The sequence below is a fragment of the Coregonus lavaretus genome, assembly GCF_964263955.1.
Source record: "Coregonus lavaretus genome assembly, chromosome: 33".
In the NCBI taxonomy this organism is placed as follows: domain Eukaryota; kingdom Metazoa; phylum Chordata; class Actinopteri; order Salmoniformes; family Salmonidae; genus Coregonus; species Coregonus lavaretus.
Genome location: NC_140020.1, coordinates 20,989,624 through 21,061,712, shown reverse-complemented (window position 1 = coordinate 21,061,712; position 72,089 = coordinate 20,989,624). Strand labels below are relative to the sequence as shown.

At 43.8% G+C, this 72,089-nt stretch overlaps 2 protein-coding genes across 2 annotated transcripts; both read right to left on the bottom strand.

The window, feature by feature from the left end:
- Positions 1–30,081: 30,081 nt before the first annotated feature.
- On the bottom strand, positions 30,082–33,794 carry LOC311108539 (microtubule cross-linking factor 3-like; the record flags this gene model as incomplete). Its single annotated transcript, XM_084151186.1, has 8 exons — positions 33,588–33,794; positions 32,647–32,871; positions 32,341–32,499; positions 32,167–32,229; positions 31,772–32,041; positions 31,195–31,575; positions 30,387–31,007; positions 30,082–30,192 (listed from the first exon to the last, which is right to left on the bottom strand). Exons 1-8 carry the CDS (start codon positions 33,732–33,734, stop codon positions 30,082–30,084), a joined length of 1,977 nt encoding a protein of 658 aa, XP_084007312.1. The 5' UTR covers positions 33,735–33,794.
- Positions 33,795–43,565: 9,771 nt separating this feature from the next.
- LOC311108222 (very long chain fatty acid elongase 4-like) lies at positions 43,566–60,759 on the bottom strand. Its single transcript, XM_084150841.1, has 7 exons — positions 60,518–60,759; positions 53,883–53,978; positions 53,407–53,594; positions 51,898–51,978; positions 45,483–45,654; positions 45,138–45,265; positions 43,566–44,941 (listed from the first exon to the last, which is right to left on the bottom strand). Exons 2-7 carry the CDS (start codon positions 53,947–53,949, stop codon positions 44,657–44,659), a joined length of 921 nt encoding a protein of 306 aa, XP_084006967.1. The 5' UTR covers positions 53,950–53,978; positions 60,518–60,759; the 3' UTR covers positions 43,566–44,656.
- Positions 60,760–72,089: the final 11,330 nt, after the last annotated feature.

Here is a 72,089-nt window from a genome sequence, read left to right as displayed (position 1 = left end):
CCCCTGGTTACAGTTGCATAATCCCTGTATATCGTGGACAGAGAGGAGGTTGTTGGGTTGGTCCCAGGAGTGTCAGGAGAGGTGTCTCTCTGTGTCTATCTGTGCCACCTCCATGGAAAGTCTGGACCAGGCCACCGACGTCCCTATCCCGGAGGAATACCTGGACCTACAGGTGGATTTTTTAAAGACTCATGCCACGTGCCTACCCCGTCATCGCCCATGGGACTGCACTATCAACCTACTGCCTGGTTCTACCCTCCCACAGGGGCACATCTACCCTCTCTCGCGTACAGAGACCGAAGCCATAGAGGTCTACATCCAGGAGGTGCTGGCCCAAGGATTCCTCCATCCGACCACCTCTCCAGCCTCTTCCAGCTTATTTTCTGTGAAGAAGAAGGACGGAGGTATCCGCCCCTGTATCGATTACCGGACACTGAATAAGGCTACGGTTAAATTCAGTTATCCCCTGCCTCTCATAACCACTGTGATCGAACAGATGCACAGTGCAAAGTACTTTACCAAATTGGATTTACGCAGTGCCTACAACCTGGTGCGCATCAGAGAGGGGGATGAATGGAAGACCGCCTTCAGTACCAGCACCGGGCACTACGAATACAGGGTAATGCCCTACGGCCTGACAAATGCACCCTCGGTGTTCCAGTCCTTCATTAACGAGGTGTTTAGAGACATGTTGGGTCGCTCTGTAGTGGTGTACATAGATTACATATTGGTGTACTACATGCGAGCAACATGTCTCTCATGTCAGGTCCGTTTTGGAATGGCTGATGGCATCACCTGTACGCCAAGGCGGAGAAGTGCCTTTTCTTCCAGCAGGCGGGCTCCTTCCTGGGCTATCGGATATCCACCGCGGGAGTGTAGATGGAAGAACAGAGGGTCAGTGCAGTACAGTCGTGGCCTGTTCCCTCCAAAATCAAGGTGGTGCAGCGCTTCTTTGGTTTTGCCAACTATTTCAGGCGCTTCATTAGGGGTTTCAGCACAGTGGTGGCCCCTCTCACCTCCCTCCTGAAGGGAGGTCCTCGACAACTGCGCTGGACTGGGGAGGCCAAAGAAGCCTTTCGTGCGCTCAAGAAACGGTTTACGAACGCACCGGTTCTGGCTCACCCTGACCCGTCTCTGCCCTTCATCGTGGAGGTGGATGCCTCCGAGGTTGGAGTAGGGGGATCGTGAGTTGTTGGCCGTCAAGAAGGCAATGAAGGCATGGCAGCACAGGCTGGAGGGTGCTCAACACCCATTCCTTGTCTGTACGGACCACTGGAACATAGAGTACATTTGAGCAGCGAAGAGGCTGAACCTGTGTCAGGCCAGGTGGGCCCTATTCTTCACCAGGTTTGACTTTACCCTCTCATACCAGCCGGGATCTAAGAACGTTAAGGCCGATGCGTTGTCTCGTGTGCATGACACAGAGGATTGGAGGGAGGAAGTGAAACCCATTATTCCCCTGTCCCGCATTGTGACTCCTGTCGTGTGGAATGTGGACACGGACATCCGTCGAGCCCTGCGACAGGAGCCCTCACCTGCCCACTGTCCCGAGTAGCGTATCTACGTGCCCTCTGATGTGCAGGACCGTCTCCTCGCTTGGGCACAAACAGCACCTGTGTCGGGGCACCCGGGTATAGCCCGTACTATCGACTGTCTCTCCGCCAATTACTGGTGGCCCACCTTGGGCCGGGACGTCCGGGTTTACGTCTCTTCCTGCTCCACCTGCGCACAGAGCAGGACACCGAGACACCTCCCCTATGGCAAACTCCACCCGCTGCCGGTTCCACAACAACCCTGGTCCCATCTCTCCGTGGACTTTGACACAGACCTTCCTCCCTCAGAGGGGAACACCACCGCCCTGGTCTTGTGTACCGGTTTTCCAAAGCCTGTCAATTGATTCCTCTACCTGGTCTCCCTACAGCCATGCAGACCGTGGAGTCTCTCCTCTCTCACATCTTCCGGCACTACGGGATCCCGGAGTACATTGTGTCTGACCGTGTCTGGAAGGCCTTCACACCGTACTGTCACACCAGCCTTCACTTTTGCTCCCCCTCCTGTCCAGCTCAGACGTTCGCCGTCACAGGGCCTTCTAGCTGCTGCCGAACCTGCTGCTGGCAAACTCCCTTCACTCATCAACCCCGGACTTGTCTCGTCATCATTACACACACCTGGTTCCAATTCCCACTCTATCACTGTATATACAGTGAGGGAAAAAAGTATTTGATCCCCTGCTGATTTTGTACGTTTGCCCACTGACAAAGGTTTATTTGAACAGTGAGAGACAGAATAACAACAAAAAAATCCAGAAAAACGCATGTCAAAAATGTTATACATTTATTTGCATTTTAATGAGGGAAATAAGTATTTGACCCCTCTGCAAAACATGACTTAGTACTTGGTGGCTAAACCCTTGTTGGCTCCCTCCACAGATTTTATATGGGATTAAGGTCTGGAGACTGGCTAGGCCACTCCAGGACCTTAATGTGCTTCTTCTTGAGCCACTCCTTTGTTGCCTTGACCGTTTGTTTTGGGTTATTGTCATGCTGGAATACCCATCCACGACCCATTTTCAATGCCCTGGCTGAGGGAAGGAGGTTCTCACCCAAGATTTCACGGTACATGGCCCCGCCCATCGTCCCTTTGATGCGGTGAAGTTGTCCTGTCCCCTTAGCAGAAAAACACCCCCAAAGCATAATGTTTCCACCTCCATGTTTGATGGTGGGGATGGTGATCTTGGGGTCATAGGCAGCATTCCTCCTCCTCCAAACACGGCGAGTTGAGTTGATGCCAAAGAGCTCGATTTTGGTCTCATCTGACCACAACACTTTCACCCAGTTCTCCTCTGAATCATTCAGATGTACATTGGCAAACTTCAGACGGGCCTGTATATGTGCTTTCTTGAGCAGGGGGACCTTGCGGGCGCTGCAGGATTTCAGTCCTTCACGGCGTAGTGTGTTACCAATTGTTTTCTTGGTGACTATGGTCCCAGCTGCCTTGAGATCATTGACAAGATCCTCCCGTGTAGTTCTGGGCTGATTCCTCACCGTTCGCATGATCATTGCAACTCCACGAGGTGAGACCCTGCATGGAGCCCCAGGCCGAGGGAGATTGACAGTTCTTCTGTGTTTCTTCCATTTGCGAATAATCACACCAACTGTTGTCACCTTCTCACCAAGCTGCTTGGCGATTGTCTTGTAGTCCATTCCAGCCTTGTGTAGGTCTACAATCTTGTCCCTGACATCCTTGGAGAGCTCTTTGGTCTTGGCCATGGTGGAGAGTTTGGAATCTGATTGATTGATTGCTTCTGTGGACAGGTGTCTTTTATACAGGTAACAAACTGAGATTAGGAGCACTCCCTTTAAGAGTGTGCTCCTAATCTCAGCTCGTTACCTGTATAAAAGACACCTGGGAGCCAGAAATCTTTCTGATTGAGAGGGGGTCAAATACTTATTTCCCTCATTAAAATGCAAATCAATTTATAACATTTTTGACATGCGTTTTTCTGGATTATTTTGTTGTTATTCTGTCTCTCACTGTTCAAATAAACCTACCATTAAAATTATAGACTGATAATTTCTTTGTCAGTGGGCAAACGTACAAAATCAGCAGGGGATCAAAAACTTTTTTCCCTCACTGTATACTCCCTCTGTCGTTTGTCTTTGTCGGTCATTGTACATGTTGCTTCTTTTCCTGAGAGGAATCTCCTACTATTGCCTGTGTACTTTATATTTTGTTCTGTGGGTTTCGTCCCGCTTTAAGCTATGGCGCTTTAATAAATTCAGTAGTTCTAAAGCTGCGACTGCCTCCTCCTCTCTACACTTGTGCCAGTCACAACACAACTGATTGGCTCAAATGCATTAAGAAGGAAAGAAATTCCACAAATTGACTTTTAAGAAGGCACACCTGTTAGTTGAAATGCATTCCAGGTGACTACCTCATGAAGCTGGTTGAGAGAATGCCAAGAATGTCCAAAGCTATCATAAAGGCAAAGGGTTGCTATTTGAAGAATCTCAAATATAAAATATATTTTGATTTGTTTAACACTCTTTTGGTTACTACATGATTCCATATGTGTTATTTCATAGTTTTGATGTCTTATTCTACAATGTAAAAAATAGTACAAATAAAGAAAAACCCTTGAAAGAGTAGGCGTGTCCAAACTTTTGACTGGTAGTGTATATATATATATATATATATATATATATATATATATATATACACACACACAGTGGGGAGAACAAGTTTTTGATACACTGCCGATTTTGCAGGTTTTCCTACTTACAAAGCATGTAGAGGTCTGTAATTTTTATCATAGGTACACTTCAACTGTGAGAGACAGAATCTAAAACAAAAATCCAGAAAATCACATTGTATGATTTTTAAGTAATTAATTTGCATTTTATTGCATGACATAAGTATTTGATACATCAGAAAAGCAGAACTTAATATTTGGTACAGAAACCTTTGTTTGCAATTACAGAGATCATACGTTTCCTGTAGGTCTTGACCAGGTTTGCACACACTGCAGCAGGGATTTTGGCCCACTCCTCCGTACAGACCTTCTCCAGATCCTTCAGGTTTCAGGGCTGTCGCTGGGCAATACGGACTTTCAGCTCCCTCCAAAGATTTTCTATTGGGTTCAGGTCTGGAGACTGGCTAGGCTACTCCAGGACCTTGAGATGCTTCTTACGGAGCCACTCCTTAGTTGCCCTGGCTGTGTGTTTCAGGTCGTTGTCATGCTGGAAGACCCAGCCACGACCCATCTTCAATGCTCTTACTGAGGGAAGGAGATTGTTGGCCAAGATCTCGCGATACATGGCCCCATCCATCCTCCCCTCAATATGGTGCAGTCGTCCTGTCCCCTTTGCAGAAAAGCATCCCCAAAGAATGATGTTTCCACCTCCATGCTTCATGGTTGGGATGGTGTTCTAGGGGTTGTACTCATCCTTCTTATTCCTCCAAACACGGCGAGTGGAGTTTAGATCAAAAAGCTCTATTTTTGTCTCATCAGACCACATGACCTTCTCCCATTCCTCCTCTGGATCATCCAGATGGTCATTGGCAAACTTCAGACAGGCCTGGACATGCGCTGGCTTGAGCAGGGGGACCTTGCATGCGCTGCAGGATTTTAATCCATGACGGCGTAGTGTGTTACTAATGGTTTTCTTTGAGACTGTGGTCCCAGCTCTCTTCAGGTCATTGACCAGGTCCTGCCGTGTAGTTCTGGGCTGATCCCTCACCTTCCTCATGATCATTGATGCCCCACAAGGTGAGATCTTGCATGGAGCCCCAGACCGAGGGTGATTGACCGTCATCTTGAACTTCTTCAATTTTCTAATAATTGCGCCAACAGTTGTTGCCTTCTCACCAAGCTGCTTGCCTATTGTCCTGAAGCCCATCCCAGCCTTGTGCAGGTCTACAATTTTATCCCTGATGTCCTTACACAGCTCTCTGGTCTTGGCCATTGTGGAGAGGTTGGAGTCTGTTTGATTGAGTGTGTGGACAGGTGTCTTTTATACAGGTAACGAGTTCAAACAGGTGCAGTTAATACAGGTAATGAGTGGAGAACAGGAGGGCTTCTTAAAGAAAAACTAACAGGTCTGTGAGAGACGGAATTCTTACTGGTTGGTAGGTGATCAAATACTTATGTCATGCAATAAAATGCAAATTAATTACTTAAAAATCATACAATGTGATTTTCTGGATTTTTGTTTTAGATTCCGTCTCTCACAGTTGAAGTGTACCTATGATAAAAATTACAGACCTCTACATGCTTTTTATGTAGGACAACCTGCAAAATCGGCAGTGTATCAAAAACTTGTTCTCCCCACTGTATATATACAGTGTGTATGTCTGTATGTATATATATATATATATATATATATATATATAGACATACATACTCGTGGTCAAAAGTTTTGAGAATGACACAAGTATTGGTCTCCACAAAGTTTGCTGCCTCAGTGTTGATGATGGCAATTTGCATATACTCCAGAATGTCATGAAGAGTGATCAGATGAATTGCAATTAATTGCAAAATCCCTCTTTGCCATGAAAATTAACTTAATCCCCCAAAAACATTTCCACTGCATTTCAGCCCTGCCACAAAAGGACCAGCTGCCATCATGTCAGTGATTGTCAAAAGGCAAAAGTGATAACAAAGTGGCTCGGGGAACAAAACATCGACATTTTGGGTCCATGGCCAGGAAACTCCCCAGACCTTAATCCCATTGAGAACTTGTGGACAAACAAAAACCCACAACTTCTGACAAACTCCAAGCATTGATTATGCAAGAATGGGCTGCCATCAGTCAGGATGTGGCCCAGAAGTTAATTGACAGCATGCCAGGGCGGATTGCAGGTCTTGAAAAAGAAGGGTCAACATTGCAAATATTGACTCTTTGCATAAACTGAATGTCATTGTCAATGAAAGCCTTTGACACTTATGCAATACTTGTAATTATACTTCAGTGTACCATAGTAACTACTGACATAAAGATCTAAGGACACTGAAGCAGCAAACTTTGTGGAGACCAATACTTGTGTCATTTTCAAAACTTTTGACCACGACTGTACACACTGATTAATGAATCATTAGGAACTTTAATGCTAACTTCTGGTGTACAAAAACAAATCATTAGCATGTCAAGTGTTTGGCTATGGCCTACAGTATGTGTGGAGTATAGATTGATGTTGTGTGTGTGTGTGTGTGTGTGTGAGCGCATGTGCGTACATGTGTGCATGCTCTTGCACTAACTCTTTGGCAGTGTTATGTAAAAGGCTTTTATGATGGGGTGTAATCTGTGCCCCGGGTTACTGTGTGATTACTTGGTGTGCCCAAAAGGCCTGTGATGACGTCAGTGGAACCATGGCTACCGTTCAGCTGTCTGTGCTCGTAGGCCTTCACTTTTCTCTTCCCCTCTGGGTTGGTCATGTGTCCTCTCTTGCTCCACCTGCTCCTCTTCACAAATACCCAGCAAGGAACACGGTGTGCCCTCAGCCTGCCTGTCTCTGTCCTTCATTACGCCATGGGCCAGGAAAGACGGAGAGAGAGGCAGAAAGGGAGAGAGAGGAAGGAAGGAAGGAAGGAAGGAAGGAAGGAAGGAAGGAAGGAAGGAAGGAAGGAAGGAAGGAAGGAAGGAAGGAAGGAAGGAAGGAAGGAAGGAAGGAAGGAAGGAAGGAAGGAAGGAAGGACGGAAGGAAGGAAGGAAGGAAGGAAGGAAGGAAAAGGCAGACATAGCGGGAGATGAAGGGAGAGATAGGGAATGAGGAAGTGAGGGGGAGAGTAATAGAGGAATGGTGAGGGAAAGGGAGTGAGAGAGAGAGAAAGGTGTAGAGATAAGAAAGAAGGACGAACAGGAGGAGATAGAAGAGTAGGGAGATAGAGATTACATTTTTTTCAATCGTTTTGGTGCAATCTTCACAAGTATGTGGTACATTTTCACAAATCTTAATACAAAGGTCAAAACAGATAATCAAAAAGGCAGACATTTCAAAACTTCAAGGACATTTTCAATTGACTAAGTACAACACACAAAAGCATACAGTCACATTTTCACCAAATGTTTATTTTTTTTATTTTTTTATTTCACCTTTATTTAGTTCTCATTTACGACTGCGACTTGGCCAAGATAAAGCAAAGCAGTGCGATAAAAACAACAACACAGAGTTACATATGGGGTAAAACAAAACATAAAGTCAAAAATACAACAGAAAATATATATACAGTGTGTGCAAATGTAGCAAGTTATGGAGGTAAGGCAATAAATAGGCCATAGTGCAAAATAATTACAATTAGTATTAACACTGGAATGATAGATGTGCAAGAGATGATGTGCAAATAGAGATACTGGGGTGCAAATGAGCAAAATAAATAACAATATGGGGATGAGGTAGTTGGGTGGGCTAATTTCAGATAGGCTGTGTACAGCTGCAGTGATCGGTAAGGTGCTCTGACAACTGATGCTTAAAGTTTTTGAGGGAGATAAGAGTCTCCAGCTTCAGAGATTTTTGTAGTTCGTTCCAGTCATTGGCAGCAGAGAACTGGAAGGAATGGCGGCCAAAGGAGGTGTTGGCTTTGGGGATGACCAGTGAGATATACCTGCTGGAGCGCATGCTATGGGTGGGTGTTGCTATGGTGACCAATGAGCTAAGATAAGGCGGGTCTTTGCCTAGCAGTGATTTATAGATGGCCTGGTGTCAGTGGGTTTGGCGACGAATATGTAGTGAGGACCAGCCAACAAGAGCGTACAGGTCACAGTGGTGGGTAGTATATGGGGCTTTGGTATTTGTTAAAATACCTTTCACTATTACTTACCGTAATAGATAATCACTGTTTTGTAAACCTATAGATTTGCAACTGATTTGTCTACTACTGTTGAAGTCTGAAGTTTTCATACACCTTAGCCAAATACATTTAAACTCAGTTTTTCACAATTCCTGATATTTAATCCTAGTAAAAATTACCTGTCTTAGGTAAGTCAGGATCACCACTTTATTTTAAGAATGTGAAATGTCAGAATAATAGGAGAGAGAATTATTTATTTCAGCTTTTATTTCTTTCATCACATTCCCAGTGGGTCAGAAGTTTACATACACTCAATTAGTATTTGGTAGCATTGCCTTTAAATTGTTTAACTTGGGTCAAAATTTCAGGTTACCTTCCACAAGCTTCCCACAATAAGTTCGGTGAATTTTGGCCCATTCCTCCTGACAGAGCTGGTGTAACTGAGTCAGGTTTGTAAGCCTCCTTGCTCACACACGCTTTTTCAGTTTTGCCCACAAATTCCCTATAGGATTGAGGTCAGGGCTTTGTGATGGCCACTCCAATACCTTTACTTTGTTGTCCTTAAGCCATTTTGCCACAACTTTGGAAGTACGCTTGGGCTCTTATCCATTTGGAAGACCCATTTGCGACCAAGCTTTAACTTCCTGACTGATGTCTTGAGATGTTGCTTCAATATATCCACATAATTTTCCTTCCTCATGATGCCATCTATTTTGTGAAGTGCACCAGTCCCTCCTGCAGCAAAGCACCCCCACAGCCATCCCCGTGCTTCACGGTTGGGATTTCTCCAAAAGTACAATCTTTGTCCCCATGTGCAGTTGCAAACCGTAGTCTAGCTTTTTTATGGCGGTTTTGGAACAGTGGCTTCTTCCTTGCTGAGCGGCCTTTCAGGTTGTGTCAATATGGGACTCGTTTTACTGTGGATAAATATACTTTTGTACCTGTTTCCTCCAGCATCTTCACAAGGACCTTTGCTGATGTTCGGGGATTGATTTGCACTTTTCGCACCAAAGTACGTTCATCTCTAGGAGACAGAACGCGTCTCCTTCCTGAGTGGTATGACGGCTGCGTGGGCCCATGGTGTTTATACTTGCGTACTATTGTTTATACAGATGAACGTGGTACCTTCAGGCGTTTGGAAATTGCTCCTAAGAATGAACCAGACTTGTGGAGGTCTACACATTTTTTTGTTCTTGGCTGATTTCTTTTTTTATTTTCCCATGATGTCAAGCAAAGAGGCACTGAGTTTGAAGGTAGGCCTTGAAATACATCCACAGGTACACCTCCAATTGACTAAAATTATGTCAATTAGCCTATCAGAAGCTTCTAAAGCCATGACATCATTTTCTGGAATTTTCCAAGCTGTTTAAAGGCACAGTCAATTTAGTGTATGTAAACTACTGACCCACTGGAATTGTGATACAGTGAATTATAAGTGAAATAATCTGTCTGTAAACAATTGTGGGAAAAATTTATTGTGTCATGCACAAAGTAGATGTCCTAACCGACTTGCCAAAACGATAGTTTGTTAACAAGACATTTGGGGAGTGGTTGAAAAACCACCTAAGTATATGTAAACTTCCGACTTCAACTGTATATACATACACTACAGTGAATATACAAAAGTATGTGGACACCCATTCAAATTAGTGGATTCGGCTATTTCAGCCACACCTGTTGCTGACAGGTGTATAAAATCGAGGACTCAGCCATGCAATCTCCATAGACAAACATTGTCAGTAGAATGGCCTTACTGAAGAGCTCAGTGACTTTCAATGTAGCACCGTCATAGGATGCCACCTTTCCAACAAGAAAATGTGTCTAATTTCTGCCCTGCTAGAGCTGCCCCGGTAAACTGTCAGTGCTGTTATTATGAAGTGGAAACGTTTAGGAGCAACAACGGCTCAGCCGCGAAGTGGTAGGCCACACAAGCACACAGAATGGGACCGCCAAGTGCTGAAGGGCATAGCATGTAAAAATCGTCTGTCCACGGTTGCAACACTCACTACCGAGTTCCAAACTGCCTCTGGAAGCAACGTCAGCACAATAACTGTTTGTCGGGAGCTAAATGAAATGAAATGGATTTCCATGGTCGATCAGCCGCACACAAGCCTAAGATCACCATGCACAATGCCAAGTGTTGGCTGGAATGGTGTAAAGCTCGCCACCACTGGACTCTGGCACAGTAGAAACACGTTCTCTGAAGTGATGAATCACGCTTCACCATCTGGCAGTCCGACGGACGAATCTGGGTTTGGCGGATGCCAGGAGAACGCTACCTGCTCCAATGCATGGTGCCAACTTAAAAGTTTGGTGGAGGAGGAATAATGGTCTGGGGCTGTTTTTCATGGGCTAGGCCCCCTTAGTTACAGTGAAGAGAAATCTTAACGCTACAGCGTACAATGACATTCTAGACGATTCTGTGTTTCCAACTTTGTGGCAACGGTTTGGGGAAGGCCCTTACCTGTGCAGCAAGACAATGCCCCCGTGCACAATGCAATGTCCATACAGAAATGGTTTGTCGAGATAGGTGTGAAAGAACTTGACTGGCCTGCACAGAGCCCTGACCTCAACCCCATCGAACACCTATGGGATTAATTGGAAGGCTTAAAGTGGTCCTATGGACAGGTACTCCAATCTCTGCTGTGGAGCTTTGCAGCTCCTTCAGGGTTATATTTGGTCTCTTTGTTGCCTCTGATTAATGCCCTCCTTGCCTGGTCTGTGAGTTTTGGTGGGCGGCCCTCTCTTGGCAGGTTTGTTGTGGTGCCATATTCTTTCCATTTTTTAATAATGGATTTAATGGTGCTCCGTGGGATGTTCAAAGTTTCGGATATTTTTTTATAACCCAACCTTGATCTGTACTTCTCCACAACTTTGTCCCTGACCTGTTTGGAGAGCTCCTTGGTCTTCATGGTGCCGATTGCTTTGTGGTGGCCCTTGCTTAGTGGTGTTGCAGACTCTGGGGCCTTTCAGAACAGGTGTATATATACTGAGGTCATGTGACAGATCATGTGACACTTAGATTGCACACAGGTGGACTTTATTTAATTAATTATGTGACTTCTGAAGGTAATTGGTTGCACCAGATCTTATTTAGAGGCTTCATAGGAAAGTGGGTGAATACATATGAACGCACCACTTTTCCGTTATACATTTTTTTAGCATTTTTTGAAACAAGTTATTCTTTTCATTTCACTTCACCAATTTGGACTATTTTGTGTATGTCCATTACATGAAATCTAAATAAAAAATCCATTTAAATTACAGGTTACATGCAACAAAATAGGAAAAACGCCAGGGGGGATGAATACTTTTGCAAGGCACTCTATTTCTGTATATCATTTTCAATACATTTGCTGAAATCTCTAAAAACATGTTTTCACTTTGTCATTATGGGGTATGTAGATTAAAATAAAATAAAAAATATTCAGGCTGTAACACAACAGAATGTGGAATAAGTCAAGGGGTATGAATACTTTCTGAAGGCATTGTATATCCTACTGCGAGTCACTTTATATGTATAAACCTACCTCAACCACTCCAGTACCATTGCACATGGAATATGGTACTGGCCAGTATGTACATGCTTTCTTGTGTTTCTTCAACTTACACGTACTTATTGTGTTTTTTTAAATTCTATTTTCTATTATTATCTATATTATTATTATTATCACTGTATTGTTGGGAAAGAGCGCTCAATAAATAATCTTACTGTACTGTTTTACACCTGTTCTATCCTGTGCACGTGGCGAATAAACTTTGAAAGTTGAAAGTTGAAACTAGACAAACCAGTTTAAAATGTATAGGGTTACCAAACGGTTAAGTGATTATCAATTAAGAGCACTTGGATTAGGTAACAGTAAAATGTATTTTAACAATACAGAAGACAATTACATAAAACGTAATGTGAGCATTGCATTGTGATAAGCAAGTACTTTATATGAATATGTGAATACAATATAAATTGCATTTGCTAATAGAGTACTGTCATACATGCCATTAACGTAGCAAATGCTATTATACAAAGTGACAACAGCAAGTCCATACATGTGACCCCACTGGGAATCGAACACACGTCCCTGGTGTTGCTAGTGCTACCAACTGAGCCACACAGGACCAAGTACAATACAATACTGTAAAAACAATACATGATTACCATATGATAGTGGAAGATGTCTTCAATGATAACATCTTTGACCACACATGGGATAGAAAAGATGGACATTTGATTTTCAATTTTGATGGGTAGTGCAAGTGAATAGCCTAATGTGAAAACAGTGTAATGTACTGCATATTACTTTCAGCACTTCAAAGGGCAATTTTGAAACATGCATCTTGAATTTTCTGCTATTGGATTAACTGGCTGTTAAAACAACTAAATTGAGAAGATATCATTATGTTGTGTTTTGGGGATTCAACAAATGTAAACTTACAGTGAGGGAAAAAAGTATTTGATCCCCTGCTGATTTTGTACGTTTGCCCACTGACAAAAAAATGATCCGTCTATAATTTTAATAGTAGGTTTATTTGAACAGTGAGAGACAGAATAACAACAAAAAAATCCAGAAAAAAATGTTATAAATTGATTTGCATTTTAATGAGGGAAATAAGTATTTGATCCCCTCTCAATCAGAAAGATTTCTGGCTCCCAGGTGTCTTTTATACAGGTAATCTCAGCTTGTTACCTGTATAAAAGACACCTGTCCACAGAAGCAATCAATCAATCAGATTCCAAACTCTCCACCATGGCCAAGAGCTCTCCAAGGATTTCAGGGACAAGAGCTCTCCAAGGATGTCAGGGACAAGATTGTAGACCTACACAAGGCTGGAATGGGCTACAAGACCATCGCCAAGCAGCTTGGTGAGAAGGTGACAACAGTTGGTGCGATTATTCGCAAATGGAAGAAACACAAAATAACTGTCAATCTCCCTCGTCCTGGGGCTCCATGCAAGATCTCACCTCGTGGAGTTGCAATGATCATGAGAACGGTGAGGAATCAGCCCAGAACTACACGGGAGGATCTTGTCAATGATCTCAAGGCAGCTGGGACCATAGTCACCAAGAAAACAATTGGTAACACACTACACCGTGAAGGACTGAAATCCTGCAGCGCCTGCAAGGTCCCCCTGCTCAAGAAAGCACATATACAGGCCCGTCTGAAGTTTGCCAATGTACATCTGAATGATTCAGAGGAGAACTGGGTGAAAGTGTTGTGGTCAGATGAGACCAAAATCGAGCTCTTTGGCATCAACTCAACTCGCCGTGTTTGGAGGAGGAGGAATGCTGCCTATGACCCCAAGAACACCATCCCCACCGTCAAACATGGAGGTGGAAACATTATGCTTTGGGGGTGTTTTTCTGCTAAGGGGACAGGACAACTTCACTGCATCAAAGGGACGATGGACGGGGCCATGTACCGTCAAATCTTGGGTGCGAACCTCCTTCCCTCAGCCAGGGCATTGAAAATGGGTCGTGGATGGGTATTCCGGCATGACAATGACCCAAAACACACAGCCAAGGCAACAAAGGAGTGGCTCAAGAAGAAGCACATTAAGGTCCTGGAGTGGCCTAGCCAGTCTCCAGACCTTAATCCCATAGAGAATCTGTGGAGGGAGCTGAAGGTTCGAGTTGCCAAACGTCAGCCTCGAAACCTTAATGACTTGGAGAAGATCCTGAAAGAGGAGTGGAACAAAATCCCTCCTGAGATGTGTACAAACCTGGTGGCCATCTACAAGAAACGTCTGACCTCTGTGATTGCCAACAAGGGTTTTGCCACCAAGCACTAAGTCATTTTTTGCAGAGGGGTCAAATACTTATTTCCCTCATTAAAATGCAAATCAATTTATAAAATTTTTGACATGTGTTTTTCTGTTTTTTTGGTTGTTATTCTGTCTCTCACTGTTCAAATAAACCTACCATTAAAATAATAGACTGATAATGTCTTTGTCAGTGAGGAAATGTACAAAATCAGCAGGGGATCAAATACTTTTTTCCCTCACTGTATGTAAACTTGGATCAATGTTTATGCGGTGTAAGATGTCTCCAAACAAAATAAACACACAGTGAAAGGTTTTGAATAAGATCGTCTGTGTGACAAGTGTTACCAGTTTGGAGTTTTGTACTAAAAGTTTAGAAAATTCACCACATATACACTACCGGTCAAAAGCGACTGAAAAAAACCTGTAAGAATGAAGTAAGGTGTCTCTGTCTGTGACCAGGGTCCTTTCTCTGTCCCTGTGGGGTAGTTGTGAAACCAGCAGCCAGCTCTGATTCAGTGGGGGGCCTAAACAGGACACGAGATTGATGGCCTGGTTAAAATACCCCTGTGTGGAACTCAGGAAGGTGCCAGCCTGTGAGCTTCCCTCTCATTTACACACAGTCAGACACACAAGGACTTAGAGACAGAGAGAGAGAGAGAAAGATGGAACTAGTTAGAGAGAGAGAGTTAGGATGAGGATAGCGATAATAGATAAGAAAATGAGGGGTGGAGACTGGATAGTTAAGGATAGGGTGAACGGGAAAAAAGATAAACAAGGCGGGAGAATTGGTACAGAGAGATATGGGAGAGGTTAAAAAGAGACGGGTAAGTAGACATAAACGACACAGAGGGAGGGAAAAGAGAGTGCTGAGAAATGAAGGAAAGGGGAGAGAAAAAGAGAGAGAGAACCAGCAGCACACGCCCCTCTTCTTTATTTATACCTCCAGCCACAGCAGGCTAAGATTTCTGGCACCAAAACAACGTCACGCTTGCTATTTCAGTTGGAGGTGCAACATTTCCGAGGGGGTTAAGGTGACGGGGCTGAGGCGTTGTGGGGCCCCTACAGCCCTACAACATGACATTTCACACTGTAGCTACCTCCCTTGGCCTTTTGTGTGTTAGAGAGAGCGCCCACCTGCTATGTGTCTTGAGTTGCAGACAAAGTGGTAAACAGCCTCAGAGTTGTTCATGCAGTTTTATGAGGACAGAATCTCAGGGCAGGACAACACATCCAACAATACTGAGACCCCCAAAAGTCTACACTCACACAACCCCAGTCTGTGTTAGCCTGCCTGGTAACAGGGTTGGAGAGCGTGAGACACTATCCTAAAATAAAAGCCCTATTATTATGGCCATAGGCCTTTATTTACTAACATAAGTTTAAGAGAAAAAATTATATCATAAGGAAAGTGCTGAAAAAGGGGCAACGCTGTTACATCCAATGCCTGTGGTGGGGGGTCTCGGATGTTTGAGGGGCAGCTGTCGGGGAACTGTGGAGGGATCTTGGAGGGTTGGTGGCCTGGCGGTTAGGAGCTTGGGCCGGTGGCTGATAGGTCGCTGGTTCGGGTCCCCGTGTTGACATTGGGCAGGGCGTTGACCCTGGTTGCTTCTGTGGGTCGCTCTGGATGGGAGTATGTTAGATTGACTGAATTTAATGTAAATGTTGAGCGGCTTCACTGCAGGTATGTTTTAATATTCAAGGTAAATATATATATATACACTACCGGTCAAAGGTTTTAGAACACCTACTCATTCAACGGTTTTTCTTTATTTTTACTATTTTCTACATTGTAGAATAATAGTGAAGACATCAAAACTATGAAATAACACATATGGAATCATGTAGTAACAAAAAAGTGTTAAACAAATCAAAATGTATTTTATATTTGAGATTCTTCGAATAGCCACGCTTTGCCTTGATGACAGCTTTGCACACTCTTTGCATTCTCTCAACCAGCATCACCTGGAATGCTTTTCTAACATTCTTGAAGGAGTTCCCACATATGCTGAGCACTTGTTGGCTGCTTTTCCTTCACTCTGCAGTCCAACTCATCCCAAACCATCTCAATTGGGTTGAGGCCGGGTGATTGTGGAGGCCAGGTCATCTGATGCAGCACTCCATCACTCTCCTTGGTAAAATAGCCCTTACACAGCCTGGAGGGGTGTTGGGTCATTGTCCTGTTGAAAAACAAATGATAGTCCCACTAAGCCTAAACCAGATGGGATGGCGTATCGCTGCAGAGTGCTGTGGTAGCCATGCTGCTTACGTGTGCCTTGAATTCTAAATAAATCACAGACAGTGTCACCAGCAATGCAGCCCCACACCATAACACCTCCTCCTCCATGCTTTACGGTGGGAAATACACATGCGGAGATCATCTGTTCACCCACACCGCATCTCACAAGGACACGGCCGTTGGAACCAACAATAGCCTGATTCACACAGTCTCCTCTGAACAGTTGATGTTGAGATGTGTCTGTTACTTGAACTCTGTGAAGCATTTATTTGGCCTGCAATTTCTGAGGCTGGTAACTCTAATGAACTTATCCTCTGCAGCTGAGGTAACTCTGGGTCTTCCATTCCTGTGGCGGTCCTCATGAGAGCCAGTTTCATCATAACGCTTGATGGTTTTTGCGACTGCACTTAAAGAAACTTTAAAAGTTCTTGAAATGTTCCGTATTGACTGACCTTCATGTCTTAAAGTAATGATGGACTGTCATTTCTCTTTGCTTATTTGAGCTGTTCTTGCCATAATATGGACTTGGTCTTTTACCAAATAGGGCTATCTTCTGAATGCCAAGAGTGTGCAAAGCTGACATCAAAGCAAAGGGTGGCTATTTTAAGAATCTCAAATATAAAACATGTTTTGATTTGTTTAACAATTTTTTGGTTACTACATGATTCTATATGTGTTATTTCATAGTTTTTATGTCTTCACTATTATTCTACAATGTAGAAAATAGTAAAAATAAAGAAAAACCCTTGAATTAGTAGGTGTTCTAAAACTTTTGACCGGTAGTGTATATATATATATACTGTATATATATAAAGTGCTGAAATAGACAGGTGCAAACTTTGCACTGGGACAAACCAATGACTTATGGTGCAAACGCATAGTAAATCTAGCCCAGAATGTATAACTGTGTACTGACTCATTGTTTAGTCATAGTGTGTTATTCACATGTAGAAACTGGCCACTGTCTGTCTCAAGAAGGTATTGCTTCTCCATGATTATATTATAAATAAAAAACAGAAATACCTTATTTACATAAGTATTCAGACCCTTTGCTATGAGACTCGAAATTGAGCTCAGGGGCATCCTGTTTCCACTGATCATCCTTGAGATGATTCTATAACTTGATTGGAGTCCACCTGTGGTAAATTCAATTGATTGGACATGATATGGAAAGGCACACATCTGTCTATAAGGTCCCACAGTTGACAGTGCATGCCAGAGCAAAAACTAAGCCATGAGGTCGAAGGAATTGTCCGTAGAGCTCAGAGACAGGATTGTGTCGACGCACAGGTCTGCGGAAGGGTACAAAAACATTTCTGCAGCATTGAAGGTCCCCAAGAACACAGTAGCCTCCATCATTCTTAAATGGAAGAAGTTTGGAACCACCAAGACTCTTCCTAGTGCTGGCCGCCCAGCCAAACTGAGCAATCGGGGGAGAAGGGCCTTGGTCAGGGAGGTGACCAAGAACCCAATGGTCACTCTGACAGAGCTCCAGAGTCCCTCTGTGGAGATGGGAGAACCTTCCAGAAGGACAACCATCTCTGCAGCACTCCACCAATCAGGCCTTTATGGTAGAGTGGCCAGACGGAAGCCAATCCTCAGTAAAAGGCACATGACAGCCCGCTTGGAGTTTGCCAAAAGGCACCTAAAGGACTCTCAGACCATGATAAACAAGATTCTCTGGCCTGATGAAACCAAGATTGAACTCTTTGGCCTGAATGCCAAGCGTCAAGTCTGGAGGAAATCTTGCACCATCCCTACGGTGAAGCATGGTGGTGGCAGCATCATGCTGTGGTGATGTTTTTCAACAGCAGGGACTGGGAGACTAGTCAGGATCGAAAGAAAGATGAACGGAGCAAAGTACAGAAAGCTCCTTGATGAAAACCTGCTCCAGAGTGCTCAGGACCTCAGACTGGGGTGAAGGTTCACCTTCCAACAGGACAACGACCCTAAGCACACAGCCAAGACAACGCAGGAGTGGCTTCGGAACAATTCTCTGAATGTCCTTGAGTGGCCCAGCCAGAGCCCGGACTTGAACCCGATCGAACATCTCTGGAGAGACCTGAAAATAACTGTGCAGCGACGCTCCCCATCCAACCTGACAGAGCTTGAGAGGATCTGCAGAGAAGAATGGGAGAAACTCCCCAAATTCAGGTGTCAATTTTGTAGCGTCATACCCAAAAAGACTCAAGGCTATAATCGCTGCCAAAGGTGCTTCAACAAAGTACTGAGTAAAGGGTCTCAATACTTACGTAAATGTGATATTTATTTATTTTTAATACACTTGCAAAAATTTCAAATAAACTGTTTTTTAGTTGTTGTCATTATGGGGTATTGTGTGTAGATTGATGAGGGGGGGAAAACAATTTAATCCATTTCAGAATAAGGCTGTAACGTAAAAAACAAAAACGTGGAAAAAGTCAAGGGGTCTGAATACTTTCCGAATGCGCTGTATATACAGTATGTATAAAGTGATGGTCGCATTTTTCATGAGCTGAAATATAAGATCCCAGAATTTTTCTATACGCACAAAAAGTTTATTTGTAAAAAATGTTGTGCACAAATCCCTGTTAGTGAGCATTTCTCCTTTGCCAAGATAATCCATTCACCTGACCGGTGTGGCATATCAAGAAGCTGACTAAACAGCATGATCATTACACAGGTGCACCTTGTGCTGGGGACAATAAAAGGCCACTCTAAAATGTGCAGTTCTGTCACACAACACAATGCCACAAATGTCTCAAGTTTTGAGGGAGCGTGCAATTGGCATGCTAACTGCAGGAATGTCCAACAGAGCTGTTGCCAGAGAATTGAATATATTTCAACGTCGTTTTAGAGAATTTGGCAGCACACCCAACTGGCATCACAACCACAGACCACACGTAACCACGCCAGCCCGGGACCTCCACATCCGGCTTCTTCACATGTATTTCTGTCTGAAGAGGGGGGGGGGTGCTGAGGAGTATTTCTGTCTGTAATAAAGGCCTTTTGTGGGGAAAAACTCATTCTGATTGGCTGGGCCTGGCTCCACAGTGGGTGAACCTGGCTCCCAAGAGTGTGGGCCTATGCCCTCCCAGGCCCAGCCATGGCTGCGCACCTGCCCAATTCATGTGAAATCCATAGATTAGGGCCTAATGAATTTATCAATCAGATCTGCTTAGCGGTTCTTTTGGCGGTGTTGGAGGTGGAACTGCATTAGCGCTGTCAAATCCACAAGTGGCTCCCGGCATTATACCTAAAGCAGACATTGCCATTGGTTGAATGGAGTCACATTAACAGTTCCTGTTTAAGTTGTTATTCAGCACTGTCAGCACTGTCGACACCTTGTGCAACACTTTTATAAGCCATAAAATGCGTATTCTCCCTGCTTCCACTCACGCTACAACCAGCACTGCATTAGTGGCTTGTGTCTTTTTTAATATCAAGGAATATTTCACTTTCTCTGGTCATAGGAGTAACAACATGAATTGGTGCATGAGGCAGAAATAATGCAGCGCGACTTAAGTTTCGCCATCAGCTGGAAGACTGTCCCCTTTTCTCAGCAGAGGGAGGGAGAGAGGAGGGACGGTGAGTCGGGTGAGGCTCCCCGCTGCTCCATCCCTCCCCTGACTGACCATCAGATGCAGACCATCAGTCCAGTAAAAAAAAAGCAAATTATTATGCTCACTCAGCTGTACCTCACAAGTAATGCAATAAATGATCTATTACCAGTGTGATCGTATACCTACAATTTAGAAATATAATTTCAAAATGGTCTGAGAAGAACAACTTTGGCAGGGCAATTCAAGCATAACCAATATGCAGTGATAATGTATTGGGCCTGTAGCTTACTGCACAAACCTCATTGCTACAGAACTACTTTTAATTGGTTAATGTTGCATAGGCTTATGTTTTTTTAAGTCATGTCTCAGAAAAGGTTGGTCGCCACTGACCTACATTTTCTTGCTCTGAACTTCTACACAGGTGGGGCTTCGTGACAATGATCGCAAGAGCAGCTGCTCACCTCTGACACTGCCAAAACATCCACTATGTGGGTGTCTGCTATCGCCGGTTAACGCTAGGCCTAAATCACAATCGCATGCTGTCGTATACTTTGAATGTAAAAGTTTGAATTAATGACTCATGACTGACAACTAAAAGAGTGCTTTCAATAATCTACATTTTCTAACCAATAACTTGGTCCAATTGTTGAACTGTGGCATGGGAGTCACTGGAAGGTCGCTAAATATAGTGTACAAATTACCTCTGTGCAATTTCATTGGGAACTAGCTAGCTAAATGATGTAAAAGACTACTTACATTGGCTGGGCTCTGTCCATAGGCAGCTGAGGCTCCAAACCAGAAGGAAAATAGGATAATTTTTAACTAGCTAGCCAGTTCTCAAAGGCACCCAACCCTCACTAAACCTAGCTAAGTTAGCTAGCTAGCAAGCAACACATTGCTTGGCATTTAACAATAGCTTTGGCAATTAATTGATATTTAATACATACAGTACATTACATTAACTTTTGAACTCTACTCTACTTTAATTTTCAAAACAATTCTTACCTTGGTCAGTCACACTGCACGTTGGTTGCGAGCTAAATAAGGACCTAGCTAGCTAGCTAAACTCTTGCTTGCAGGTGAAGAAATGATCTTCTTCCTCTGTCACCCACCAGGTTAAAAAACTATTTTAATTCAATGTTATGTATTAATAATAAAATGTCATTGTCCACGAGAAAGATCTTTGGTGGTTTTCTGAAGAAAATTCAAAATGGTAATGGCTGCTCTCTCAGTTGGAGGTGGGGCTTGGGGCAGGGACTTGGGAACTTTTAAAATTGTGATCGACAGCTTGGGAAAAATATATTTTAATATATGTTCAAACTTGTTTACAGATATGCTCTACATTCAAGTGTATTTTCGAAAGAAACACCTAATTTCGTTTTTTACCATGTTTCATATGTGGCAGGTAGGCTAGACCTCAACAACTACAGAATGTATTTTCAACTACAACTCAATGATCCAATTTTTGCATGCAAAACGTTACTTTGGGAACCTAATGCTAAGGTACAGTGGCTTGCGAAAGTATTCACCCCCCATGACATTTTTCCTATTTTGTTGCCTTACAACCTGGAATTAAAATGGATTTTTGGGGGGTTTGTATCATTTGATTAACACAACATGCCTACCACTTTGAAGATGCAAGATACCTCCATTCCAGTCTCAAATCTCTGGAAGACTGAAACAGGTTTCCCTCAAGAATTTCCATGTATTTAGCGCTATCCATCATTCCTTCAATTCTGACCAGTTTCCCAGTCCCTGCCGATGAAAAACACCCCCACAGCATGATGCTGCCACCACCATGCTTCACTTTGGGGATGGTGTTCTCGGGGTGATGAGAGGTGTTGGGTTTGCGCCAGACATAGCGTTTTCCTTGATGGCCAAAAAGCTAAATTCTAGTCTCATCTGACCAGAGTACCTTCTTCCATATGTTTGGGGAGTCTCCCACATGGCTTTTGGCGAACACCAAACGTGTTTGGTTATTTTTTTCTTTAAGCAATGGCTTTTTTTTGGTCACTCTTCCGTAAAGCCCAGCTCTGTGGAGTGTACGGCTTAAAGTGGTCCTATGGACAGATACTCCAATCTCTGCTGTGGAGCTTTGCAGCTCCTTCAGGGTTATCTTTGGTGTCTTTGTTGCCTCTCTGATTAATGCCCTCCTTGCCTGGTCCGTGAGTTTTGGTGGGCGGCCCTCTCTTGGCAGGTTTGTTGTGGTGCCATACTCTTTCCATTTTCTAATAATGGATTTAATGGTGCTCCGTGGGATGTTCAAAGTTTCTGATATTTTTTTATAACCCAACCCTGATCTGTACTTCTCCACAACTTTGTCCCTGGCCTGTTTGGAGAGCTCCTTGGTCTTCATGGTGCCGCTTGCTTGGTGGTGCCCCTTGCTTAGTGGTGTTGCAGACTCTGGGGCCTTTCAGAACAGGTGTATATATACTGAAATCATGTGACAGATCATGTAACACTTAGATTGCACACATGTAGACTTTATTCAACTAATTATGTAACTTCTGAAGGTAATTGGTTGCACCAGATCTTATTTAGGGGCTTCATAGGAAAGGGGGTGAATACATATGCACGCACCACTTTTCTGTTATTTTTTTTTTAATTTCACTTCACCAATTTGGACTATTTTGTGTATGTCCATTACATGAAATCCAAATAAAAATCCATTTAAATTACAGGTTGTAATGCAACAAAATAGGAAAAACGCCAAGGGGGATGAATACTTTTGCAAGGCACTGTACCAGAGGACAATAAAGACTCAACATTATCATCAGGGTAGAGAAGGTGTGAGTGTGTATTTTACACATATATAAAAAATATATATATATATATATTCCTATATTTGATCAATACATTTTCACAATATATTTAGATATATTTACATTTTATTGAAACATATTCCAATATATGATTTTTCAGTATGGGGTAAGCATGGTATTGAATCTCTGTAGTGTTGGTACATGGAAGTAGCTACACCACGTCACCCCCAACCAATTAAATAACTCATCAAACAAGAGTTCTACAGATAGATGGACTGAGTTTGTTAAAGCACTGTGTTTATTTATTATCAAGAGAGAAAAAAGGACAGCAAAATCATTACATAGTCATAACTGTATGTCTCACTATGGTTACTTGAACATTTTCAAATGCGTTATTTTGATAATATGATACAGTAAACACACTATAGACAGTTAGCATGTTGATGCTGTGCTGACAGGACAGGGCCAACTCTCTTTTAAAAACAAGCCAACATGGCACTCATTAGGATTGAGTTACATCCATCCATCCATCCATCCATTCAAGGACATGCACCCGCAAGTAAGTGGGGCATGCTGTATCGCATTATACACAGCCATTCGAAAATCATCAATACAAAAGAAAGAGAAAAATAAAGAAAGGAAGAAAGGGAAGTAAAAGAGAGTGAGAGAAATAAAAAAGTTTGGCACAGGAGAAGGGAAGGCCACAGTAACACTGGAGACTGAATAGGAGTCAACCATTTTGTTTCTTATAAGTACATCTCATAGAAAATCTCTTAAAGCACTTTTGTCAAGACAGATAGAAAGAACAGTATTTAGTATTTACAGAGAGGGCAGGACTATATCAACTGAGTCCAGTGGGGTTGAATTGGGGGAGGGGAGGCGGGGTTAAAAATGGGTAAAGGGGGTCGGGGCACGTGTCTCTCACATGATGATAGTCTCGGTGTGGAGCAAATAGGAGCAGAAAGATTGCTGCTTCAGGGCGGGGCTTGGGGTTCTTGCTATGGGGCTAGGGGGGCGTGCCAAGGGGCTTGTGCGGCGGAACATTGGGCCGGAGGGGGCAGAGATCAAGGCAGTGGGGGCGCAGCTAGCCCACCTGGATGGAGGGCGTTGATTGGCTGGGCGGGCAGGACGAGAGAAGTTCCGTGAGGGGGTTGCTGGGAATGACTCGGCTGGGCTCACCTGGAGAGAGACGATAAGAGTGGGTCAGAACAACACTGTGTGTGTGTTTGTGTGTGTTTGCTACAGTATGCCTATCTCACCTGCTGTGTGTCCTGTCTGTAGGCAGTCTTTGCGGCTCGGGGGCTGGAGTTGTACTCGTGCTCGATGTCCAGCATATCCAGTAGCTCAATGAGTCCATCGTCTTTCTTCTGACCTGCAACTGGCCCTCCCCTCTGGATCCTCTGAGCTCCAACATGGGACCCACTCAGGTTCCTGTAGTCCAGTATGGGCTCCCCAGGCTGGGATGTAGGCCTCCTGACCCTCTCCCCCTGGACCAGACCCATGTTTGTGTCTCTGTCTGCCCCTCCGAGGGCCCTTGCTTTGGGCTTGGGGCTGCCTCCTTCCTGGGTCCTCCTCTGACCCCCTGCCTGGGGTCCTTTAGGGTGAACATAGCTACCCATTGAGGTGCCTCTACCCTCACCCAGCTGGCTCTCTCTCCTATAGTCTCTCACTGCCCCCCCAGATCCTCGTTCTTGGCTGGGGTCCATCTCCGCTGTCAGCACGATGGAATCCGCCTGGCATTTCTGGACAGGCAAGCGCCCAGGCACCCTGCTGCCGCCCAGCTCTTTGCGCTGACAGACGGGGGTGGGGCACTTGTTCTCGGTAGGCACCTGGTTGGTCACCACACCGGTGTCGGTGAGGGTTTTCCCCTCGTTCTCATGGAGCATGGCCCCAAACTTCCTGAGGACCGAGGGGCTACCACACTTCTTGTCTACAAGGACCCCAGGGGGGTGGGACTTTCTGTCGAGGGCTGGGGAAGTCTCGGAAAGGGCCACCTGGGAGGTGGAGCGGGGGGGTACGGGAGGGCCTTCTCTCTGTCTGAGAGGGGGCTTGGCCCCTGTGTTCTCCTTGTTAAGGTCCCTGCAGGGGGAACTCTTTCTGTGTGACACTCTGTTCTTCCGGTTCTCAGCCTCCTGATCCGCAAACCGCACCTGACCAATCCTAAAACAGATTAACAAGGAAATAATTAAATGAGTAAAATCACTAAAATACGAAATTGTGTAGGCGGATTTTACTCTCTAAACGATCTTCTCAAAATAATATTATCAAAATGATCTTGTCATCTCAGTATCAGTGAGGTCTCTGGACGTCCTTCTTACCTCTCATTCCCAACAGGCCTCCTCTTCATCGCATCCTGGTGCACAGATTGATCCTGGCTCCTTTCTGTAATTTCTTTCTGATGCTGAGAGAGAAGTGGGACAAGGGTTATTTGGGAGGGAAAATAATCATGGCAGCAGAATAGTGCAACTAGCTTAGATACATTATATCAAATTCAGCTATGCAGCCACATTGGCATGGCTTATGCAATTTCCAGTGGAGTATTGAGCCGTGCCAGTTATATGTAATCTATTTAAATGTATATTACTGAAAACAACCCTGCTTAGGCCCTGCCCCTCCAACGTTTGAAGACTTGAAGTGAACAATCAATATGGTCTAGTCTTCCAATGAGCTAAGTGGAGTTTCTACCATATTGCTTTTCTGCAAACACCAAAGGGGTGAGACATAGGGTAAAGGTTGTTTTTCGGACGGGGCTGCCTATCAACTTTAACCCTTAGTTACTGTAGCTACTCACATTGTTGAGAGCTGAGTTGGTCTTCCAGGTCTTTCCGTGACCATGTCCAAGATAATCCTGCAACAATTCTTCAAATTCCACCGCACCGTTGCTATTTGGATAATAGCCACCATTCTGATGGTTGACGGGGTCGCCGTAACCATTGGGGCCATGACTACAACCATTGCTATAGTGATTTGGCACAACAACAGCTCTGGGGTGGTCCTTGGTGCTGTTGCTGTGGCTGTCAGGTGGGTCACAGAAGCCATTGCCATTGTGCATCCTATCATTTTTGCCGTTGTCCATGGTGACATCAATTTCCCCTCTACGAGCCTGCACCTCGTTGTAAAGCTGAAACATGAGCAAAAACATTATGATTATCAAAAACCTACTTTCACAACATAAACACAAGTTGGAATAGTTGTATTCCCCAGTTAGATTAATGATTTACACTTACAACTTAGACGTGTTCCAAAACATAAATGTACATACAGATACAAGACAATATGTACACAAAACAAGTCTGTACGTACGACAATGTCAACCTTGTTTACGCAATCCATATAACCATCCCAAAACAGTTACACAACCCAACTATTTTTATAATCTGCACATTTGTTATGTGTGCTTGCTTCGCTATTTCAAGCTTTAATGCGTTCATTACTATCAACTTTCACAGTGTATGTGTGTTCTGACTGTCTGTCAGCACATCACAGTTTAATTAGCTTGTTAACATTTGCCTGTATCATTAGTCCAGAGGGGGCATGGAGTCTCAAGAAGGGGTGTGCTTCCACCAGTTTATTATAACACACACACACACACACACACACACACAGAGAAAGACATTCTCTCAAAGTGAAAATATTCACAAGCATGTTCACACTGCTGATACCCCATGTCAGGTAATGTTACCTAGGATCTTGTTTGACCATGTCAGAAGTGTGCTTGTGCATGCTGGACCATGTTTGGACTGTCCCATGTATTTGGATGATGTTTCACTTTAGTTTAGACCTTGTTGGACCGCATCACCATTGTTGACCACTCACCTCCTCTATCTTCCTCTGCATGTCCTGCAGCTGGTCCTCCCATTCCTGCATCTCTGAGTCGAAGCTGTCCAGAAGCTCCACCTTCTCTGTTACCCAGCTCCGCCCAGACCGCTCCAGACCGCGCTGCAGTTCGATGGCCGCCATTTTGGGCCGCTTCCTGCAGCAGCTTTTTACTTCCTGTCACAACTTTATTTTCTTCCAACACTACTTCTTCTTCCTCTTCTGTTTCAACTTCCTAACTTCCTTTCTTTTTCTGTTTCAAGTACCTAGCTTTTTGTCTTTCTGTCTTGAAGGGGTCACCAAGGTGTGGAAATGTTGGCGGAACACTGCAAAGGGAGAGAGAGAGACAGATAAGACATGGGCGAACTAGAGGACATTAGCCATGTAGACATCAAGCCATAAACAAAGGGACCCCCCTCCCCCCCACCAACACTCTCAACTCTCAGTTACCTTACCTGCTACTCCCCCTTGCAGTTGTAAATATGTAGATTATTACTTTTTTGTTTTTATTTCACTCAATGATCATGCTGCTGCTCCACCTATGGTCATTCCCCCCCACCCCCTCAACAGTCTTTACTCTGCCTCCACCCCAATGGACATGTATTTATTCATCACTGCCACAGTTATTATGATGTATATAGTGCTATTTCTATTGTTGTTTTTTTATTACCATTGTCATTATTTTATTTCACTTAGTTGGAGCTCGAAGCCTAAGATTTTCACTGTATCCTGCAATCACACCTGCAACCCTGTACATGTGGCTATTAAACACTCTCAATCTGATCTGAATAAATATACATTTAGTTGATTTCGTAGAACGATTCAAAACATTTTGGGCAAGCCCTCTGTATTCCCACCCCTATTTCATAGTCATTTAAGCTACCTATGTGACATGTCATGCCACGGAATGCCTGGTGTAGTGTGACAACGTCACTATTTGTCTCTTGGTCACTATCCCCTCTGCTCCAACCCTTCCCTCTGTCCTTCTCAATTGTCTATAATGGAACTTTGGGGGCACATACCCGGCAGCCATGACCAATTTAATGAGCACAGATTCCCCATTTTTCAAACGCGGGGTGTATGTCGAATACAACACGCCAAATATTCGACACCCTGCTGTGTCATCTTCCCAGAACACGTGCATGTTGTCCGCAGGACGCATTTCCTCTAAGAGGCAGTTACACTATGCGCACAATGGGAATTAGTGCCCTCCGTGTCACCGCTAAATGATAAGGTCAGTGCGCACTTGGCTGCATGCTGCATGGTCAACTCACCTCTAGAAAATTGGCTTGGCCTAAACGGTTTTCCGTAGGCCTATCGCTGCATTGATTTATTACAGTACATCCAGTAATTTTAGAAGGTCGATGCTTTGCTATCAACGAATGTTATATATTATGTGCTTTTACCCCGTCGAGAGTACACGAACACCAACCAGTCATCTTGTGATGTAAGAGTACGGAGATGTTTATAATATAAACCTGTAACTATGCATCGTAAACTTGGGGGAGAGAGAGAGCGAGAGAGAGAGAGAGAGAATAAATAAATAAATAAATACATACGCATGGCGTGTGTTTTGAATATTAATAGGCCTATAATAAAGAAATCCCCACATGGCCAAATGCAGCCTATTTGGTGGTGCGTAAAAGAAAAAGCACCAAAAGGGAGGCACAGGTTGATCAAATGTGACCCAATACATCAAGCCCACAGTGCATCTGCAATGTTATAATTTACTACTTGTCCTTATTAAGTGCGTTGTCCAATGAATACATCCAATTGTTGCTAGAAACCCAAGTTGTAGAGATGCGTAAAACAAAACTTAATGGAACTTTCATATACATAAAATAAAAAACATTTAAATATTAACTTCTTCATGTGGCCTTACCTGGCTGTTCAATATTCTCATTGACGATTTTATTGTTAATCACTGAGGATATATCGCAGTGGCAGATAATTAATCCTGATTTCAGTCTAGCCAAGGTATTGACCGTGACCCTCTCTTGAGATTGTCTGTTTGCCGGTGGCGGCTGTGCTCCACCTCTTCCACAGCTAGAGAGCCAGTCCCCTTGTTGCGAAATCCTCGCGTTTGTGCCTCCGCTTCGGTTGCCTCCGCTCTGTTACATATAGTCCCGCGGATTAGATTTTAAAGGAGTCCTCTCTTGTCACGCCTGGCAGGGTTATGTCCGGAGCAGGTACCTTTTTTCAGGGTAAACAACTTATGTTCCAGAAGGGGGACCCAGGCTTTATAGTGCGCCTCGTATTTACGTCGCATCACTGGAGCCAAGATCAAGTATCATAATGTCAAATTTATTCCAGAATTTTAGGTCTCGATGGGACGACTGTCGTCACTCGCATCCTGTCTATAATTAAAAAGCAATGAAGAGAGGGAAAGTGTTTGCATAGCTATTTCAGCTGCCGAGCTCTGAGCCAATCGGCACTCCTGTTGCTACTCTGCTTTGGGGTGCTTGGCAGATTTCGTCTTGTGACTCCAAGCTACTCTTAATTGTTTACAATTTATGATGCCAAAATGTAGCCTGTGTGTGACACCTTCGCTAAAATGTTTATTTTTTACTTTTTTTTTACTTGATGTCTGGCGCGTTGGCATATACTTTAGTCCCATTTCATTACTATTTTACAGTTTATTTATTTTGACATTGCCATTGCTGTTGCTGTTGATGAAGGTTGCACATTATCATCGGGCGCGTCATGCGACCCCCATTAGGTTCTGACCCAAATAGTTCACTGACATGATGGACACTTGTCGACATAAACAGTAAGTATTGCAAAATGTATCTGATAGCTCAAAACCAAAAAATATTTGTTGTAGATAGGAATGTGGGAATCCTCAGACTAAGAGACAATTTATGCTTGATCCGAAAATGTGGTCGGAGGCATGGTATGGATGGTGTGATGCAATTGCGAAGCCTCTGGAGGCATGCGGTGGCCAAATTGAGCTCTGTACCGCATCGCCATGCGCCTCTCAAATGTTGTAACAATGCGGAGGGCTCCATATTGCTCCGCATTGAAGCGCAAGGGTGCACGTTTTGGTTTTTGCCCTAACACTACACAGCTGATTCAAATAATCAACTAATCATTAAGCTTTGATCATTTGAATCAGCTGTGTAGTGTTAGGGCAAAAACCCCTTGGGGTCCCGGGGACTGAGTTGGGGGCAAAAGTCCTTCATTTGCATTGTGGCTGTCCACGGTGTACAGGTGCTGAATCGGAATTCTGATTGTCGTTGTCCATGGTTCTGAATCACAGCTATTTACTTGTTTGTTTAAAATCGGATCTTCTACACTTCTGTAAGCAATGAGAAGGAAATTCCACCTTTCCTATCAGATTGTAGCCCTACATTTCTTCTATACTACCACATGGTGGTGGCCTACATATAGGCTACAACATTTCTTTGCAGGTAGGGAATATGGCTATAGGATTTGATTTTGGAATTGGGCAAACCAGGTGTTATGCTAACTTACCTTTTCTTGGGGGTGATGAAGGAAGTGGTGGGTGGTGGGAAATGTAGTCTCCAGTGTTGACCCTAAGCATGTATCCTGTTATGTGACTGTGACCTGTGCTTGAATAGGGAGGCTCCTGTACATTGGGTGACCTTGGCAACAAATAAAAAAACAAAACAAAAAAACAAAACAAAGGATGTGGCTATGCTATTGAGGGAGGCAGGATCACAGGACAAAGAAAAGGGTAAACAGAAAGACAAGTTTAAAGATGGTGGCATAAGAGTGGGAGGAGAATAAGACGAGGATGAGGATGAGTAAAATAATGGGCTGAAACATCTGGACAGAGGATGAACAGAACAGGAGTGTCAACGGAGGAGAAACGAGAGGGAAAATAGGGTCAGAGAAAGAAGGAGAATAAAGTCAGCAGAGTATTCAATGGCCACAGACTAGTGAAGAGACTATGCTGATACAGCCAAACAGGCATGGTCAAGTCTACATCTCTACATGCATACACACACACACACACTTACCGACAGTGGCTCCTCCTCCCTGTCCTCAGGTTTGGGCACCTCCAGTCTGTCTATTAAGCCTTGTAGCTCCTTCCTGAAGGCCTTCATCTGGGCATTGATCCTGTACAGCAGCTCATGCTCCCTGATCCCCCCACCCCCCTCCTCCTCCTCACCCCGCCCATACAGGTTGCTGTTGGAAACGTACACCCGCGCCTCTGCGATGATAGTTGCCGTGTCGGTGATGAGCCGGTCGATGGTCCTGCCAAGACGCTCCGCCTCCACCCGTATGTCAATCATCTGCTGGCGATCCCGTAGGCTGCGGGGCAGGAAGCGGGTGGCGGTCTCTGGGGGTGGGGTGTAGAGACCCCGGGTGGGCGTGAGGCAGCGAGTTTGGTTCCGCACCTCGTCCGAGTCACTCTCCCCGCCCACTGGGCCCTCACGTTTGCGGTGCGGGGGCAGGAGGCGAGAGGAGGAGGAGTCATCATCACTTTCGCGGCGCCCACTTGGGCTGGTCCCACCTGCGTCACTCTCTGCATCCCTGTCCCAAGGGCTGATGCCCCCCCTAAGGGCCAGGTTGGAGGCCAGGTCGTAGCGCTGCATGTTGGAGAGCAGAACACGGTTCTCATACTGCAGCTGCATCACCTGGGAGAGAGAATAGGACTGGCTGAATGAGGCATGATATGTTTATGACGTTTGATCTTTGTTTTCAGCTTTGATTCCAGCGATATCTTTTTGTTTACCATATTGTCTGTACAGCCATTTTGACTTTCAATGCATGTTAAAGGTCACAGAAATAAACCAGAAAAACAAATGTGGAAGACCGACCCACCTTCCCACTGAGATCATTAATCTGTAGCCGGGCAGTCTTCAGTTCCTCCTGCAGTGCCTCTGCCTTCTCCGAGCATACTCCTCCTGCTCCTGGCGCCCCTCCTCCATGCCTTGCACCTCCCTCGTGGGTCCCGGCCTTGAACCTGAGCTTGTTTAGTTCTCCCGTCACCCTCTTGTTGTGATCTTCAGCGTCAGCCAGGTTCCTCCTTAGTAGCTCTGCCTCGTCCTCCACCAGCTGCAGCTGCTGCCTCAGCTCTGTCATGGCCTCCCCGTGGCCCCGGCCCGACCCCACCCCGCCCACAGCCCCCCCACCGGACCCGCCTTCTCCCTCCCCTTCACCCCTGAGGTCATCCAACTCCGCCCTCAGACCCCGGTTCTCCACCTGGAAACACATGACATGAAGACGGATTGGTCAGTTATGTTATGAATCACTAGCTTCCTCTCTCTGTAAGCACCTTCTGAACGGAACTGGCAGAAATGCTTGGAACAGTTGTGTTCCCATGTGCAAACTTATTTCCTGGTCTCTTTCATGTCACAACCTACATAAAACCCTCTGCATCACATCCTGTCTTGCTCACCTCCAGCTCCACGATCTTCCTCCCCAGGATGTTAGCCTCCTCCTCCACCAGGCGCAGACGCAGCTTCAGTTCGGACTCACGGGTGGTGGGGGGTCCCCCGGCCTCACCCTTGGGGTGGGGGCTGTCCAGGTCCCCGTAGAAGGAGCGGTACTTCTGTAGCTCCGTCTCCAGCCGGTCCTTCTCCTTGTCGATCTTAGCTGTCTTCTTCCTCAACAACACAGCCTCCTCTTTGATGAAGGCCAGTTGGCACTTGAGATCATCGTTGTCATCCTGAGAGAGGGGAAATTGGAAGGAAGATAATACAGTTCAGATGTACACTAGACACAACTCTCGCTCATGTTTGGAAAAAAACACTTTTTATTGTTTTCTAAAAGCATTTCATGGTGATCCCTCACTTCTGTTGGGGTCTGGGCAGGCTTCTTGTCTGACTTTTGGACCTCCTTGCTTCCTCTTTTCTTCTGAGACTGTTGGGAATTGAATAACATAATAAACACATGATGTAATATGAGTATTCCAGAAAACTATGTGCTGTATAGATTGTTTAATGTATTGTGGGTGGGTGTTCTTACCTCCCTGACTTTGTCCAGCTCATTCTGAAGTGCCTGTTTGGTCACCTCCACCTCGATGAGTTTCTGCCTCAGATTCTCATTCTCGTCCTCTGTCTTTGTGCGTTTCTCCTCCACATTCTCCAGCTCATGGTGCAGTCTCACAGACACATCCTTCGCTACCTGCATTACACAGAATCAGGGACGTTGATTGAAGTTGATTGAATTAATTATGGAGGTGAATGGACAGCGCATTAAGCAACTAATAAAATGAGTTTCAACATCAAGCCTACGGACACACAAACAAACATACACACACTCCTTCCCTACCTTCAGGTCCTGCTCCAGGCTCCTCAGTAACTCCTCGTCGATCTCTCCTGTCTGGGCGTAGCGCAGCTTCTTCCTCTCAGCCTTCCTCAGCCGGTACTGGAGGATCCGGCAGTTTTTATTGGCTCGCTCCAGCTCGCGCCTCATTTCCTGCAGCTGGCACGTGTCCTCCTCATAGAAGGTGTCACGCATCTCGTCCATCTCCGTCCTCATCTCCTCGATCTCCATCTGGGACATCAATATGAGTGATCAGCCAATCAGGCACTGCTAGCCAACAGGGGGCGTGGCGCTCACACTTAAATATTATTGGTGTTGTTGGAGTGTTTAGGTCCTCTGAAGATGATGTAATTGGATATAGAAAAGCTCATCTGAACCGATCAATAGGGTCTTATTAATATTATGTCATCAATGAATAGAAGTAGGCTAAACACAAGATTGTGCTATTTATTGTTCTGAATAGGGAAGAGTGTTTTGCCTTGTGGCTATAGGCCTACCTAAATCATTTAGCTCTGGCAAGCATCAATAACAAACCAAGGGAACTAGGCACATTTCTACATCAGTTCTTTGCATATGTTACGGAAAGAATAATAACTGTTCACTTAGCCTACCCAGTGGGCTAAAAAATAAGCTTGCTTCATTGTATCAACATACAGTTTTCCAGTATATCCCTAATGATAAACCTTGGGGAATATGCCTGGCATATCAATAATATCTCAGTTGCAGTGTTATCATCAAACATGACATAAGCCTACCTTTTCACTTATGCTAATATATATAAGATTACATTGGAATATATGAGCATATGTTAGTGATGCCAAACTTTGGGGAATAGGCCTGAATTCAATCTTATCAAACAGAAAGTGGCCTACCAGTTCAGTTACTGTATCTGCAAAAACAATGTGTTTGTATACATTTCATATTATTGAATGTCAGTGATGCCAAACCTTTAGATCTTCATTCTCATCCACCAGTCTCTCCAGTTCGTCATCAAGGCCCTCTTCTTGCGGTGTCACGAACTCCGCCTCTATGGTCCCTATAGCCGGCTCCGGCGCGGCCTCGGCGCCCGGCGCGCTGTCAGCCTTGGTGTGCATCTTGCTGCCGCTTCTCTTCAGTTTCTTATGTAGGTGGAAGTGGATGAGTTCAGTCTGCAAACAACCCCGGCTCCACAGATTAAGGCCTGCAGCCCACGTATTCCCCGCTTCTGTCCCTACTGCAGCTCGCTGATGCTTTCACCGACTCCCCTCTCCGCTTCTTCTTTCCCTTTCACCGAACCCGCGGTGCTGGAGCCGTCTGGCCGGTATGACCCAATATGTTGGGAAGAAACGCCTTTGATGCAGGGATACACGTAACGACGAACTACGGGTTTGAGAATCTGGTGAAATATCTCCTCGGTATCTTCCTCTCTGCTAGCATCCGCCCTGTTTGCATTGACAGCATCCGTTTCAGCACCATCTGGGTGAAAAGCTGCAACGTCGCATCTCTCGGTCTCCTTCTCATTCACGACAGCGGTCCTAAGCCATTCGTTTACAACCTTATTCCTCGATCCTCCTTTTGAAACTATATTTTTGGATCTCCTGGAGGATTTCGGGGCTGGTTTTGAGGCGCATTCCCGGATTCTGGCCGGAGAGGGAGCCCGATGCTACCTCCTCCCTGTGCTATTGTCTGCTGCTGCCGCTGGAAAATCCGCAGCGTCGCTTGCGGCAGAGTTAATCGTGTCATCCACCAGCCTTGATTTGATTATTAGTTATGGCAATAATAAAACCATAATATACACTACCAGTCAAAAGTTTTAGAACACCTACTCATTTTTTTTACTATTTTCTACATTGTAGAATAATAGTGAAGACATCAAAACTATGAAATATCACATATGGAATCATGTAGTAACCAAAAAAGTATTCAACAAATCAAAATATATTTTATAATTGAGATTCTTCAAATAGCCACCCTTTGCCTTGATGACAGCTTTGCACACTCTTGGCATTCTCTCAACCAGCTTCACCTGGAATGCTTTTCCAACAGTCTTGAAGGAATTCCCAAATATGCTGAGCACTTGTTGGCTGCTTTTCCTTCACTCTGCGGTCCGACTCATCCCAAACCATCTCAATTTGGTTGAGGTCGGGGGATTGTGGAGGCCAGGTCATCTGATGCAGCACTCCATCACTCTCCTTCTTGGTAAAATAGCCCTTACACAGCCTGAAGGTGTATTGGGTCATTGTCCTGTTGAAAAACAAATGATAGTCCCACTAAGCCTAAACCAGATGGGATGGCGTATCGCTGCAGAATGCTGTGGTAGCCATGCTGGTTAAGTGTGCCTTGAATTCTAAATAAATCACTGACAGTGTCACCAGCAAAGCACCCCCACACCATAACACCTCCTCCTCCATGCTTTACGGTGGGAAATACACACGCAGAGATCATCCGTTCACCTACACCGCGTCTCAGAAAGACACGGCGGTTGGAAACAAAAATCTCAAATTTGTACTCCAGACCAAAGGACACATTTCCAACTGTCTAATGTCCAATGGTCGTGTTTCTTGGCCCAAGCAGGTCTCTTCTTCTTATTGGTGTCCTTTAGTAGTGGTTTCTTTGCAGCAATTCGACCATGATGGCCTGATTCACACAGTCTCCTCTGAACAGTTGATGTTGAGATGTGTCTGCTACTTGAACTCTTTGAAGCATTTATTTGGCCTGCAATTTCTGAGGCTGGTAACGCTAATGAACTTATCCTCTGCAGCAGAGGTAACTCTGGGTCTTCCATTCCTGTGGCGGTCCTCATGAGAGCCAGTTTCATTATAGCGCTTGATGGTTTTTGCGACTGCACTTGAAGAAACTTTAAAAGTTATTGACATTTTCCGGATTGACTGACCTTCATGTCTTAAAGCAGTCCTTCTCAAATAGTGGGGCGCGCCCCCCTGGGGGGGCTCGGAGCGATGCCGGGGGGGCGCGTGTGACCCCGGGGAACATGCTTTTTTTTGCCGCAGGGAGTAGGCTTTTTTTGCACCGAACAAGAGCACACAGCACAGAGCAGGAGATATGAAGTGCAGATAACAAACCCTTAAGAGACACTATGGAAAAATATTTAACAGGGATGAAAAGAAAGGCGGAGAGAGACGGAGATAATGAGATAAACGTAAGTCTCCCGAAAGCTAAGATGAGGAAATATGACGAAGCGTATGTAGCGCTTGGCTTCACTGTGACTACGGTGGGAGACGAGGAAAGACCGGTATGTTTACTGTGTCTAAAAATGTTGGCAGCGGACAGCATGAAGCCAAATAAATTAAGGTGTCACATAAAGACATTACACACCAATCACGCTGATAAGCCGCTTGAGTTTTTTCAGCGGAAACGTGCCGAATATTGCCAAGAATCGTCCCGCTTTGTGAATGCTACTTCAGTAAACCAGCGAGCACTGTTAGCATCATATAAGGTGGCGTACCAAATTGCTCAGTGCAAAAAAACCCACTCCATAGCAGAGGAGCTGATACTGCCTGCAGCATTAGACATGGTCTCTGTCATGCTGGATGACGCAAGTGCTGCAAAAAAATAAACTATCCCTCTGTCCAATGACACTGTTGCCAGACATATAAATTACATTGCTAACGATCTTAAAGAACAGCTGGTAGATAAACTCAAAGACAAACGTTTTGCCTTACAGTTCGATGAAGCAACTGACAGCAACAAAGACTGTTTGTTTATCACTTATGTACGTTTTGACATGACAAACTCCCTGTGTGAGGATCTACTTTTTTGTAAATATGTCAGAGACAGAGCCACAGCTGAAGAGCTATTCAAAATGCTGGACTGCATCCTGACTGAGAATGGGCTAAAGTGGGAGAACTGCATTTGTGTTTGCAGTGATGGTGCACAGACCATGGCAGGCATGAGAAAAGGACTTTGGGCACTCATCAAGAAGGCCTCACCTAATGCTGAGTGGGCACACTGTGTTATACACAGAGAAGCACTGGCACCTTTCAAGGCACCTTTCCTCTGAATTAAGTGAGGTTATGACTGACATTGTAGGTGTAGTCAATTTTTTAAAGACCAGACCACTAAAAACAAGAGTCTTCTCTGCTATCTGTGAGGAGATGGGAGCTGAACATCAAGCTGTGCTGTTTCACAGTGAAGCAATGTGGCTGTCACGAGGAAAAGTCTTGTACCGAGTTTTTGAGCTCAGAGAGCAGAAAATAATGTTTTCGGGGCAGGAGCACAAGTATAACCTAGCAGAAAAATTTAGTGATGAGAACTTCCTGGCAAAACTGGCCTACCTGAGTGACATATTTGGAAAGCTAAATGAACTAAATCTACAGCTTCAAGGGAAAGATAAACACCTCCCTCAGGTCACAGACAATATCAGCTATTTCACTCGAAAGCTTGCAATGTGGGGCAAGCGACTTGATGAAGGAAATACTGATTCATTCGAGAACCTGCATGAATTTGTTGACACTACTGACTATGATGCCACCTCAGTGATTCCATATATTAAGGAGCATATTTAATCACTGATGGGATTCTTTAAAAAGTACTTCCCTGAAAACAGTTCCCAATATGACTGGGTGAGAGATCCTTTCAATGCACCAGCTCCAACTGGTTTCAGCTTTGCAGAGGAGGACCAGTTCATTGATATGACGTCTGACTCCACATTGAGACTGAGGTTCACATCACAGACACTGAGTGAATTCTGGCTGAGTGTAGAGAGGCAGTATCCACTCTTAGGGCAGAGGGCCATGGGCATTCTTCTTCCTTTTGCAACATCTTATCTTTGTGAGACTGGCTTCTCTGCTGTTGCTGCACTGAAGACCAAGTACAGGTCCCAGCTAAACATTGAGCAGGAGCTGAGAGTTGCAGTATCATGCTTCAAACCCCGCTTCGAAAAGCTGTGCACTGCAAAACGTGCTCATTGTAGCCATTAATCCTGACTTCCTCATTTTGATACAAGTAAATCAGCACAAATTGTTTTATTCATTTTTGTTTTATAGGTCAGTGTTTCATATATTGTGCTCCTGAGTTAATGTTGCTGATCAATTTGAATGTATTATTATTTATTTATTATATTTTATTTTATTTTTCAGTATCAAATGGTCAAAAAATGTTTACAGTTTAAATAAGGATTTCATTTTTTTTTTAAATTTCAGGCAAATTGATGCACTTTAAGTCTTTTCTGTTACAGACTAAAAAACAATGTTAATAAAGTTATTCTTTGTTGTAAGTTGATCTATATTTCTTTCTTTTTTCTTTTTTTGTTTTCTTTAATGTTAATAAGGATACAACGTTATGCAGAGGTGTACTTATAACTATTTTATAGACAAATTATACTATTTACAGTCGCGGCGGAGAGTTGGGGGGCGTGAAATGTTTACTTTTTCCTAGGGGGGGCGTAACAGAAAATAATTGAGAAGCACTGTCTTAAAGTAATGATGGACTGTCGTTTCTCTTTGCTTATTTGAGCTGTTCTTGCCATAATATGGACTTGGTCTTTTACCAAATAGGGCTATCTTCTGTATACCACCCCTACCTTGTCACAACACAACTGATTGTCTCAAACGCATTAAGAAGGAAAGAAATTCCACAAATTAACTTTTAAGAAGGCACACCTGTTAATTGAAATTGCATTCCAGGTGACTACCTCATGAAGCTGGTTGAGAGAATGCCAAGAGTGTGCAAAGGTGTCATCAAGGCAAAGGGTGGCTATTTTAAGAATATAAAATATAAAATATGTTTTGATTTGTTTAAGACTTTTTTGGTTACCACATGATTCCATATGTGTTATTTCATAGTTTTGATGTTTTCACTATTATTCTACAATGTAGAACATAGTACAAATAAAGAAAAACCCTTGAATGAGTAGGTGTTCTAAAACTTTTGACCTGTAGTGTATGTCTTGATATATTTGATCTATCTGGTTGATAAAAGTTGCAATTAAAAATGATGGTCAACCGGTTCCAACATTTAAATAGAAATTCTGGGTGAAATGCACAAAATCTCGTGGCCTTTGCTGCAAAGGGGACATGACGTCTGCAGAGTGACATTGAAATAGTTTTGACTTTGAAAAAGACCCGTAGTCAATAGGCTTCTGTTCATTGGCAAATGGGAATCTAACTTAGGCTATACAAGGCTAGGCTACTATTCAGGTTGTATAGCCTAGTGGTGTAAAGTGGTGTAAAGTACTACTTAAGTAGTTTTTGGGGGTATATGTACTTTACTATTTATATTTTTGACTACTTTTACTTTTACTTCACTACATTCCTAAAGAAAAGTATGTACTTTTTACTCCATACATTTTCCCTGACACCCAAAAGTACTCGTTACATTTTGAATGCTTAGCAGGACAGAAAATGGTCAAATTCACACACTTATCAAGAGAACATCCCTGGTCATCCCTACAGCCTCTGATCTGGCGGACTCACTAAACACAAATGCTTTGTTTGTAAATGATGTCAGAGTGATGGAGTGTGACCCTGGCTATCCGTAAATAAAAAAAACAAGAAAATTGTGCCTTCTGGTTTGCTTAATATAAGGATTTTTTTTATTATTCGTACATTTACTTTTGATACTTAAGTATATTTAAAATCAAATACTGTTAGACTTTTAGTCAAGTAATATTTTACTGGGTGACTTTCACTTTTACTTGAGTCATTTTCTATTAAGGTATCTTTACTTTTACTCAAATATGACAATTGGGTACTTTTTCCACCACTGCAAGTGATACAATTAAATGTACACATGCATAGTTTATATATAGTGAGTTTTGTACAGTTCTGTACAAAACTTTTGTTCAAGAAAAATTGCACATAGCCTAACATTAGTTAATATATTAGGCTACAGATGGTCAACAAACACACTGTCAAATATTTTCATGCATTTTCTGTGCAATTTCCTATCAAAACATGTTATTTTAAAGAGGCTTCTTACCGCCAGAGAAAGTGCAGTTTCAGCCCAGCGCTAAAGATCTAGAGAGAGCCTGACACAAGGTACCAACAGGCACTGCAGGTGCACGACTAGCTACACAGTATTCATGACGTGGTGATGTCAACGTCAAACCAGGAAACAAACAATGTAATATCTTTCTCCAGGCCCAATGTAAATGACCCATTGTAGCCTTTTTACTCTCTACATCAACACTACTTGAAAACATGCACACAATGAATAGGCTGTTGTTTTTGTTTTCTTTTCAAATGTATTCTACTTATTTTTCCAATGGCTACAAGGTATCTCCAGTAGTCCTAGGTAGTGGTTCAAGAACTCAGTAACCCATATTGTGCATGTAATGATTTGTGGTGGCCATGGGAGGGTGGTCTCCACCCATCTATTAGCACCATCATAAAGGGATCATCTGTGCTGTGCAGACAGGGTGCTGCCAAGGATACACTGACTGTATGAACTAACTTAGATACAATAAGGTGTTGTTATAAGTGATAATGAGATGAGTGAGAGACAGACAGACAGGCAGACAGGCAGAGGGACGGACGGACAGTTGGACAGACAGACAGACAAGGCAGACAGGAAGGCAGACAGGCAGACAGACAGGTGACAGACAGTTTGAATCTGGGGTTGTATGTGAGTATCACAGCATGGATGGTGTGTGTGTATGTGTGTGTAAAGCTTTCACAAGTGTGAGTTTGGATGTAGCTAGAACTTCCCCCTCACTAATGATACAGGGTCAGATCTTTTGTTCATCCCCCTAATGGTTAAGGCTAAGATTGGGTAGGTAATCTGATCCTAGATCTGTGGTTAGGAGGTAGTGTGAGTTAATGTGAGTTCAGAGCAGTGCTAAGAGCACAAGTGCAGTACAGGTTATGGTGACCTGTGTTAAGTGACCCTGATGGAAAGCCTTGGCCTACTGCAATCCTCTTAGAGCTCGGCTCGCGTAGATCCCTCTTCTTCCCCTAGGAGGACAAACACCTCTAGCCTCTACACACTCATCACTTCATCCTCACTCTATGCATACTCTCTTCCACCCCTCTACACACTCATCACGTCATCCTCTCATCCACCCCGGCACTATGGTTAGAGAGGGAAGGGGTTAATATGAAATTGCAGTGTGTGTGTGAGAAAGTGTAGTTTCTAAGTAGATAAACAGTGAAATGTGGCAGTGGTACTGGGGAAGGTAAGATGATGCAGCAGGATATTGAGGACATGCTAGAGGAAAGGAAGGGTGATAGTGGAGGGGGAACAGGAAAAGGTGTTGAAGAAAGAGAGGCAGATGAGGAGGAAGGCAGTGACAGGTTTAGGAGTGAGGCTGGAAATTGAGTGAGCACTGAGAGCTCTTGTGAAAATCCTCTACATGTGTCTGTTAACATATGGCACATAAGTACCAGCTGGTATGTGTATGTGTCGCATATGTGCAGTTTTGTGTGTGTGTTAACATGTGTGAATGTTGCATATGTGTCTACGCATTGTGTGTAAGAGACAGTGTGTGATCTCTCTGTGTGTATATAGTATATGCATACCGGTATTCTTAATTCCATTCTTTTACTTTTATATTTGTGTGTATTGTTGAGAATTGTTAGATACTACTGCACTGTTGGAGCTAGGAACACATGCATTTCACTACACCCGCAATAACATCTGCTAAATATATGTATGTGACCAATAAAATTAGATTTTATTTGATGTATGTACATATGTGTGAGTGTCAATGGCCCAAAGGAAGATTACAGAAGGCTCCTCTTTTCCACAGTGACCTGAAATCCTGGGTAAACTCGCTTTGTGACGTGGGCATAAGCTCTTTTACAGCTAAAGTCTACCCCCCCCCCCCCCCCCAGATTAGGGCAGAGCTGTCTGGCCAAGCCCCAGAGACACAGGCCTCTTTCTCTCTCTCTACCTCTGTCTCTCCCAGGAATCTGCGTGACCCGGGGGACAGAGGGAGAGGGGGGTAGGGGGGGCTGGGAGAGGAGAGAAGAGGTGTAGGAATCCTACTCACCAGAGCCAGATATGTACAGACCTTTGGAAACTTTGAGGATGAGAATTCTAAAGGTTTCTGAGATTGGGGTAGACCAGTGTAGGCTCCTCAGAAGAGGAAGGGGAGGACCATCCTCCTCAGTGAATTTAATAAAAATAGAACTAGTGAAACATTAAAAAAGTTATCCTTTTTAGATAAACCTATAGTAAATATATTCTTGTCACCAAATAATTGATAAAAACACACTGTTTTGCAATGAAGGTCTACAGTAGCCTCAGCAGCACTCTGTAGGGTAGCACCATGTTGTAGCCGGAGGACAGCTAGCTTCTGTCCTCCTCTGGGTACATTGACTTCAATACAAAACCTAAGAGGTTCATGGTTCTCACCTCCTTCCATAGACTTACACAGTAATTATGACAACTTCCGGAGGACGTCCTCCACCTATCAGGGCTCTTGGAGCATGAACTGACATGTTGTCCACCCAATCAAAGGATCAGATAATGAATCTAGTACTGAAAGCATAAGCTACAGCTAGCTAGCACTGCAGTGCATACAATGTGGTGTGTAGTTAACTCAGAGAGAAAGAGAAAGACAATTTCTTCCAAAATTAAGGAGAAGCAAGAGAGAGAGCGAGAGAGAGAGAGCGCTAGCTATATTTCGTAGTATATCTTTTTTTCACTTTCACTTTCACTTCCTTAGCTAGCATCAAATGCAGCTAGCTAGTTTAGCCTACTCAAACACCCAGCTCAAACAGAGATAGATGCTATGTTAGCTAGCTGGCTATGGCTATCCAACACTGGAACTCTTCCAAGTCAAGGTAAGCTTTTGGTTTTATAAATGTATTGCCACCGGGGCCCGCTGGTGTAACTGCTAAACTGCTTGCTGCAGACTGTACACTGTACTGCATGATTGTAGTGGGTTTACTAACACATTAGTTCTAGAAGCTATGTTGACTATGACGTGACAACGATGTAGGCTGTGTGCAGTTAGTGGTCATGATATGAAGGTTTGGCTTGGAAAGGTTTTTTGGCCTGGTCATAGTCCACAAGGAAAGAGAAAAGGTGCGAGGAGGAGACAGCGTAGATAGATGCGAGAAGGAATTATATATACAACGAGCTGTTTGTATGTGGCTGCTATGAAAGTGAACTGTTTTTGCGTGTGATCAGGGGTGTATTTATTGCGCCGATTCTGTTGAAAAACATTTATTAAACGGAAGCAAACGAAATGAAACGGGGATAAACATACCTGAATTTGTCCAATAGAAACTCTCGTTTGCAACTGTTGGACTAATGATTACACTCTAGATCCGCTAGATGCAGGCAAGAGTGTGCAAGGCAGTATTGAATGTGTCACTGTCTGCCATCTTGATTACTCAAAATTATCTCTACCTGTGCACCTACGTTGTAAACTTTCATTCATAGGCTAGGTTGTAGCAACCTCATGATGGATATAGGGAAAATGTGAGTATCACATTGAATGGAATATGAATGACAGTTATCCAATATGCTGTAATAGAAAGAAAATCATCTTCTCTCATCTTAAACAGCACCGACCGCCATTGGGGTTAGACAGAAGGGTTTTTAAGCAGGCTCAGGGTTAGGAAAGAGGATATTGAGGGTTAAGGTTTAGTTTTGATATTAGGGTTTAGTTTTTGATAGATCAGGTATTCGTTTTTTTGTCTTAAATAAAAGACAAAACATACAAACATAAAGATACACATCCATTAAGTAACATAGACACTAACATACACATAAAAAGGACTAGGGTTGTTGGCATCCTCTTTATTTCCATTGCAGCTGCAGCCAGTAGCTGTATGTGTTTTATTTAAATAGAATAATGAATATACTGTTTTTTAAAAAGCCCTTTGAGATGAGATATCCCTTTCCCCCTCAGTCCTGTTTGGTTGTCTTGAGTTAGACATGTTTCTCAGTTGCACAGTAGCTACATTACACAGCACAAAATTAGGAAAATGATGCAGAAAATCCATGAGATCCACAACAACAACAAAAATAACAATATCAATGCACAGGACCAATTTAATAACCAAACAAATAGATAAACACTCAGTTAGCAGTAAAGGTGTTTGTCAGCCAACTTGCATGTACAGTATGTTACCCACCCAAACTCCATAATGTTACACTAACAATTTGCACATATGACTACCCACCCAAACTCCCTATAGATTCACTACCATGCATTCAAAGTGCACATCGTTCCCTCAATCTCTCGTACAGACACACGTTCCAGGAATGTGTATGTTTGTGTATATTATGTACGTTAGGGCATGTGTGTATGGCAGAGGGGGCTTGCAGTTAGTCTGTGTTCCAGGTTGACAGGTAGACCAGTACTTAAGTACTGACACAATTGTGTCTGAGACACTTAGAGAGGGAAAAAAATTGAATTGAGAACAGATCCTGTACTGTAAAACAACTTGGTTCCACCAATATTTTGCTTACTCATCGCCCAATGCAAAATAAACCTTCTTTGGTACACATTTCTGGAAGGTTCTTCCACAGAAATAACTTAATTTATAGAATTTAATTTAAAATGCTACAAAATAAATAAGCATTTGTATCACTACATCAGCATTTAGTTAAACAAAGAAAAGTACAAAATGGGTTGAGTTTTGGTTGGAAACACTGCGGCTGCTGAGTCCCTGTGGTCCCTGTGGTTGTGTTGAGGTCTTTTTGCGGTCCTATCTTCGACCAGGACCCCAAAGTAAAGAGACAGAGCACAGACTCTACATGAAGAGCAGCGATTTTCTTTTGTTGTAAAAAAAGAACTACTATATAAACAACCAACACCCTCCTCCCACCCCCATCCCTCCACACCCAAACCTCACCAAACTCCCATGCCCACACACACACACACACACACAAACACAAACACACACACACACACACACACACACACCCACACCCACACCTTCACCAGCACAAGTTGGTCACAATTCACATCCTCGAAACATCCTGCATGGGCAGGGGTGTGGTGGAATCCCATCTGCCTTTTGAACTTTCACCCCTGACCCCCCCTTCCTCCCCTGCCCTTTCACCCCACGGTCCTCCAGTTGGTCTGACAGAGGCTCCCTCCGTCCTCTCCTCCTCCTCCTCCTCACTCCTTCTTCGCTCTTCCCTTTTTCTGCTGCTTCTTCCCGTTCTCCTCTACCTCCTCTAACTTGTTGTAGCCGTTGGTTGCTGTGGAGATGCCATTGGTGACGGACTTGGCCGCCTTGTTGGCGTAGCGTGGGGTGCGTCGGTAGGTCTGGTAGTAGAAGTTGCCGAATAGGATGATGAAGGTGACAGCGTAGCCAATCAGGGCCCACTGCATCCAGGCAGGGAATGGGCAGCCAGTGTAGAGGGAGTAGCCGGCATGGCCAATGGTCACATGGAACTGGATCTGTGACGTACACAAAACCCATGCTTAACTGACATGCTTAATCTGAATGTAATAATCCCAACATAATCCCTGATCAATGAGTCAGACTGCACACTCCAAACAATTAAATATATTTTGACATGCAAAGATGTGTTTCAGTATAAATCACACACTACCCGAACAGCTGTGCTATGGCCACAGTAAGAGGGAGACTTACCATCTGAATGATGGTCAGGTATTTCTTCCACCAGAGGAATTTCTGGATCTTGGGTCCGAAAGCGGCCAGGCCATAGTATCCATACATCAGGACATGGATGGATGAATTTATGCCTGCTCCGAAGAATGCTGTGAGGGGGATATAGGTTAAAGGTAGTTCAGAGGGGATACAGGTCAGACTGCTTATGAGTGCATGTTAGCATGTTATGTCATCACCCCTGTCAGAACAGTATAACAGTGCTGGGGAGAGATTATCCAGGTGGGAAAATGTCTTCACACAGACACACACACACACACACACACACACACACACACACACAACCCCAATGTACCCCTAGGTACTTACACTGTCCACCAGGGACCCACTTGATTCCGATCCACCAGAGGATGAACATGGTGCAGTGATGGTAGACATGGAGGAAGCTGACCTGGTTAAACTTCTTCCTCAGGATGAAGAACACTGTGTCCAGATACTCCACTCCCTTAGAGATGTAGTACCACCACAGAGCAGACGCTATCTGCCAACGGGAAGAGGGAGGGAGTGAGCCATCTCAACATATACAGTTGAAGTCGGAAGTTTACATACACCTTAGCCAAATACATTTAAACTCAGTTTTTCACAATTCCTGACATTTAATCCTAGTAAAAATTCCCTGTCTTAGGTCAGTTAGGATCACACATTTATTTTAAGAATGTGAAATGTCTGAATAATAGTAGAGAGAATGATTTATTTCAGCTTTTATTTCTTTCATCACATTCCCAGTAGGTCAGAAGTTTACATACACTCAATTAGTATTTGGTAGCATTGCCTTTAAATTGTTTAACTTGGGTCAAATGTTTCGGGTAGCCTTCCACAAGCTTCCCACAATAAGTTGGGTGAATTTTGGCCCATTCCTACTGACAGAGCTGGTGTAACTGAGTCAGGTTTGTAGGCCTCCTTGCTCGCACACACTTTTTCATTTTCTATAGGAATGAGGTCAGGGCTTTGTGATGGCCACTCCAATATCTTGACTTTGTTGTCCTTAAGCCATTTTGCCACAACTATGCTTGGGGTCATTGTCCATTTGGAAGACCCATTTGCGACCAAGCTTTAACTTCCTGACTGATGTCTTGAGATGTTGCTTCAATATATCCACATAATTTTCCTTCCTCATGATGCCATCTATTTTGTGAAGTGCACCAGTCCCTCCAGCAGCAAAGCACCCACACAGCATGATGCTACCACCCCCGTGCTTCACGGTTGGGATGGTGTTCTTCGGCTTGCAAGCTGACCCCTTTTTCCTCCAAACATAACAATGTTCATTATGGCCAAACAGTTATATTTTTGTTTCATCAGACCAGAGGACATTTCTCCAAAAAGTACGATCTTTGTCCCCATGTGCAGTTGCAAACCGTAGTCTGGCTTTTTTATGGCGGTTTTGGAGCAGTGGCTTCTTCCTTCTGGCCTTTCAGGTTATGTCGATATAGGACTAGTTTTACTGTGGATATAGATACTTTTGTAGCTATTTCCTCCAGCATCTTCACAAGGTCCTTTGCTGTTGTTCTGGGATTGATTAGCTTTCGCACCAAAGTACGTTAATCTCTAGGAGACAGAACGCGTCTCCTTCCTGAGCGGTATGATGGCTGCGTGGTCCCATGGTGTTTATACTTGTGTACTATTGTTTGTACAGATGAACGTGGTATCTTCAGGCATTTGGAATTGCTCCCAAGGATGAACCAGCCAGCAGCGTTCGATTGAAAAGCATGCATTTAGTTTTACTAGTGTTTAAGAGCAGTTGGAGGCTACTGAAGGAGTGTTGTATGGCATTGAAGCTCGTTTGGAGGCTTGTTAACACAGTGTCCAATGAAGGGCCAGATGTATACAAAATGGTGTCGTCTGCGTAGAGGTGGATCTGAGAGTCACAAGCAGCAAGAGCGACATCATTGATATACACGGAGAAAAGTGTCGGCCCAAGAATTGAACCCTGTGGCACCCCCATAGAGACTGCCATAGGTCCAGACAACAGGCCCTCCGATTTGACACACTGAACTCTATCTGAGAAGTAGTTGGTGAACCAGGCGAGGCAGTCATTTGAGAAACCAAGGCTATTTAGTCTGCCAATAAGAATGCGGTGGTTGACAGAGTCGAAAGCCTTGGCCAGGTCGATGAAGACGGCTGCACAGTACTGTCTATTATCAATCGCGGTTATAATATCGTTTAGGATCTTGAGCGTGGCTGAAGTGCACCCATGACCAGCTCGGAAACCGGATTCCATAGCGGAGAAGGTACGGTGGTATTCGAAATGGTCGGTGATCTGTTTGTTAACTTGGCTTTCAAATACTTTCGAAAGGCAGGGCAGGATGGATATAGGTCTGTAGCAGTTTGGATCTAGAGTGTCACCCCCTTTGAAGAGGGGGATGACCGCGGCAGCTTTCCAATCTCTGGGGATCTCAGACTTTATGAAAGAGAGGTTGAACAGACTAGTAATAGGGGTTGCGACAATTTCGGCGGCTAGTTTTAGAAAGAAAGGGTCCAGATTGTCTAGCCCAGCTGATTTGTAGGGGTCCAGATTTTGCAGCTCTTTCAAAACGTCAGCTGTCTGAATTTGTGTGAAGGAGAAGCGGGGGGGGGGGGGGGGGGGCATGGGCAAGTTGCAGCGGAGGGTGCAGAGTTGGTGGCCAGGGTAGTGGTAGCCTGATGGAAAGCATGGCCAGCTGTAGCAAAATGCTTGTTGAAATTCTCAATTATTGTAGATTTATCGGTGGTGATAGTGTTTCCTAGCCTCAGTGCAGTGGGCAACTGGGAGGAAGTGCTCTTATTCTCCATGGACTTTACAGTGTCCCAAAACTTTTTGGAGTTAGTGCTACAGGATGCAAATTTCTGTTTGAAAAAGTTAGCCTTTGCTTTCCTGACTGCTTGTGTATATTGATTCCTAACTTCCCTGAAAAGTTGCATATCGCGGGGGCTATTTGATGCTAATGCAGTACGCCACAGGATGTTTTTGTGCTGGTCAAGGGCAGTCAAGTCTGAGGAGAACCAGGGGCTATATCGGTTCTTAGTTCTGTATTTTTTGAATGGGGCATGTTTATTTAAGATTGAGAGGAAATTACTTTTAAGGAACAACCAGGCATCCTCTACTGACGGAATGAGATCTATATCCATCCAGGATACCTGGGCCAGGTCAATTAGGAAGGCCTGCTCGCTAAAGTGTTTTAGGGAGCGTTTGACAGTGATGAGGGGTGGTCGTTTGACCGCGGACCCGTTACGGACGCAGGCAATAAGGCAGTGAGCGCTGAGATCCTGGTTGAAGACAGCTGAGGTGTATTTAGAGGGTATGTTAGTCAGGATGATATCTATGAGGGTACCCATGTTTACGGATTTAGGGTTGTACCTGGTAGGTTCGTTGATAATTTGCGTGAGGTTGAGGGCATCTAGTTTGGATTGTAGGATGGCCGGGGTATTAAGCATATCCCAATTTAGGTCACCAAGCAGTACGAACTCTGAGGATAAATGGGGGGCAATCAATTCACATATGGTGTCCAGGGCACAGCTGGGGGCTGAGGGGGGTCTGTAGCAAGCGGCAACAGTGAGAGACTTATTTCTGGAAAGGTGGATTTTTAGAAGTAGAAGCTCAAACTGTTTGGGCACAGACCTGGATAGTATGATATAACTCTGCAGGCTATCTCTACAGTAGATTGCAACTCCACCCCCTTTGGCAGTTCTATCTAGACGGAAAATGTTATAGTTGGGGATGGAAATTTCAGAATTTTTGGTGGCCTTCCTGAGCCAGGATTCAGACACTGCTAGAACATCAGGGTTGGCGGAGTGTGCTAACGCAGTGAATAACTCAAACTTAGGAAGTAGACTTCTGATATTTACGTGCAAGAAACCAAGACTTTTGCGATTACAGAAGTCAGCAAATGATAGCGCCTGGGGAGTAGGAGTGATACTGAGGGCTGCAGGGCCTGGGTTAGCCTCTACATCACCAGAGGAACAGAGGAGGACTAGAATAAGGATACGGCTAAAGGCTTTAAGAACTGGTCTTCTAGTACGTTGGGTACATAGAATAAAGGGGGCAGATTTCCGGGTGTTGTAGAAAAGATTCAGGGCATTATGTACAGACAAGGATATGGAAGGATATGAGTAAAGTGGAGGTAAACCTAAGCGTTGGGTAACAATGAAAGTGATAGTATCACTAGAGGCACCAATTGAGTCGGTCTCCGCGTGTATGGGGGGTGGGACAAAGGAGCTATCTAAGGCAGGTTTAGCTGGGCTGGGGGATCTACAGTGAAATAGTACAATTAGAAATAACCGAAACAACAATAAGCTAACCATGTTTGGGCTGAGGCTAAACATAAACAGGATGTAGTACCGTAAAAAGGAACAGTCCAGCAGACATCAGCTGTATAGCTTTGTTATCATAAGGTCCGGTGAACAGCAATAGGATAGTTCGGAGGCTGCTAAAGCACTAGCGAGTAAGAGGCCACGGCTAGCGTGTGCTAGCGGGCCGGGGCTAGCAGATGGAATCTTCGTGGTCGACGTTGTAACCACATCAGACGATTTCGTCGGCAGACCAGTCGTGTAGGATCGGCGGGGCTCCGTGTCAACACTAGGTGGTCCCGTCCGGTTGACAGAGAGGTAGATAGCCGGGAGATGGGCCTAGCTCAGGATGATTAGCCAGACCACAGCGTCCATATAGTTGCAGCTAGCTGGTAGCGATGAATCCGGAGTTAAAGGTCCAGTGATTCAGTGATTCCGGCAGAAAAACTGATATGTTCTGGGTCGATAACGCGCTGTGCAGACTGGCCGAATATCCGGTGATTAATATCCAGTGATTAAATTAATCCCGCAGAAAAAAAAAAAATGTTCTGGGTGAAATACCGCTAACTGTGGCTAATAGCAAGTAGCTAGTTAGCTGGCTAGCTAGTTTCAACTGGAGATTCTAGATAAAAGGTAAGTCAATAATAGAATCCGTTCCACATTGAGTGAGGCGGGTTGCAGGAAAGTATATTTTGTAGAAGGATGAAACGTCTGATAGGGAAATATGTACGAAAAATACAACAAAAACAGGGTATTTACAGGCTATTTACAGACACACGACAAAAACAGAACTGCACTACTTCGCCATCTTGGATTCAACTCTATAAGGTCTCAAATTATGTCAATTAGCCTATCAGAAGCTTCTAAAGTCATGACATCATTTTCTGGAATTTTCCAAGCTGTTTAAAGGCACAGTCAACTTAGTGTATGTAAACTTCTGACCCACTGGAATTGTGATACAGTGAATTATAAGTGAAATAATCTGTGTGTAAACAATTGTTGGAAAAATGACTTGTGTCATGCACAAAGTAGATGTCCTAACCGACTTGCCAAAACTATAGTTTGTTAACAAGAAATTTGTGGAGTGGTTGAAAAACGAGTTTTAATGACTCCAACCTAAGTGTATGTAAACTTCAACTGTACAAGATCATTGCTGCTCAACTCAAAGACAATGAAGATTCCCAATTTCCTGAAACGCTTTAAAGAGGATTCTAAAGGATTTTATGGATTCCACTGGGTTGGGATTATGGATAACAAACGCTAGTCACCTTGTTTTTCACACACACACTCATTATCATGCATCATCCACACATGTATGCATCAAGGACACACCCTCACACGCACAAACACATTTTATTGCAATTATTGAATCTATTGAAGTCACTGAAGTTGGGAGTAAGGTTCAATTGGATCCTGATCAAGATCAAAGATAACTTCACCTGGATCATCTCTGTAAATCTAAGGTCAGAGTCAATAATGTTAGGGTCAACTCTGTCCATAGGGGATCGTGATGACCGTGAAAGGGGCATTGGTAAATTACATGGCAGGTTAGCCTGTGGTCTGGTAGAGAACGTTTTTTTAAAGGGGATGGTACAATAAGCGCTAATACATGAGGATAGCTGTTGTATTAGGGTTGTTGCTGGCTTGTTCCCAAGCCTATAGGAAAAGTAGAGCTCAACCTCTTGTATGTCAGACTACAACTGGACAAAGTAGCCTGTCCATATCCATTCCCAACCCCCACCAACATACTCTCTATCTCGTATCCCTTTGTAATTGCTACACACACACACACACACACACACACACACACACACACACACACACACACACACACACACACACACACACACACACAGACACACAGAGAAAGAGAGAGAGAGACAGAAAGAGCGAGAGAGCGAGAGAGAGAGAGAGAGAGAGAGAGAGAGAGAGAGAGAGAAGCTGTGTGCCACGGTGCCCTGAGTGTGTCACTCTTATCCCTCAGTAATGCCATCATGCTATGGGCGGGTTCAGAAGTGGTGAGACCTAATAACTCCTCCCCTTTATGCTAAAGGTCACGCCCCCTCCGTCCTGGAATCACCATAGATCTATCTCTGACATTCTCCTCCTCTCCCTCTCTCTATCTCTTACACACACACCTACACCCACACACACACACACACACATACACACACACACACACACACACACACACACACACACAAATAGAGTGATAGTCTACTTAAACTAACAATAGGATTACAGTACGGCTGCTTAGATTTACACAGAACCACATGCTGCTAAAGCTTGACCTCACTCTACACCTCAAATACAGGAGTCCCAACCTGTATCAATTAGAAGGCTGGAAGGCTAACATGTCCAGTCTTTGCTGGCTTATGAACAGAATGACCAGACAAGCTGTAGCTCTTGGCCTTTTCACCAAACTGATAGAAAAATAGTGTAGTGTGTCATGTTTGCTCACCCTGACTTCGTTGACGTCGTTGGAGTAGCTGACAGGTTGACATAGGTAGCTGTACCCCGCTGCTCTTGCACCCAGGAGGAGCTGAGGACCACAGAGATACAATGTTAGGGACACAACATTAGGAACACAATGTTAGGGATAGTCCCTTTCCTCTAGACCAGGAATGTGCAACTTTGATTGGGGTGGGGGCCACAAAAAATCTGAACTCATCATAATATGCCATTTATAATATGCCATTTAGCAGACGCTTTTATCCAAAGCGACTTACAGTCATGTGTGCATACATTTTTACGTATGGGTGGTCCCAGGGACCGAACCCACTACCCTGGCGTTACAAGCGCCATGCTCTACCTATTGAGCTACAGAGGACCACATGAGGGGCCGCAGTGGCTCACGGGTCTGCGCCGTATCGACATCCATACCCACACATGCAGGTCTGAGCCGGCCCTAGCCTTTTGAGGGACCTAAGTGAAATGTTGTTGTTGCCATGTTGTGGAGAGAAGATTTTGTAATTTTATAACTAATTTTATGCAAATTCTTCTAATTCTGCCATGGGGCGGAGATAACAATGTGCAGTTTTACAGCTAATTTCTTGCAATTCTACACATTTTGTCATAGGGTGGAGAGAAATGTTAGCATTTTTTAATATGATATCTGAGTGAGAGTGACTAACAAAATCAATGGGGGCCCCCTGGTCGGTAATTCAACCATAAATATTACAAGTTTAGATAGCTGGCAAGACTAATTTACCAATCTAAAAAATGACATGGGCTAATTGAGGGACTGTCAGTGACTGACATAACAAGATAAAAAATTATGATGCATAACCACATTTCGAAATTGCACCTTGTGTATTCTACTATTCTAACGCTCAACAGTAACAACACCCCGACTGAGTTTTGTTAATTGATCCACGGGCCTACAAAAGGCTCTATACAATGGATACACACCACCAGTCCTCAAGGGCCACAGAGACCAATTTACACCTGGGGGACCGGGGGTGTGGAAGCAATTGCCAGGGAGAAATGAAAACCAGCATCACTGCAGCTATCGAGGACTTGAGTTGTGCCCTAGACCCTATTTCCTCTGAGTCTACAGGTCTAAAAGGACTATATAGATGTAACTGTAGTGGATGGTTGACAGGTGCAGTGCTACTGTAGGTATGGTAGGGGAGTATTGAATTCAGGCAGGGTTGGTACATGGCATGCTACATCAGCCATTCGGTGATGGCTCAACCTTGCCCAACAACAGATTAACCTAAAGCAGGGGTCATATTGCTATCAACTATCAACCTACTGGGCACAGACGTCAATTCCACGTTGGTTCAATGTAATTTTGTTGAAATGATGTGGAAACAATGTTGATTCAATCAGTATGTGCCCAGTGGAAGCCGTTTCCAATCTGTAGACACTGAAGGGACAGGGACTGGGAACCAAATAGACAATGGCCTGAAAAGAAATGGAACATGCCATTAATTACTTTTGGTGTAAAAGGAATGGAGCTGGTTACCTCTTTGGCGATGTAAAAGTTGAGTATCACCATACTGAAGTTGTAAACTATGAGGGTCTTCCTTAGCTCGAAAGGCTCTCGATTCTGCATGTACTTAGGCCCCACCCAAAGGAAGAGCAAGTACAGGCAACTGATGGCCAGTGTGGGGGCGGGTGACGACATCATCGGCCATTTCTCCACCCGCTTGTCTGGGAGAGGGACAGGAAAGGGTTAATGTCAGCAGTGGTCATATGACAGACACACGTAATGTCTGACTCTGAATCCTGTCTGAATGTATGACTACATAATGTTGCACCAATGGTGTCTGGAGGATATACTCAATTATAGTGCTCCGTATTGCTCTAATAGTGTATTGTATTGCACACACGCACACACACACACAAACACACACACACGTGTACCTGAGTTTGTGCTTGTGAGTGTGGTTAGATTAGCAGACTGTCCCTGCTATGTGAGAGAGATCAGCGCTAACTCACCTGCTATAGTAAGGCTCCATCTGTAGAACTCTACCGTGTCATTCATAAAGTGGGTGACAGCTTCCATGGCTGTGTCTGGATTTGATCCTGCTTATGCTGCAGTGAGAGAAAGAGGAGAAACTTTATTACATAGACTAGTTCATATGGAAAAGGAACACGTGTATTAGAGTAAAGAAGGCTAGACAGGTAAAGGTGTCAGCATGCTTCAGTTCGGCTGGTGCATAGCCATTTTGTCCATTTTGAGACTCCGTAGTCAGTACTCAAAATAGTCGCAATTAATCAAAGATAATTAAAGAAATCTGTCATTAATTGTGACGTTTTTGCCAAAGAGATCTTACATCTAATTAGTATTTTTCAATGAAAGAATGTGCATGAACACGAGTCGTCTCTTGTTGAATGACAACAAAGACTTTATTGAAGAATCCCTAGTTTTGACCAATCACTGACGAAGGGGTTTAGACTTCGGCTCCTAACTCCGGCTTGCCTCAAGAAAAATATGTGTGTGCCCGAACAGCCGAAAAAGCCCTCAACGAAGTCCAAAAAACGTCACAAAATGTCGTCATAATATATGCACAAACTCTACCGAACTGTTTCGGCTGGGAAGCATGCGGATGCCTTAAACCTCTTTAGATAATTGAAAACCTTAATGTAATGTTGGTGCTAAGTTAACGATTTAAGCACAACAAATTCATAACATATTGTACAAATTGGATTTGTAATATATCATACAAATTGCAAAAAAATACAATATATATATAAATAAATAAATATGCCATTTAGCAGACGCTTTTATCCAAAGCGACTTACAGTCATGTGTGCATACATTTTTACGTATGGGTTGTCCCGGGGATCGAACCCACTACCCTGGCGTTACAAGCGCCGTGCTCTACCAATTGAGCTACAGAGGATACAGTACGAGTCAAAAGTTTGGACACACCTACTCATTCCAGGGTTTTGCTTTATTTTTACTATTTTCTACATTGTAGAATAATAGTGAAGATATCAAAACTATGAAAAAACACATATGGAATCATGTAGTAACCAAAAAAGTGTTAAACAAATCCAAATATATTTTATATTTGAGAATGTTCAAAGTAGCCACCCTTTGCCTTGATGACAGCTTTATCTACTTCCCCAGAGTCAGATGAACTCGTGGATACCATTTGTATTTCCCTGCATGCAGTTTGAAGGAAGTTGCTAACTAGCACTAGCGCAATTTTTAACTAGCGTTAGCGCAATGACTGGTACTGTATGCTAGCAGATACCATAGACTTCCAGTCATTGCGCTAACGCTAGTTAGCATTGGCTCGCGAAACTACCTGTAACTTCCTTCATACTGGACACAGAGTCATAAAAATGGCCAAAATCCCGAAGTATCCTTTTAACATGATGCCCATCAAGTTCAAAATCTGAGTTTGCCAAACTCTGCACATGGATCACCTATACGTAAGAACATTCCCTGGTGTAAACTGTTAGTGCAGGGGTTATTTCCAGCCTCACACTAATTGCACAGATCTAAAAAAGGACTGAACAACTGATCAGTATTTCCCCTACCATTAATTAGGATGGGTACCTCCCCACCCCCCTACACAGCTGTCACTTTTTGAGGCACTAGCTGCTGCTAAAGCTAACATGCATTAGAGACCTGTGAGAGACTTGTATGCCAGTGAACCGGCCGGTCGCCACAGTGACAGCAGTTTAAGTTAATTACAGAGGATAAGAGATGAGGGATTTATGCTCATAAGAGTTCTCTCTCCACACACATGTCAGTAGGTCTCTGTGGTTACCCATCCCTCCCAAACACATGTTCTAAGACAAGATGTAAAGTGTTGGTCTCATGTTTCATGAGCTGAAATAAAAGATCCCAGAAATGTTCCATATGCACAAAAAGCTTATTTCTCTCAAATTTTGTGCACACATTTTTTACATCCCTGTTAGTGAGCATTTCTCCTTTGCCAAGATAATCCATCCACCTGACAGGTGAGGCATATCAAGAAGCTGATTAAAGAGCATGATCACTACACAGGTGCACCTTGTGCTGGGGACAATGAACGGCCACTCTAAAATGTACAGTTTTGTCACACAAATAAATAATAATAATTTGGTCATTTAGCAGACGCTCTTATCCAGAGCAATTAGGGTTAAGTGCCTTGCTCAAGGGCACATCGACAGGTTTTTCACCTAGTCAGCTCGGGGATTAGAACCAGCGACCTTTCGGTTACTGGCACAACGCTCTTAACCACTACGCTACCTGCCGCCCACACAACACAATGCCACAGATTGTGTCAAGTTTTGAGGGAGCGTGCAATTGGCATCCTGACTGCAGGAATGTCCACCAGAGCTGTTAGCAGAGAATTGAATGTTCAGATCCTGATGCCCATTGTGAGGCCCATTTTTTAAAGGTATCTGTAACCAACAGATACATATCTGTATTCCCAGTCATGTGAAATCCATAGATTAGGGCCTAATGTTGCATGTTGCGTTTATATTTTTGTTCCTATAAAAACTGATTTAAAAAGCCTTATTTGAGTTGATGTATAAAAGATCATAGAGAACAACATACAGTACATAAGTAAGATACTTTTAGTACTCATCACTGCATTCTCTACCAGAAAGTTGGTTGACCCTCTTTGATGTCATGTAGGCTGATACACTATACAGTTGAAGTCGGAAGTTTACATACACGTAGGTTGGAGTCATTCAAACTCGTTTTTCAACCACTTCACAAATTTCTTGTTAACAAACTTATAGTTTTGATAAGTCGGTTAGGACATCTACTTTGTGCATGACACAAGTAATTTTCCAACAATTTTTTACAGACAGATTATTTCACTTATAATTCACTTTATGAAAATTCCAGTGGGTCAGAAGTTTACATACACTAAGTTGACTGTGCCTTTAAACAGCTTGGAAAATTCCAGAAAATGATGTCATGGCTTTAGAAGCTTCTGATAGGCTAATTGACATCATTTGAGTCAATTGGAGGAGTACCTGTGGATGTATTTCAAGCCCTACCTTCAAACTCAGTGCATCTTTGCTTGACATCATGGGAAAATCAAAAGATCCTTGGGAGCAATTTCCAAACGCCTGAAGGTACCACATTCATCTGTACAAACAACAGTACGCAAGTATAAAAACTATGGGACCACGCAGCCGTCATACCGCTCAGGAAGGAGACGCGTTCTGTCTCCTAGAGATGAACGTACTTTGGTGCGAAAAGTGCAAATCAATCCCAGAACAACAGCAAAGGTCCTTGTGAAGATGCCAGAACAACAGCAAAGGACCTTGTGAAGATGCTGGAGGAAACAGGTACAAAAGTATCTATATCCACAGTAAAACGAGTCCTCTATCGACATAACCTGAAAGGCCGCTCAGCATGGAAGAAGCCACTGCTCCAAAACCGCCATAAAAAAGCCAGACTACGGTTTGCAACTGCACATGGGGACAAAGATTGTACTTTTTGGAGAAATCCCAACCGTGAAGCACGGGGGTGGCAGCATCATGCTGTGGGGGTGCTTTGCTGCAGGAGGGACTGGTGCACTTCACAAAATAGATGGCATCATGAGGAAGGAAAATTATGTGGATATATTGAAGCAACATCTCAAGACATCAGTCAGGAAGTTAAAGCTTGGTCGCAAATGGTCTTCCAAATGACCCCAAGCATACTTCCAAAGTTGTGGCAAAATGGCTTAAGGACAACAAAGTCAAAGTATTGAAGTGGCCATCACAAAGCCCTGACCTCAATCCTATAGAACATTTGTGGGCAGAACTGAAAAGCGTGTGCGAGCAAGGAGGCCTACAAATCTGACTCAGTTACATCAGCTCTGTCAGGAGGAATGGGACAAAATTCACCCAACTTATTGTGGGAAGCTTGTGGAAGGCTACCCGAAACGTTTGACCCAAGTTAAACAATTTAAAGGCAATGCTACCAAATACTAATTGAGTGTATGTAAACTTCTGACCCACTGGGAATGTGATGAAAGAAACAAAAGCTGAAATAAATAATTCTCTCTACTATTATTCTGACATTTCACATTCTTAAAATAAAGTGGTAATCCTAACTGACCTAAGACAGGGAATTTTTACTAGGATTAAATGTCAGGAATTGTGAAAAACTGAGTTTAAATGTATTTGGCTAAGGTGTATGTAAACTTCCGACTTCAACTGTATATACAAATTAGCGGATTCGGCTCTTTCACCCACACCTGTTGCTGACAGGTGTATAAAATCGAGCACACAGCCATGCAATCTCCAATAGACAAACATTGGCAGTAGAATGGGCTTACTGAAGAGCTCAGTGACTTTCAACGTGACACCGTCATAGGATGCCACCTTTTCAACAAGTTAGTTCATAACATTTCTGCTCTGCTAGATCTGCCCCAGTCAACTGTAAGTGCTGTTACTGTTAAGTGGAAACGTCTAGGAGCAACAACGGCTCAGCCACAAGCTCACAGAACGAGACCGCTGAGTGCTGAAGCGCGTAGCGTGTAAAAATTGTCTGTCCTCGGTTGCAATACTCACTACCGATTTCCAAACTGCCTCTGGAAGCAACGTCAGCACAAGAACTGTTCGTCGGGAGCGTCATGAAATGGGTTTCCATGGCCGAGCAGCCGCACACAAGCCTAAGATCACCATGCGCAATGCTAAGCGTCGGCTGGAGTGGAGTAAAGCTTGCCGCCATTGGACTCTGGAGCAGTGGAAACGCATTCTCTGGAGTGATGAATGACGCTTCACCATCTGGCAGTCCGACGGACGAATCTGAGTTTGGTGGAGGCCAGGACAACGCTACCTGCCCCAATGCATAGTGCCAACTGTAAAATTTGGTGGCGGAGGAATAATGGTCTGGGGCTGTTTTTCATGGTTAGGGCTAGGCCCCTTAGTTCCAATAAACAATGACATTCTAGACGATTCTGTGCATCCAACTTTGTGGCAACAGTTTGGGGAAGGCCCTTTCCTGTTTCAGCATGACAATGCCACCATGCACAAAGTGAGGTCCATACAGAAATGGTTTGTCGAGATCGTTATGGAAGAACTTGACTGGCCTGCACAGAGCCCTGATCTCAACCCCATCGAACACCTTTGGGATGAATTGGAACACCGACTGCGAGCCAGGCCTAATCGTCCAACATCAGTGCCCGACCTCACTAATGCTCTTGTGGCTGAATGGAAGCAAGTCCCTACAGCAATGTTCCAACATTGCTGGAAAGCCTTCCCAGAAGAGTGGAGGCTGTTGTAGCAGCAAAGTGGGGACCAGCTCCATATTAATGCTCATGATTTTGGAATGAGATGTTCGACGAGCAGGTGTCCACATACTTTTGGCCATGTAGTGTACATTGTGATGTTTTCATTTATAATGCCCTTTTACAAAAGGTCCCCTTGTAACTATCATTTTTACTAAACTTTAGACATACGAGTTACCACACCCTGTCTCAGGGATGGCTAACTCTGGAAATTCCTTTGGTCTCTACTGTATTTGTCACATATGCACAATACAACAGGTGTAGACCTTACAGTGAAATGGCCTTACTTACAAGCCCTTAACCAACAATGCAGTTTTAAGAAAATAGAGTTAAGAAAATATTTACTAAATAAACTAAAGTAAAAAAATAAAAAAGTAACACAATACAATAACAATAATGAGGCTATATCCAGGGGGTACCGGTACCGAGTCAATGTGGGCAGTTTGGGGGACCCTGAAAAAAAAACACATTCACTGACAATGGGGTTTAGTTTCGTTTTCACAACGGAAGAGGAAATGGGAGGATGGGGAGAAAGAAAAAAAATGCAAAGGGTGAATAGGCCCGGTCGCCCGTGGAAACGGGCATGAGAGCACACAAAGACACGGGGCGCGTGTGTCAGCAGGTTTTGAGCGGTGCGGTCAAGAGGCTTAAATCCAATTGCTCTACGAGCTTAGATGTAAATCCAAACGCCGGGCGACCCACATTCACAGGGGCATCGCTTAAAACGAAACTTGCACCTATGAACTAGCCTCTTATTTGCGCTCACACATGGCGCATGGGGGATTTTCAAAGAGTGGTTCACTGAACAGGGAAAAGTATGTGGTTAACAGTTTATACAAAAGCATATAGAGAAAATATTATTAAAATAGTCTCTAAACACTTTATAGACACATTTTATAGGCTGCATCCAGTCCCTTCCTATATGCCACCCATCATATTCTAACAACGTTCTACTGCAAGTTAACTTCCACTGAGTCTATGTAGGCTACTGTCTGGCTACATTATTGCCATCTGTCATGCATGCTCACATAATATAAGTTCACTGCTTCTTAGGAAGAGAGAGCAGCGGGAGAGAGTAAGGGTGAATACGTGATGAAATTGTCTAATCATTGTCTGAGTTAATTGTCTTCGAAAAATGCATAACTATGGTGATATGAATTCAGCCAGAAGTGATGGCAGATAGGCTTAAAGAAAACGAACGCAAGAGAAGGTAACGAACGGTTCAATTCCTCAAAGCAGCTCATGACTAATGAAAAAGGACTAAGCCTACACTTTCCAAGGCTGTGCACTAATTTGTTTACAAAATAACCTATGTAAAGAATGATAGCCTAAGCACACAATTTTGCATTTCTGTATTAACAATTTCATTATGGAGAAAAAGGCATATCTACATACCTTCTCGAGATTTAGGTGCGTGTACTGACATCCGGTGCAATGTGATGGCCAACGCCTTTAAATGACCGTATTCTGCCGTTATAGGCGATGATCTCCAACACTGCTATATGGACAATTAGACATCAACCCCAAATTTGGCAAAAACGCAAAAGGCAAGCGGAAATGTATCCCAAAGAAATCATGCATGAGGTCCGTGCTGGCTTCTCAAGCACATCGCTTAAGATCTATAGGATATCCGAACAGCCAGATGGCACTGCGCATGCGGGTATTGCACTACAGTGGCGGCTGTACTGACTGAACAGACCAATGGCCCCTTTGTATGATAGAGATAATCAACATCCACCGTGTCCCCGTATTCAGCCACTCGAAAGGAAAAGGCGGGGAGTCTTTGAAAGCGCTTGACATATGGGTGCCTCTGCTGTTATGCATCGATGTGTGAGGAAACCTCATGGATAAGTGCATTTGTTGCAATTATACATTTTGGGCCTTGATAACACCCATTAGTAGGTCATGCTATATGTCCAAAATACAATTCATTGAGTGTTGTCAATGCAGCTTTGGCTTCAATTCATACTATGAGTAGGCCCTAGGCTATGAGGCATTTTCTATCAGACATAGCCTAGTGATTCCTTCATTGCTCCCATGTTTCAACTTGGGTAGCCTAAATTAGAGTTTATACAACACGTGTGTTGCTATTGTAGGCTATAGGTCTGCGGCTGCAAGTAGCTTTTGGGAATGTGCCAATGTCCCGGCATAGGGGGTCAATCTATTAGCCATCTGTCTTTAGAGTGTGTTCTATATCCACTGAGTCGGTCAACTTTGCTCTATATTTTGAATTGGTCACTAGGTGGAAGTGTCACACCATCATTAGATACTCAACGAGTACAGCTGGGTTGTACAGTATTTGGTTGCAGCAGATAGTTTCTGTAGGCCTATCATCCTCATGGCAAAATGTGAAGATATCATGAGATGAGCTATAAAACAGCACATTTTTCTCTCTGCCCTATGGCAAAATGTGTAGAATTGCAGGAAATTAGCTTTAAAACCGCAACATTTTCTCTCAGCCTCATGAAAAATTTTGTAGAATAGCATTAGAAAACTGCACATTTTCTCTGCCCAATGTGTTGAAATGCAGGAAGTTAGCTGTTTTCCCCCAAAAAACTATTTTCCCAAAATACATTTGAATTTGTATTATTTTGGGTTTGGGGCCCCCGCTGTAGGTAGGTGCCACTGGGCCCAAAATGTGGTAGTCCAGCCCTGTTCCAAAGGCAGAAAATTCTTCCTCTGTCTTTTCACACTCATTTCTATACCTCTGTCTGTTATTTTGTACTTTTCCATTAGTGATGTCACTGTTCCAACTGGAGGGTCCTCTCCAAACCGCATCCAAGGCCCTGCTTCAGTCACTATTTGAGGGAGGGGAAAATATTACATAACATGTGTACTGTACCTGTTCCTGTCTTCAATTTTACGGTGATATAATGTGACACATCTAACATATGCACATGACACACACACACAGCTTGTGCCTTTTGAGAATAACTGAGCTTTTTACTAGTTTCAAGTTTTATTAGTCGTATGTACAAGATTAACATGGTATACACCATCCAACGAAATGCTTACTTACAAGTTCCTTCTTGACAATGCAACAACAATAATAAATAATAAAAGATAAGAATAAGAACATAAAGTAGATGACTCAGTAGAATATAATAAATATTTTAGCATAAGTATAATACAGGAAGGCACAATTTATAGTACAATATTTACACATGTTTTGGGGAACGGGTTGTTGAGGGACAAGTGTTTAAATTGTGCTCTATTTAGCAATAATAATAAGAGTCTGGTATGTGTGATGTGTGTGTGTAGCATGACTGTATGTGTGTGTGTGTGGATGAGTGTATATCTGTGTGTGTGTGTGGATGAGTGCATGTGTGCTAAGGTGCAGAGAGTCAGTACAGGTGATCAGTCCAATTCAAGTGTTCAGCAGTCTGATGGCTTGTAGATAGAAAATAAAGCAGTATTTGAGCGGTACACACACTGCACCACCTTCTGTAAAGGTGGGTGAGCAGAGGAGAGGAAGAGGAAGCAGCTCTTGGAAGGGTCACAGTGTTTCTGTGCTACGTGGTGACCCTGAGGAACAAATCTCGCTCATTTCCCCTCAGGGAAGGGAAAACCTAGTCAGTTGCACAACTGAATGCATTCAACCGAAATGTGTCTTCTGCAATTAACCCAACCCCTCTGAATCAGAGAGGTGTGGGGGGCTGCCTTTAATCGACGTCATCGCCACTCAGGAAGCAGTTGTTGTTGGGAGTTAACTGCCTTGCTTAAAGGCAGAATGGCAGATTTTACACCTTGCCAGCTCATGGATTCAATCCAGCAACCTTTTGGTTACTGGCCCAACACTCTTAACTGCTAGGCTACCTTCTATGATGTACACGTATGTTAACTGGGTCAAGCACAAGAGCCATCAGCAGGACTCTACAGCACTGTGTATGTGTATGTGTGAATGTGCGTGTGCATGTGTTTTTGTGTATGTTTCTTAATTAAAGAGATGTAGACCTGGCCATGCCCCAGTCAGGTGTGAAAGTGAGTGAGTGAGTGAGAGAGAGAGAGAGAGAGAGGGGGAGAGGTAGGAAGTGAGATAGAGATATGAAAGAAAGAAAGTGTGAGAGAGAGTAAGGAAGGAAAACTTCCACAGATCCACCTGCTCTCACTGTCAGTTGACCATATACAACCTTCATGACTGCCTCTGCCTCAGCATCGCTGCCAACCCAAACAAACACACATTCTCATAAACTACACACAGGCTGCAGTGTTTGGGCTCTAAGAACACACACACACCAGAGGAGGCTGGTGGGAGGAGATATAGGAGGATGCCCCCGCCCCACACACACACTTGTTGGCCTGTGGTCTTGGCAGCGGTGGTGCTTGGCGTATCCAGAATGTGGCGTATGTGTAGGAGGCCTGGCAGGTATCCCATATTCAGGTGGTTCATGACTATAAGCCTGCGCTCCCGTAACCCATGGCAACCGCACTGTGGAACCTATTCAAATGCCTACTGGGAGGTCTGCAGACTGGGGAGAGCAGCAGATAGTGAGCTGAATAAGTCTGCTTCATTAAGTACTATGGGATCCTAATGGGTGTACAGTTGAAATCGGAAGTTTACATACACTTAGGTTGGAGTCATTAAAACTTGTTTTTCAACCACTCCACAACTTTCTTGTTAACTAACTATAGTTTTGGCAAGTCGGTTAGGACATCTACTTTGTGCATGACACAAGTAATTTTTCCAACAATTGTTTACAGACAGATTATTTCACTTATAATTCACTGTATCACAATTCCAGTGGGTCAGAAGTTTACATACTGTCACGATCGTCTGAAGAAGCGGACCAATACGCAGCGCGTGGAGTGAACATGATGACTTTATTTAATAAAGCAACCACAAAAAAACAACAAATGACGATAGTGAAGTCCTCTGTGACACTGACAGAACAATGGAACAAAAACCCCCAAAACCAAGGTGAAACCACACAGTATAAATATGGCTCCCAATCAGAGATAACGAGCCGACAGCTGACACTCGTTACCTCCGATTGGGAGTCATATGACTAAATCAACCTCAAAACCAAACATAGAAATGAAACAACTAGATCCCACATAGAACTACACCCAAACGAAAATGACAACCCTGGCTCACTACTAAGAGTCCCGGAGCCAGAACGTCACACATACACTAAGTTGACTGTGCTTTTAAACAGCTTGGAAAATTCCAGAAAACGATGTCATGGCTTTAGAAGCTTCTGATAGGCTAATTGACATCATTTGAGTCAATTGGAGGAGTACCTGTGGATGTATTTCAAGGCCTACCTTCAAACTCAGTGCCTCTTTGCTTGACATCATGGGAAAATCAAAAGAAATCAGCCAAGACCTCAGAAAAAAAAAATTGTAGACCTCCACAAGTCTGGTTCATCCTTGGGAGCAATTTCCAAACGCCTGAAGGTACCGCGTTCATCCGTACAAAAAATAGTACGCAAGTATAAACACCATGGGACCACGCAGCCGTCATACCGCTCAGGAAGGAGACGCGTTCTGTCTTCTAGAGATGAACGTACTTTGGTGCGAAAAAGTGCAAATCAATCCCAGAACTACAGCAAAGGACCTTGTGAAGATGCTGGAGGAAACAGGTACAAAAGTATCTAAATCCACAGTAAAACGAGTCCAATATCGACATAACCTGAAAGGCCGCTCAGCAAGGAAGAAGCCACTGCTCCAAAACCGCCATAGAAAAGCCAGACTACGGTTTGCAACTGCACATGGGGACAAAGATCATACTTTTTGGAGAAATGTCCTCTGGTCTGATGAAACAAAAATATAACTGTTTGGCCATAATGACCATTGTTATGTTTGGAGGAAAAAGGGGGCAGCTTGCAAGCCGAAGAACACCATCCCAACCGTGAGGCACGGGGGAGGGGGGGGGGGGGGGGGGCAGCATCATGCTGTGTGGGTGCTTTGCTGCAGGAGGGACTGGTGCACTTCACAAAATGAATGGCATCATAAGGAAGGAAAATTATGTGGATATATTGAAGCAACATCTCAAGACATCAGTCAGGAAGTTAAAGCTTGGTCGCAAATGGGTCTTCCAAATGGACAATGACCCCAAGCATACTTCCAAAGTTGTGGCAAAATGGCTTAAGGACAACAAAGTCAAGGTATTGGAGTGGCCATCACAAAGCCCTGACCTCAATCCTATAGAAAATTTGTGGGCAGAACTGAAAAGCGTGTGCGAGCAAGGAGGCCTACAAACCTGACTCAGTTACACCAGCTCTGTCAGGAGGAATGGGCCAAAATTCACCCAACTTATTGTGGGAAGCTTATGGAAGGCTACCCGAAACGTTTGACCCAAGTTAAACAATTTAAAGGCAATGCTACCAAATACTAATTGAGTGTATGTAAACTTCTGATACACTGGGAATGTGATGAAAGAAATAAAAGCTGAAATAAATAATTATCTCTACTATTATTCTGACATTTCACATTCTTAAAATAAAGTGGTAATCCTAACTGACCTAAGACAGGGAATTCTTACTAGGATTAAATGTCAGGAATTGTGAAAAACAGAGTTAAAATGTATTTGGCTAAGGTGTATGTAAACTTCCGACTTCAACTGTAGTTTGTATGGCTAATGTAAATATTCACTGGTGTATGTCCTGTCTCAGGGTTCACTGAAATGTAGAGCTGTTCAGAGTCCAGGTATTTCAGGGATATTTTGGAAGTGCATTTATCCAGTGGGTGCATCAAGTTCAGAGAGCGTAAATGTAGGCCCAAAACTATTAGTCGGTTTTAGTCAAAGCAAGAGCAATTAATCATTACAGAATAACTGTAGATATCTGAAATACTTAATCTACCCTAATCTCAATCCTGACCCTGTATCAGTGTTAAGGCTATGTCTACCGAATGTCTATTCTGGCTGCCGCATAGAACTGCACAGTAGTGGCGAAGTGGGTAAACAAAGGACAGAAACAGAAACAGAGCCTGGTAGCTAAGAGAGAGCCTGTATGTGTGTGTGTGTGTGTGTGTGTGTGTGTGTGTGTGTGTGTGTGTGTGTGTGTGTGTGTGTGTGTGATGGCTTCTCCTCTGTCTTGTCATGCCTGAATATGTATGTAAGGTGTGCAGAGCATTCCAAACTGCCAGATTGGAAAATAAACTTCATCTGATGTTGAGCATGTATGTACATTATATATCTTGGTGAATTCTTGACAACAGACATCAGTTGCATTACATAACAAGAGTGAAGAGTGAAACTAGCCATTAGTAAAAGGAGAAGCAACCCCAGTTAAAAATGTCAAGTCAGAACAGCACAGTCTACAGATGTAGGATCTTAATTTGACCTATATTGTCACAAAATAATCCTGCAGCAACAGTATTTTAGTCAATAATGTTGCTTGATCGGTGGTTAGGCTATTAGCTGGTCAAAAGTAGGCTACATGAAAAGTGCAATACTGTTAATATAACCGTGTGTTAGTGTGGGTTTTCAGTGAATTTATGTAAATCACAAAGCTCATCTGCTTTTTCCTCGGTACAGGAACATTTTCAGCAACTAGAGTGATCAAATTAAGATCCTATACCTGTATGTGATCTATTGTGTTTCGTGGAACATTTGCCATAACGACTTCCCGTTGTTATTATGTAATACAGGATACATAACAATGGTCATCTGGTGGCCTATAATGAAGCCTGGTATTAGTTAGTGAACACTTCATAAGCTCTCAATATCCTGATCATAAAGCTGTTATGTATGCTCTGTGTAGTGGGTCATACAGAGAGACTTGAGTGTTGCCCTGTTGTGTCTTGGTTGCTAAGCAGGCGATCACTCAAACCAGCATTTGGAGACTTTATGAAATGGTGGTTACAACACAGGGAATTTTCCACTGAAGGGCACATTTATTGTGGGGGGCACCTGGGACAAACAATTTTTTCATGCACACATTACTGACTACTGGACAAAAACATAATCATTAAACACTTTACAGTCTTCTGGGAGACACCACTTTTCTCAGGCTCTACTCAACAGCTGGGATAAACCATATCTTTTTAACACACCCACACACACCCACGCTCGCACACCCTGGGTTGTTTAGTGGTGGTTGTGTGTCCATGGTCATGTTGTGTCTGGGAGAGTTAATGAAGCTGCGAGGAGGCTGAGAGAATGATAGCGCTCACAGGAATAAGGCTGAAGGTAACTCACTAAAGATGTGTTCTGTTTGAGCCAAGCCTCTTTTTCAGCACATGCAGCCAGGAAATTACAGGTTTAGGGGGATTTGGTTGAGTGTGTGTATGTATACTATTCTCAATGGAAATGTGTGTGTATGTGTACCTTCTCAATGCTGGGGCAGTGTGTACATGTTTGCGCCACTTAAAATAATTCTCTAAGGAGCAGTAAATCACTGTAATCACTAGCCTATTTCCCTATGTTGAGTCCTGCTTTATTTCAAAGTTTCATGACAAGTACACAGTTGATATGCCTTGATATGAAATTGCTGAGACGGCATAATGGATTTAGTTAATATATACAGTACCAGTCAAAAGTTTGGACACACCTACTCATTCAAGGGTTTTTCTTTATTTTTAATATTTTCTACATTGTAGAATAATAGTGACGACATCAAAACCATGACATAACACATATGGAATCATGTAGTAACCAAATAGCCACCCTTTGCCTTGGTGACAGCTTTGCACACTCTTGGCATTCTCTCAACCAGATTCACTTGGAATGCTTTTCCAACAGTCTTGAAGGAGTTCCCACATATGCTGAGCACTTGTTGGCTGTTTTTCCTTCACTCTGCCGTCCGACTCATCCCAAACCATCTCAATTGGGTTGAGGATTGGGGGATCGTGGAGGCCAGGTCATCTGATGCAGCACTCCATCACTCTCCTTCTTGGTAAAATAGCCCTTACACAGCCTGGAGGTGTGTTGGGTCATTGTTCTGTTGAAAAACAAATGATAGTCTCACTAAGCCCAAAGCACACACACACACACACACACACACACATACACACACACACACAGCATGGTGTCCCCAAATTACCTCTCAGTAAGGACATACAGCCACACCCTCTCTCAGGGCTCAGCCAGATATACCCAGATGGTTGGAAATAAAGAATCTCTCTCACCCTCCCTCTTCAATCCCTCTCTCTCTCTCTCTCTCTCTCTCTCTCTCTCTCTCTCTCTCTCTCTCTCTCTCTCTCTCTCTCTCTCTCTCTCTCTCTCTCTCTCTCTCTCTCTCTCTCTCTCTCTCTCTCTCTCTCTCTCTCTCTTCTTTTTTTCTCTCTCTCTCTCTCTCTCTCTCTCTCTCTCTCTCTCTCTCTCTCTCTCTCTCTCTCTCTCTCTCTCCTCTCTCTCTCTCTCTCTCTCTCTCTCTCTTCTCTCTCTCTCTCCCTCTCTCTCTCTCCACCCCTCTCTCTCTCCTCCCTCTCTCTCTACCCCCCTATCGCTCTCTCCCTCTCTCCTTCTCCCTCTCCTCTCCCTCTCCCTCTCCTCTCCCTCTCCCTCTCCCTCTCCTCTCCCTCTCCTCCTCCCTCTCCCTCTCCTCTCTCAACCCAAATCCAATTATTTTAAAAAACTATTTGTATAAAGGTGCTACGATGGGAGGTGAACTCTATGGTGTGGTCTCTGAGTAATTATGAAGGTAAGGGAAATTAAAGTGCACTTAACACGGGCAACATGGGCAATCACCCCATTTGTAATTGTAAAAATTGTCTGCCACCCATTGTGTATGTTCCAGGTCACAAATTACCTCAACAGGAGACAACAACTTTCAAACGTCACGATTACATACAGACAGTACTGTTCAATATTTTGACTTTGAGGTCGAATGGTTCTCATAAGCAATAGTGTGCTTCCTTCTCAAAGCCAGTGGCCATTAGCCTGTTAGATCCATAAAACCCAATGTTGTGGTTAGGGAGTTCAGTTTACTGTACAATTAGTTTGACCACAGACTCAGCAGTGAATAGGCTCTAATAGGGAGTGATCTAACCTTCCCAACCAAACTCAACCCGTAAAAAACCCATTATTAGTCAATTACACAGGAGTAATGCGTTAGCGGTGTCCTAGCCCGGTGTAATTCCACTTGTGAGAAACCCAATTACAGGCTCTTTTACAAGCTTACAGTTGCTTTGCGTCTCATGGTGGTTCGTATGTAAAACAGTTTTGTTTCAAACCAGACTGAGACAATCTCAGATTTGCACAGAAGCATTTCACCAACAGCCTATGACGGTAAAGATTTTATCCAATCCGTATTCCTACACTTCTCTAGCTCCTCCACTTTCGTTGTGTCACATTTATTTGTTGTGCCAAGTCATTACTTTTCGTTGGCCGTGGTGGTATAGCGGTCGGTAATCCCATGCCCTTGGTAATCTAAGCCTCTCAGTGCCGTCACATTCCGTTAGCATTAATCTCAAAGTCATGGGCTGACCAAGTGCCCTATGACCTACGACCCCGTTACGTCTAAGGTCACCACCCAGCGTCATCAAAGTAGGGTCATACATAGAACTAGAACCAGTAGAATGGACATTCCCACTGAAAGCAACATATTCTTTGGTGGTGGGACTGGTGGCCATTTTGGGTGTACCATTTCGAATGGTTCTAATTATATGTTGTCATGACACCTGTAATCCTCTCTAACCTGGAAACACATGCAAAATAAGCATGCAGGAAGGGGCGCAGGTCCTAATCCAGGCACTTGTAATATCCCGTCTGGGCTACTGCAACTCACTGTTGGCTGGGCTCCCCGCTTGTGCCATCAAATCCCTACAACTTAACCAGCCCGCCTGGTGTTCAACCTTCCCAAGTTTTCCCATGTCACCCCACACCTCCGCACACTCCACTGGCTTCCAGTCACACACTCCACTGGCTCCCCCCCCCCCCCCCCCCCCAACTAGCACTGACTTTGCTGATAGCTACTTTATTGAGGAAAAATGTACTTACTATCTTAAGATGAATGCACTAAAGTTGCTCTGGATAAGAGTGTATGCTAGATGACTAAAATGTAAAAAATGTAACCCTATGATTGACATGCCAAGTTTCACACTGGAGAGATGAGTTACACTGCAGACAGTCTTCCACTTCAGGCACAATATCAAATTCGTACCTTTAATTATTTCAAGACTTCCCAGCAAGTGAAGGTCTTGTCTGGACTTTACCTGGGGGTTACTTTTTGCTCTTAATAAACTGACCCAGGGTTTCTGACTAAGGCAGGAACAGCTGATCATGGATCATTACATTTAAGTAATTTAGCAGACGCTCTTATCCAGAGCAACTTACAGTAGTGAGTGCATACATTTTCTTGCAAGCGCCATGCTCTACCAACTGAGCCACATGGGACTAAGGGTTGAGAACAGAGAGCCCCAACAGCACTAAGCCCTGGCCCTGGTTCAGGGCACAGTAAATGTTAAGAAGATAAATCTGCTAACGCGTACTGTCACACTTCCTGTTTGGCTGCTTGGCTCACAGGGTTAAGAGCAGGACTAGAGTCAGATTACAGAGTCATCTGCACAAGCAGGTCAATTATCTTTTTGTCTTTTCTTTAGGCCGGGAATCCATTGTTACAGATAGCTTACATTGGTCTTTTCATGATAATGCATAATCAAGAACTTGGCTTGAGTTATGGATGGGGTCTGGGTTTCATAGCATGCAGACCCCATCCACTATTTCCCAATAACTATCAGACCCCACAGTCTTGACCCAGAAAATGCATGCACACAAGCACACACGTGTGCTTACACACACACACACACATCACATTATCTCTCTTTTTCTCAATGTGGAAAAAGGTTTTCTCATTTGTAATGTAGGTTTCATGAGGTTCATAGGAAAATCTGTTCAGGAGAAATCTCAAGTCGTTCTCAGGGGGAACATTCTGGAAAAGTTGAGGGTGAGTGGTTCAGTTCAACCTGCTGTCTGACCACACTTTGGCCCACACATTCTATTTATGGGAATACAGTAGCTCAAGGACTGTTTCAAATGGCTTCAAACCAAACAAACTTACTGTTGAGAGTTCGAATAGTAGAATACACAAGATGCAAGTTTTAAATTTGGTTGTGCATCAGCAGTTTTTCTCTTGTTTTGTCAGTCACTGACAGTCACTCAATTAGCCATGTCAGTTGAACATTTTTTGATTGGTAAGTTAGTTATCTAAATTTGTAGTAATCATGGCCGAATACCAACCAGGCACACAGGGCCACCATTGATTTTGTTAAGGGTCAGATACACAGAGAAATCTGACTGCCGATAGGTACTTAGCACCTCTGCCCATTGTCGGCAGTTAACTTTTTGTTGTTCACCTAGAACAGTTTTACCTCCGATTTGCTTTGTGTAAATACTCCAGGCTACAAGGTGGCAGTAGCTTGTTTGGCTTGTGCTGGCTGTAGCTAATGTAAGCCTACAAGCAAGCTGCGCTAATGTTGTTGCTAGCTAACTAGAATTTGTAGTAAGCCCTTGTTGATACTAACCAGATGGCCAAAACTAGATAACTAGCGTAGCTAGCAACACAATGGATTCATTTTTGAACGAAGCAGCTGCCTGTCAGCTGTCAAGAGTTGGTGGAGTAGCTAGCTAGCTATGTTGTGGTAAATGGCGATGTTAACCGTTTAGCTAATGTTGGCTAAAGCGAACTGGCATTGGCAGCATGGAATAATGGAGAGTGAATTAAATGATTTCTTCATCATTTTGCCAGATAGCTAGCTTGGTAAAGCATTTAGTGCTGTGTGCTGTGTGCTGCACTTACCACCCCATTCGTTTGATATGAAGTGTTTGTGACTGCCTGGCTCAGTTAGGACGCTAATGCTAGCTAGCTAGCTAACTAATGAGCAGGTGCATATTATCAAACTGAACCTAACAATGATGTATTATGCAGCTTGATTGTTTTAGTTAGTTAGAACAATTTTGATGAAAAGGGGGTGGTTTACACTGAGAAAAGTTTGGTTGTCACTAGTTACCACAGCCACAGTCAAAATGGTCTATATCGTAAAAATTCATGAAAAAAAAAAAGATTGTTTAATTTAAGGATAG

What these genes read in the sequence shown, in the direction of transcription:
- LOC311108222 (XM_084150841.1), bottom strand. Translation starts at nt 53,949, where the DNA reads ATGGAAGCTGTCACCCACTTTATGAATGACACGGTAGAGTTCTACAGA. An exon ending in ATGGAGCCTTACTATAGCAG is followed by an intron (nt 53,595 to 53,882) that starts GTGAGTTAGCGC and finishes TCCCTCTCCCAG; the next exon opens with ACAAGCGGGTGGAGAAATGG. An exon ending in ACCTGACCATCATTCAGATG is followed by an intron (nt 44,942 to 45,137) that starts GTAAGTCTCCCT and finishes TGTACGTCACAG; the next exon opens with ATCCAGTTCCATGTGACCAT.